This window comes from Camelus ferus, chromosome 20 (genome assembly GCF_009834535.1).
Source record: "Camelus ferus isolate YT-003-E chromosome 20, BCGSAC_Cfer_1.0, whole genome shotgun sequence".
In the NCBI taxonomy this organism is placed as follows: domain Eukaryota; kingdom Metazoa; phylum Chordata; class Mammalia; order Artiodactyla; family Camelidae; genus Camelus; species Camelus ferus.
The window spans coordinates 33,958,351-34,030,439 of record NC_045715.1 but is presented as its reverse complement, the minus strand read 5'-3'; the positions used below and the strand labels follow the sequence as shown (position 1 = coordinate 34,030,439).

The window sequence follows — 72,089 nt, the reverse complement described above, 5'->3', positions numbered from 1 at the left end:
CACAAGCCTGTGACATTCCCTTTTCACAAGATTTTAAGTTAGGAATAAATTATATTAAAAACCATGTTTTAAAAGTTTTGTATAAAAGGGTTTTGAAATTAAAATTAGACACTCCAGATTAATCCCTGACCCAAAATGAAACAAGTGAAATGAGTAAGACATAGTGAAGGAAGATAAATAGCAAATTGTGATAGAGACAACATCTCTTTTGAGGGGAGGGCGGGTAATTTGATTGATTTATTTTTAGAGGAGGCACTGGGGATTGAACCCAGGACCTCGTGCATGCTAAGCATGGGCTCTACCACTTGAGTTACACTCTCCCCCAAGACATTTCTTTTCATTAGCACGTAGCTTGGGTTTCATGAGGCCTGAAACTTCATATGGCTCTGAAAATTAGAATATTGGCATAGTTTGCTCTTGGATAGTGGGAAAAATATAGCTTTCATTTTCTGGGCAGATAATAGCAATATTATACTTTGAGCATTCGTGGGAAAAGAGACAAAATTCATTTCAATACTTAAAAAAATTTTTTTGCCTTTTAATCCAAGTGAGAAAGCCTACACCAACTTCAAGGAATTGGATCGAAAATAACACAACATGCAATCATCTTTTTTTTTTCAAATTCTGGAATATTGGATGGGAAGTAAATTTTCCCTTCAGCTTTCCAGATTTGGGGTCCACATATTTATTTACAAAGAAATAGTGAGAACACAATTGGTTAGATACGAAGGGTGGAGGAAATGATGGAAGCCTTGCAACCCAGATATGATAACAAGTGACAAAAATACATCAGGCAAGGCCTTGGTCTTGGTCTCTGTAGCATTCACCCCTGTCTTGCAAACTCACTAGACGGTGAAGTAAACAAGGCGGAGAAACTCAGTCCTGGAGATCTAATGGCGCATGGTTCGTCAGGCAATTCGGACAGACAGACAGACAAGGGGGTACAATGCAAGTGAAGTCATTTTGCCTGAATGTTTTTGGCGTCGTACCAGAACTAAAAGAATGAAATTAGATTCAAGGGTGTGAATTTAGTGCAGGGAGGGCACAGAAATTATGTGCCCTCCCTGCATCCCATCAGAAGGAAGGATGGTGCTATAAACGTTGTGCCATGTTTGGTGCTACTAACGGCGTCCACCAGGTGTCTCCACTGGAAAGCCACTTTTCTCCTGATGAAGAGGGAACACTGGACACAGGCAATTTGAGAGATACATTACAAAATAATTGCCGATATAATAAAAGACTGAGAAATGGTTCCATATTAAAGGAGATTAAAGGGATATGACAACCGAATACAGTGCATAATCTGATACTTTCTTTTGCTATATAAAAGTCGTTGCTGGTATAAATGGCAAAATCTAAATGTGGCTGTAGATTATAAATTGTATCTTATCAATATCAAGTTCTTGATTTTGAAAGTTGTGCTGAGGCTCTGTGAGAGAATACCACTGCATTTAGGAAACACACCCTGAAGTATTCCACGATGAAGCAGCATTATGTCTGCAGTTTATTCTCAGATGGAAATAGAAAAAGCAAATGGGGTGGAATATTAATATTTGGAGAATCTGAGTTAAGTGTATATTAACACACACATCCTCAACCAGTAAGTCAGAAGAAGAGGGCCAGTCGGGGCACCTGGTCCTTGTTCTGGGTTCTTGTCTAACCCTGGGGAAAAGACTCAGACTTCTTAAACTACCTCAGTCATCACTCACTATTTTTCATTTTCTGTTCCCATGTGTACAGACTTCACATTTGGACTTTCCAGTGCAGTTATTTCCAATGCAATGAGGCAGTGCAGCCTCAGTGAGCTTGGTTTTACTTGGAATAAACCTTGCTGGGAGGCTGTCTTTCTCAGCCTCTGAGCGTCGTAGAGTCATGTGACCAGGGAGCCATAGATGCAGTGAGACTTCAGGAAGGATGCGCGAAGGCAGACTCAGCTGGAAAGGTACATTTCGTCCTTTCTCTCATCCTCATCCCTCCTGCCTGCGACGTGGGTGTGGTGGTTGTCATCTTGGACCACTAGTCAAGGGTGACTGGGGTCACCACACCAGCCCTGCACCGCCTGCCTCTGGATTCCTTTTACATATGAGAGAAATAACTTTTCTCATCTTTTTTTTTAAATATATTTTTATTATCATTTTATTTAATTATTTTGGCAGCAGAGGGGATTAGCTTCATTTTATTTTTAGAGGAGGTCCTGGGGACTGATCCCAGGACCTCTTGCATGCTAAGCATGCTCTCTGCCACTTAAGCTATACCCTCTCCCAAAAGAGAAGTAACCTTTATCTCACTTAAGGCATTGATATTTGAGATTTTCTTTTAAACCCCTTCCTGATTGGCCACATAACTCTGAAATTCTCAATAAGACATCTTCTCCAGGCACTTAGTATATTAAGATATCAAACCGAGGTTCATTATATTTCCCCCAGTCTTTCAAGATTGGCATCCCTTATGGTATGAGAACATGGTTAAAGACTAAACTGTACTTTAGTCTGATACAGGAAGGTTGAGTCAGATTGTTGCCTCACCTGTGGATCTTCCCAAGTTTTGTGAGTGTTCCATCTACAAGGTGGCCATCGAGGTGGATATAGCTCAATTCTTCCGCATGCATGAGGTCCTGGGTTTAATCCCCAGTATCCTCCCAGACAGGTACAGGGGGAGGACCCAGAGCCATAGGGATGACCATTTTCTTCTGGTGCACAAAGGGGACATATATTTCTCCTCTTCTTCCAAGACTTCAGAAGTTCACTAGGTATGGAAGGGGAAAGCTTCTGATCACTGGGAGGTGGTGACAACGTCAGGACATGCCTATTCTAGAGAGAAACTTAAAATAAACGCAGTATCCAGCTCAGACCCTCCAGAGACAGCGCCGTTGGCATGTCTCCTTCATGCTTGAGACTTTCACCCTAAAGCATCAAACCCTCTGTCTGGGTTCTCAGGCCTCCAGCATGTTTCTCCATGCCCTTTGTTTGGCTTATTTCTCCTCTCAGTCCTGCTCAAGCAATTTCCATACTTGTCCATCCGTTGCATCACTCCAGTTTCCACCTCTGGCTTGTGCTGCTCTCTGCCTAATTTTAATATTATTTAGGAACCAGTCCAAGTTTCACCTTCTCCTCAAACCATTTCCCGGTTAGTCTAGTGCCCCTTGATTTCTCCAACTGCAGCTAAAGTCAGCAGCGCACCGTTTAGTATTTAATCCTTCTGTGTTTCACGGCACAGCCACCTCCTCGGGGAAGATGCACACTTCCTTGAGGGGAGACAGCACAGCTTATCCCTTCGTACACCCCATAAGTGCCTCTTCTAGTCTTGTGTGTGCATGGCTTTCTGTATCCTTGCCGTTTTAAATTTCAAAACACCTGAATGAGGCGGATAAAAGGTATTTTAAAAAAAAAACAATTATTTAATAGGAAGTGAATCCTTTGGGTCTCCATTTGCATATCACGTCCTTTGGCAAGCATTCTCTGACGTCCCTTACCACCACCAAAAACTACTACCGAAATCAAGGCGAGATGTGATCAGAGCACAAGCTTCTCCCATCCACTCCATATTGTGTTATTCTGGTTCTGTTTTTCAGAGCACATAACCACTCTCTGAAATTGTCTCATTTATTGATTTTTTTTCATGCCTCCATGGGAGTGGGGTACCTGACACAGAGTGGGACATCAAAACATGTTGGTCAGGTGAATAAAGGCTAAACGAGAGAGCAACATTATTATCCTTTATTAGATTTGTCTATTCACTCATGAGCTCGACTGGGCTGTAAAGTCGTAAGAGAGCAGGGACTTCATCTGCACTGTTCCTACAGTGCCTCGGGCCTCAGGGAAAGGTGTTGTTGAAGCTGTTACATCAAATCACTCAGACACACATGCAGGTAAGAGGAGCTATTCAGAGAGTTTGGAGTTGGGATGAACCAGATGTGTAATGCAGTCCAGTCTCTTAGCCCTAAAAATAAGAATGACACAGTATTTGAGGTGATACAGACTTTAAAATCTTAGCGAGAACAGCTACTAAAAAGTAGGTGACTGAATTTGCTCGGTAAACTCTTGTCATCTCTTCCACGGTGGCCCATCCTTTACAAGCATGGCCTCCATATTTGAATATTGTATAATGTAGGTTTACGAAGCAAACACTTCTCAATTGATTGTGATGTTGGTATTGTGGGCTGTTATGCTTAATGTGGTATTTTTTTACTCCAATTTAATGAATTAAAAGTGAAACAAATTGGAAAATGAAAATGATGAAAAAAGAAAGTGCAATTTCCTTGGATACTTTCATAGAGAAGCTTAGAAGGAACGACTTATGTACAATACTTCTGTTACTCAGCATGGCCCGTGACCTTCTGCTCAAATCCTACAACCATCTGATGAAGGGTTCTCGCATTTATCTTATTAGTCATTATTTCCGTAAGTTTTATTTCTAAGTTTAAGAATTTAATAATCAGTTAGAAAGGTTTCTTTAATCATTTGTTTGTATTCCAGTCTGAATACAGTTCTCATATTTTCCAAGATTTTTTTATTTAACAAACTTTTTGAATCAATTGATCAGTATTTACTGAGTAATGACTTGAGGCCAGGCTAGATCCTAAGGAACAAAGCAAAATGTGCTCAATGCTTTGTTCGTGCTGACAATCCAAGTTTGAGTTGGACACGCATGTCTGTTCCCTGCCCAAGGATGGGAATAACATTGATGAGCCAGTTTTCCAGCCCAGACACGACCCCAGTGAGTCACGATGCTTCATTCAGACGTAAAAGTGAGTGTCACCAGTTCCTGGCCAGGGAGGATACAGCAGGTTCCTCAACCAGGATCGATTAAATTTTTAAGCCATTATATTTCACATCAACCTTCTGGAAACTTTCAGTGAAATCTATGGTGCAAATGAATTGTGAGATTAAATATAACAACCATATTTTAAGAAAATAGACACACAAACGCAACACAGTTTATCTGTCACACTCACTGTGCGCTTGTAATGTTGGGCTGAAAACTTTGAAGGTGGGGTGATCTAAGGCACAAAGCCATGCAACGATTTGTTAAGTGTTGTATGAAGCGCTTTCGTGGACTTCATATACGTGAACAGAGACACGTAACAAAGAATTACGATGTTGTGATTACGTCTTCTTTATCCACCCTTTTATTCTTCGTTTATTTCTTTGACAACAATTTTCCAGTTTCTCACCTAGATTTTTCCCCTCTCCTGAGCAGCTTCAGTTTATCAGTTATCCGTACAATTGGTTAGAATCATCTCCTTCCACACTGCACAGTTGTCAAATGGCTATCGTTCTAAAACTGTTACCCTAGTTTTATTTTGCAGGTTTATATAAGTTTGACTTAGTGCTGAAAATAGATCTAATATAGTTTGAGAACAAAAATACTCAGTCTTGTCTCTGAATAATAGTAGTCTCTCTAACCATCTATCATCTGTATATCCATCCATCCATCCATTCATCTAACGTCTCTCTGCTTCTGTGTCCATCATCTGTGTTAGATGATACATTAGCTGGCAGGTGGTAACTAGCTGTGGAGGGAATCACTGAGCGCCCCCATCTCTGCTCCAAAAGTCCGGTTGATGGTGATAACTCCATCCGCCAGCAGAGGGCAGTAGAATACGCTCTCTTGCTTATCAAGGTCTCGGGAGCGCCCGCTGATACTTTGAAAGGGAGTGTATACTTTTGAAGAGAGAATCATGTGAAAAAAAAGACTTGGAGGGAAAGTGAGGGTTACATTAATTCCTGTTACAAGAATGAAAAACAGTTATTATTTTTTTTGAAATGTTTGCACGACTTCATTAGCCAGGCACACCTCCAATATTGCAAAATTTATTGACTCTAACAAGATTTTTACAAGTTGAGCCTCTCTGTCAAAAGACAAAGTAGCCTCGTTTAGTGGCAGTGTTTGCTAGACCTGCTGCTTTGACCCTCGGTTATTAGAGCAGGCACAGAAGAGAGGTAGCTCAAAGACTGTTATAAGTAGCATTAAACTTCATAAAATTAAGCTCTCTTCCTCCCAGCCAGAAAATAGCTTTCTAGTTCCCAGACACGAGGATTGTGTGAAGCCAACTCTGCCTTTTATTTTTCATTGTAACTTTGTTCTTCTTCGGGGAATGGTAATTGGTGCATGACTCAGAAGCATTCATCACCACACAACCCGGTACTTTCCCTGTGTCTTTTGCTAATGAGCTTCTATGTTTAAATAATATTTCATCCCCTTTTGTAGTTCCTTGTGAAATGGAGTATAGGGGATATAAACATAAAAATAACCCCCGTGGCTACTAGTTTATTTAGTAAGGTAAATCTATGCCTTATAGCCGTTAAAATATTTAGTCATATGATAAACTTGTGCCCTGTAATTATGCACTTACTTACTAGTTATTCAAGAAATATTTAAAAGGTAACTTAAACGTGTTTGGGGGCAGACATCCTTGTCCAGAGCCCCACCACTATATATGATTTTATCCCCAAACTTGTGGGTTCATGACACTCTGGTAAGTGTGTGAGGATTCGCAGGAAGTTCCTTCAGCCCTCATCCTTTGAGATCACTTCCTGTCTGATCACATTTTCATCCCATGTCGCTCTCACGGACGCACCTCTACGAGCCACAAACATCCACACCCACTAATCTCTTCGGCCACTGTGGTCATCACTGTCGGTACCAGTTTTTGATTAGGAAGACAAAACACAGGGAGTAAGAAACTGCAAATGTCCCCCAGATCATTACTCCTCGAGGCTTCCTGGTGCTGGAGACACTCAGCTGCTCCTTAGCCATGATGAAGGGGAAGCTAGAATTTAGGCATTCTTTTTTTTTTTTTAACTTTTTTTTTTTTTTTTTGGTGGGCAGCAGATAGGTTTACTTATTTATTTTTAGAGGAGGTACTGGGGATTGAACCCAGGACCCTGTGCTTGCTAAGCATGCACTCTGCCACCTGAGCTGTACCCTCCCCTTGTACATTCTTTATGATGGTTGCCTCACTCTGCCAGCGCTTCTAAGTGATTTTCAATCATCTAAATAATCTTTTAATTATTACACTTCTTCAATAAATATTTTTGTTGAATGAATAAATACATGAATGAATTTAATTAGTCTCCATTCTGACAATGACCGTGAGAGGATTTATAGAAAAAATTTCTGGATTCAAAAAAGTGTTTGCTATTAAATATGATTTTTTACTGACCATTTGAATTTTAGCTTGACCAATCTGTAAAGAAATATGGAATTTCAAAAATTACCATCATGTGTTCTAGGAATACTACATCCCTATAGTAGTTAAATACATGCTTTCACGGGTAGCCAGGCAGTGGCTTTTTCCTCTGTGTTCCAAGGAAGTCACAGGCCATCTCCTCCAAAACCCTTTCAACAAAACCATTATAACAGTCTTCTGTCTCACAGTCATTATAATAGCTTTATAACCTCTAGGATAAAAGACTATACTTTTCAGGGGAACTCTGTCATTCATTAAGAAAACAAAACTTATCCACTATAAAATGGAAGTTAACTAATTAGAGAAAACATTTAAAGAAGCCAGAAAGGAAAGGCAGCTTTTCCATACCCTCTCCATTACCCCAAGAAAAAAGGAAATGTCTCAACTGCTAGTAAGTAGGCTGTAAGTAGATAATTAGGATAATTAGGAACAATAAGCATTCATACACACTTCAGCGCCGTTTGACGATACAACAATTTGTACCAAGAATGCTTTGCTGTCGATGAGACAATAAGTTGGCAGTTTTATTTCCCGTTACTCTTTTATTTTAAATGTTGGTTTTAGCAGTGTGCTTGCAGGGTCTACACATTGGAGGCTGAATGTGATATTGACTTTCTGTGTTCATGCATGAAATATTTCGCACTTACCACTTTTGGTTCTGGCACTGTGGATCTGAAAACACTTCTGGGCTCCCAGCAATTTATGATTGTCCCTTTCCTTAGAGAGGACCTTACTTTTTTTTTTTTTTTTTTTTTTTTTTTTTGCTGCAGACCTTGGATGAGTCCTTGAATTACACGTTCATTCATTTGTCCACCATTCACATCCTACAGACCATAAACCAGGTAAGCACTGGGCTAGTAGCTCGGAGTACAAAGGTAGACAAGATACACGGATTCCCTCTTCAAAACCTAATGACATTTTATACTAACAATTCCAATATTTGCAATAATATTAACAGCTAACATCATTTGGGCCCTTCCTGTGTCTCAGGCACTGTTACTGTTTTACATGGAAAATTTCATTTAATCCTGATAACAATCTAATGATGTAAATGCTAAAACCTCCTTTTACAATTTTGGAAACTGGGGATTGTCTGTCTGATAGGAAAGATCATTAAGCAAATGTATGTTAAAAAGTCTTTAATCAGTGACGTAACAGGGATAAATGATGACATGGGGGCACACAGGAGACAAAAGCAACCTGGTTCAGGGAATCTGAGAAGCCCTCGTGGTAGGATGAATTTTAAAAAATAAACTCCCAGGATTTCCCACCCTAACCTCTGGAACTCTGATGTCACATGCATCAGTGTATTATCTTGGTGATCAAGGAATTTTACAGAAGTGATTAATGTCACTAAGCAGTTGACTTTGAGTTAATCAAAAGAGAGGTCACCTGGGTGGGTACCATCTAACCACATGAGCCCTTTAAAAGCAGAGATTTTTCTCCAGCTGGTAGCAAAGGAGACAGTTAGAGAGAAACTTGTGATTTGATGCACTGACACTGGCTTTGAACGTGGAGGGGGCTGTGTGGTAAAGACCTGAGAGCAGATTCTGGGAGCTCTTAGTGACCCCTGGCTGACCCTCAAAGAAATGGGGACCTTAGTTTTATAACCACAAGGAAATGAACTTAGCCAGCCACCTGCCTGAGCTTGGAGGTGGATTCCTCCCTAGAGGGTCCAGACAAGGGCCCAGCCTGGCTGATTTCTTAAGTTCAGCCTTACGGGAGTCTCAGCGGAGAATCCAGTTTTGCCGGGCTGGACTTATGATCTATAGAAATGTGCACAAATAAATGGATGTTGACTTAAGCCACTAAGTTTGTGGCAATATGTTACATAGCAATAGCAAACTCATAGAGCTGCACCACAGCAGTGACTCCTGAGCTGATACCTGAAAGAGAAACAGGAGCTGGCTTGGTGAAGGAGGTTAGATAGAACATAATGTCTCAGGCTAAGAGGAGTAATAAGCAAAGTCTTAGATCATGGACAGTTTCAGGAATTCAAAGAAGCTGGACCATGTGTCCAGCTGGAGTTATGTGGCTGGACCATGGAGTGGGAGTGTGGTTGGGGGGAGGAGGGACTATGACAGGGGAAACAGAGATACATGAGAGATAAAGCTGGAGGAGGCTGGAGAAGAGAACAAAGGCCAGGTCAGAAGGACACTGTAAATCCTCTAGAAGAGTCTGACTTTATGGTAAGGACAACAGTCAACCATGAAGTTTTATTTGGGATGTGCAAATCAGATTTACTTTTTTAGAATGATTCTCTGCAGTGTGGAGAATGGAATAAGGAAGAGTGGGACCAGAGGCTGGAAAACCAGTTAAGAGATGGATTTGGACTTAATCAGTATTAGGTTAGGCTAGGCTAACAAACAGACCCTCCTGCCCTCTCCCCAACCCCCAGGTTCAGTGGTTTACCTCGTAGACGCTTGGGCTGGAGTAATGTGAGCTTCTCTTCCATACGGCCATTCAGGGATCCAGGTACTTTCTATGTTGTGTTTCTGGCATCTCGAAGACAGTGGTTCTTAACCAGGAGACATTTGGGAATGTCTGGAGACAATTTTTGTTGTCACAATTAGGAGAGATGCTACTGGCATCCAGTACATAAAAGCCAAGAATCTATCTGCTCAACATCCTACAACACACAGGACAGCCCCTCGGAAAGGCCAAATTGTCAATAGTGCCAAGGTTGAGAATTCTTGCCCTCTGGCCTCATAGTCACCTCATGCAGCTGGTAGGAAAGGACATCACATGAAGGAAACTGCAGGGCTGGTTTGTCTTTGTAAAACTTAGGAGTGGCAAATATCATTTCTGTTCCTCCACTGGAGAGAATTTAATCACATAGCTACAAACAGCAAGAAATGCTGAGAACTTTAATCTAGGTCAGAGGTCAGCAAATGACAAGAACGCGTGCACCCATCCAGCCCAATACCTATTTTTTTTTTTTTTGATAAATAAAGATTTATTGGAGTAGCCGTGGCCATTTGTTTACATATTGTCTATGGTACTTCCCTGCTACAAAGACAGCTGAGTCATTGCAACAGAGATTGCATGGCCTGTATCACCTAAAATATTTGCTATCTGGCCCCTGACAGAGAAAGTTTGCCAACCCCTGGAACAGGTATACACCCAGGACACATGTACAATGGACTTTATTTGATGGCCACTGGTCTTTGCCACAAGAAAACACATTAAATGATAATTAAAATGATAGAAGATGACACTGCCCAGGGAGAGTGTGTCTGGTGAGAAGATAAAAGATCCTAAGATTTCTGCACGCAGTTAGCTTTTATTGACTGCAAGAACGCCATGACTGAACTTGCAAGAAAGACTAAACATAAACTTAAATGCCATCTTAGTGCTGTTTCTCCAAATAGCTTTTAACACGAAGGAAATAATTAAGGAAATACAACGGGAAAGAAAGAATAGCTTTGAAGACTTCCATTAGACTTTAACTGGGAAAAACTCATGGGTCCATTTAAAAAATTTTTTTCTGCCTTCTGTGGTCTTTCGTGGGGAGTGGGTTATTGAGCTCTTCCACGTTTTCTTAAGTGTGTTGGTCTTTTGAATCCTCTGCCATGCAGATGGGAAGCAGCTGAAATACAGTTTTTAAAGGTAGTAGGTATGAACGCCTCCGTGTCAATTTGGATGTACGAGCAATGCCCCTTTGTTTTCTGTAACGTGACGTAATTTTTATATTTGAGCCTTCATTTTAAATGTGGAGAAATTTGATCGTAGTCCATTCAGGGCCCTCTTGGTTTGCATCTGTGTTCCGGAATTGGGCGGGGAAGGCTTTTGTATAACCAAGTTGTTTGGGGGAACACGTGGCCTGGATCACCATCTGTGGATGCTGGTATCTGCAAAGATGCCCACCCTTCTGCATTGTGTGATGCTGGAGCCGGAAGTCTGCAAGCTATTTTCCTCAAAGCCCTCAGCCAGCAAGCTTCTAATTAGGTTCTGACAATGGGAGAGACTGGTGGGAATTCGAACGAAGTGGAAGGGGAGAGATGTTCAATATATTTCCAATTCCTGTCCCCATCTCTTAAGCAGAAGAGGGCGGTTATGGCTTCAGCCTCCAGCTTCTTTGCAATCCCAGCTTTCGCCATGCTGTACCCCCTCAGCGGTACCATCAGCATTAATTTCAGATATTCAAGCAACAACCACGAGGAGGAGGATGCCCTCCTCCCAGCTCCCAGATTCAGGTAACCTCACCCCTTTCCTGTTGTTCTCCCATCTATAAAGGGTGCTCACTAGTTTTTCAGATTAGCAGTATTTGGGTAGTTCAGATTCAGTAATGCCTCATATTTTTTTGCTCTTTCAAACTTTCTAATGCTTGTTCAACCTGTTTCCTTTATTAAATCCTCTCTCTCTTTGAAATCCCTGGAGAAGTTTCTGTTCTTCTGACTGGACTCCAAGTGGTACACCTGACTTCCTATCTGGTCTTTGATTGACACGTGTTGCAACTTTCTCCTGTGTGTACGTGGGTTCACCCTGCGAACACCCTGCATGCTTGCCAGCTAGTGGGCTGCTCCTGGGTGCACCTGAATCCTCCGTTGTGGATGCATCCCTCTGGCTTGCAGGAATAACTGCTTGTTTATTTCTCACTGGCATTCACATCCCCCTGGTCCCTCCAGGCCATGTTAGAGAGACTGCCTGGGAGAAGCCTCGTAAGGCTGAGAACCACCTGCCTCGTCACACCCACAGGGGCGGCGCCTCTGCTTCTGCATATGCTGGACGTTCTTCCTCCCTGGGCCCTTCTCTGGGGTGAGGACCTAGTTGCTTCTGTCCCCACCTGCACCCCCAGGACATGGCCCCCTGCATGCAGAGAGGCAATGATGGCTACGCTTTCTTCTTTTATCCTCTCCTCCTTTCCCCAGCCTGGGGACTGTTGTTTGGGCTCCACTGTGTGTGAGCCTGGCTGTGTCTTGGTGTGTCTCTGTGTGTTTCTGTGTGTGTGTGTCTGCGTGTGTCTTTGTGTATGTATCTGTGTGTGTCTGTGTCTGTGGGGAAGAAGGAAAAAGGTCCTGACTGATACACTTTTAAATCTGAAGTCCTTCTTAGGGTCTAGGATTTTGAAACTGAAAACTTGTGTAAAAGTTCAACTCCTTTGTTGCCTGCGTTCCCTTGGGTCACCTTCCGCCCCGAGGTGGTACAAAATCTTAGGTGCCCAGAAATGGAGGTGGCGGGGTGGTGTAGGAATAACCAGAAATGCAAAGGGCATCGGTGAGTTTTCAAAATCACATCCAGCCCCGATGTCTTTAATTCACCCAGAACCATAAAGTCCCTTTGCTCCTGGGCTCCACCTTTTCCTTCCCTCCATCCTACAACCCCTTTCGGTGACTTCCCCCCACCCCTCCCCTCCTCTGTAATTCCGTGGACCCAGGTCTCCTTCGTGGTGGGGTAACTTGTGCACACTTCCATCGGGGCATTTACCATAGTCTAATAGCTGGGATCCTCACAGGAAACTTCAAGAAATTCACAAGGAAAACACTTCATTCCACTCTGCATCTTCAATCTCCAAGACAGAGCCTGACATATAGAAAGGAGTCAATAAACTAAGGAGAAACTGATATCTAGATTAAAAACATATGGTTTGTCCCAACTCTAAGCATTAGTGACAATGGCTAACAACTCACAGAGCACTAACCATGCCCCTGTTCTGCTCTGGGCAGTTTAGATACATTAATTCTTTGATTCTGACAGTAATTCTGTGAGTAGGTATCTATTACTATCCTTATTTTACAGATGAAGGAAGTGGAGACACAGAGAGGTTCAGCAACTTGTCCAAGGTCACACAGTAGCAAGTGACAGAGCCATGATTTGAACCAAGGTAATTTGCATTCAAAGTCTATGCTTTTGCAGGGAGACAGCATATTCATAGTGTAAAGGATGCTGATACATTAAAAAAGTTGCACTGGTCTAAAATGCCCCCAAAGAAGCCCGAAAGGGAGAAAATATCGGGTAATGGAATTACACTGTTTTACTCATTTTGACAAGGATAATTTATTGACACATTTACTTTAAAAGCTCAAAAGGTCCAATTCTTATCACTGTCACACTAGGGTCAGGATGCTCATAGGTGCTCAAGGGTCACGTTCTGTCTTAGACATTGAAGAGAATATGTCCTCAAAGAAGGGAAAGGGAAAAGGAACTGCAAAGCCAGGAAGAATGTCACCGATTTTTAAAGCACCTGAAAAGAAGGGTGCAGAAGGATAGACTAGACATCTTTTCAGGACTCTGATCTTCCCAGAGAAGAAAATATAGACTAATTCAGAGTTTTCATTTATTTTTTGAGAACCACCAAACTTAAGTCAAAGGGTAATTCTAGTGAAATAGCCATGAAAGTGGCATTTACATGGGTTATGGAAACAGCCTTAAAACAAACATTTCTTTTTATAGGCATTTGACTCAATCTTTCATAAGTTTAAGTACAAAAACTTTACATTAATTGTCATTATTAATTTTGAGTAAGTAGGAGAGGTTTGGACACACTTTCTGGGCCAGTCATAACCTGGAAAGCTCTGTTATTGTTTTATTACTTATTATACCACTGAAAGTCACGTAGATCTTGGGGAGCTACCCTCCTTTACTATAAACTTGATATTGATAATGATTATAACTTTACTCTTGTTGAAATTCTGATACCTACCTAGTTTTCTTTATTGTTTTATATTAAATGCATCTACTTGTAACTAATGCGATGGAGTGGAAATATTGCCTTATTCAAATAAAAAGTGTTTTCTATAAACTACCATAGAAGAAGCCAGCCAGAATGAAGCAGTGAGCATCGAAAAAAAAAAAAAAAAAGAAAATCAAAAGTAAAAGGTCCTTTGGCCCATTTTGGACAAAGAACACACACACATTCATTTATTCATTTATTTAAAAAGTGTTGAGTACCTATTATATACAAGGCAAAATTCGGCAGGTTAACAATGTCTATTAAATATGATAATAAATTATTACTCTAAACATGACCAGTCCATTCATTCGTTTATGTCCCAATGGCTGGTTAAGTTAAGTGATGGGTGTGGTCCATTTAAGGCTCTGAAGACACCCGAAATCCTGGTAAATAATATGCACTGTAGTTGGAGTTATACTTCTGTTTCCAAGGCTAGTAAATAATAACATCCCATTGAGGTGATAAGAACCCCAACTAGTCATAACTAAGGGTGGAGAAGGAAGCTGGAGAATAAGCCAGATGTAATTTTAACCTGTAGGGGTGAACATTTGACATTGTAATATAACTACATTAAGTGCCTAGCAGATATGCATATCCAAATGCCATAGTAAGTACATATGCATTATTAATAATAAAAAGGAATAAAAGTCAGTGTGGAAATTTCATTAAGGAAATATTAGTAGCCAACATTATCTGTTATATAGCTTTCTTACTACTTATTAAACTGAAATATTCATCACTTTTGCTTCACGTGTATATTTTACAATACGGGAATTTTCGTGTAAAATGGAGTACAATTTATTTGGCGATAAAATTTGGAACTGCAGCAGAATCTCGGCTTTATTCTATTTTATTTCCAAAAAAAATTTAAAGCCATGAATAATGGTAAATTTTTAAAAATGGAACTAGATAAACACATGAAATCACAATTATTAATATTATTATCACAATTATTTTAAACTCTTCTACTGTGTAACTAGAAAACCCCTTTCTTATAGAATTCCTTACTAGTGTCTTTTGTTAATTGAATTCAGTCTAGAAAATTTAGATACTCACTAGGTATGCTCAAATCTTTTCTGTACAAGATTGAAGATAAAAGTCAAATGGTTTTAAGAATTATGGTTCGGTAAAAATATTTTTTGTGTGTGATCTCCACATGAAAACTCTTGAGCGATTTCCTCTCAATTAAAAAATAATATCTTCCGTGGGGTTATTATGTAGCAGAGATTTTTTTGAAAGGAGTTGATGTATGTTAATAAGAAGAGAATATTTTCACGCTAATCAGTGTCAGGAGTCCACATATTAAAATGATTTCTTTTTCATGGATGATGATCTTTATTTACCTAGATGTTTGAAAATTGTTAACAGTAGAAAGGTTAGTACTATGTGGTACCAACCAAGGGTCTTGATACATTCAGGTTTTAATGGACAGAACTGTCATTCAGTTAGCCCCTGGCCTCGGCAGCCAGGAACCTCTTGTTTTCAGTGTCTTAACTAAACGACAGTAAAGCTCTAAGAACAAGCTATGAAAAAAGGAAGCATCTTAAAAGCCAAAGTCTTCTCTGATCATTCTGGTTTTGTTTCCTTTATTGAACACAGACCTGAATGCTTCTGTGCCTCTGAAGGTTTAGAACACAGCCATCGGGCAGGTACAAGAGTCACAAAGGTAGATGAAGAACGGCTGTCGCTTTAACCACACAATCGTTGGCCACCAACACCTCGAGAGACCTCCGCGAGTTCCCTGGGCTCCTCCTCTGTCTCTGAGGGGCAGAGCTTCCTGGGACGATGGCTGTTCCTATCCCCACACGTTTCCAGGCAAGACAATATCACTGCTTTCCATCAGGAGCCCAAGAGTGACAAAGGTACCCTGTCCCATATCCTGCCTGCCCTGACCCACTATGTAAGTCTGCTTCCTTGAACTGTTGGGTTGGGGACTGGAGGAGACTGGTGAGAAGAGGTCATCTCTCATCTCTTCAATATTCTGCTGAGTCTCTTCTTAAAAAAAAAAAAATGGACTCAGGGTGGGGTGGGAAGACTTGTACATAAAGGGGACAGAGTCATCTGGAATTTTTAAAGACCGCCAAGGCATTGGTAGTTAAGCGGGCTAGCAGTGACCAAAATTTTAAAACTGCTGTCAACTCACAGGACAAAGATTCATGACTGCCCTTTTCAGTTCCCAGAGCGTTTATTGACGGGTTGATTGCCAGTTTGGTCTATTTAATGGAAAGAGGCACTCTTGTTCTCAGGAATTAAGTCGAGAAGGACCGGAGCTATGAGCACTGGTGGTGGGTCCCTGTTTGGTCATGCTTTCTGATCCCTACCTACAGAGCTGGATAAGAAAGTGCATCAGTTAGATGTGAAAAAAGCATGTGCTGCCTCTTCAGAGTCCGGAAGTGCTTAAAAACGGTGATGTATATAATTTGGAACAATAAATTACGTGCACAAAAGGAGTTTTATCATAACATAAAATTAAAAAGTGACAATTTCATCACACGGTTACACTGCTGTTTTCCTGGGGGGGGGGTTGTCTTTTTTTTTTTTTTTTTTTTTTTTGGTTTTGTCCTTTTTTGTTTTCATTTTTCATTTCCATTTTTGTTTTTTTACGGAGGGTTAGTGGGGGAGGATAGAGATTTGGTCCACTGAAGATTAATCACCCTCAATGACATATATATTAGCAAAAATATCAGCAGCAAGACTCTCTGGAAATAGATTCTGTTTGATGTAGCTAGTCTGTCTTTTCCGTTTTGCCCTCTTTCACGGCAGCCTCTGAAGTTTTCCGCAGGGGGGCTTTCTCCGAGGTGCCATGTCCTTGGCCAGAATCCGCCGCTCCACCGTTTTTGTGAGTCGTGTGTTTTTCCAAGTAGTTCAGCATTTCACTGAGGACTGTTTGGAAAGTGCTTAGAGCTGCACATATTGCCGGGGTCCCAAAGCCATGAGTGATCAAACTGGAAATGAGAAACGGTAGGAAAAAGCGATGAGCAGTTTGCAGTATGATACGGGACAACACCGCCCCCAACCCCCATTTCATCCAGAATCTTCCATGAAACAGGCATTTGCTGTGTCCCTCGACAGTGCCAAGCATTGCAGAAGGCAGCTGCAAGTCAATGGACTGCTCTGAACCGTAAGAAATTCAGGGCCCCTCTGGAAGAAGACTTGGTAGGTAGACTTGGAAGAAGACGTCACTGGTAGACTTGACAGGCACTAATGATTAGTGAGCCTGAGTGTTTTACACATGACTTAACTCTGAGTTGCTGCCCCTCAAGAAAGCCAGAAAATATAACTTTCTATGGGTGAGAATCATCTCATTTTTAAGAACAGCACATACGCTTGTACAGGCATAGATCACACAGGAAGAGATCAAAACTGGCCGAGTGTGCCTCATGGTTACCTGCTCCTCTAACTTCAATCTTCTCTTCTTCAGAGTCTGGAGACTGACCTGGGCACAGGGACATCCCACTGGAGACTACAGTCCCAAGCTTCCCTTGCAGCTAAGTTGGGATGTGGGACTAACCCTTCCACAACAGACCACAAGAGGAATGATGCGTGCCGCTCCCACCTGCTTAAAAGGAAAGGGATCCCTTCTCTTTCCCCTCAAAATAGCTCTGCAGTTGCGCAGATGAGGGCAGGGGCCTTGGTGGTGGGGACAGAACAGGACGGCAGGAACCTACTCACCTCCAGTCTCCCAAGTGAGAGAAAAATCAAATTCTACCCAATGGAAGCCACTCTTTTCTGGGTTTCAGCAGCTAACTAATTCACTAATAATCATAACTCCTGAGCCAGCGTAGGGAGTGCTGTGGCCACCTCAGCATAGGCGAGCCTCCCAAACATAACACATAGCATCTCTAGTTGAACAAATGACTAAGCGTAGATCCAACTCTTCCTGTGAACTGAACCCACCCCGGTTGTTCATTTGTGTCAACTGTTTCGGAAGTGACACTCCCAGGTTGCTCCCCATCACTCCTATTTTGCAAAATATGGAAAAGTATACTTGACATATATCCTGCATACATTACTATATCTATCTATCCATCCATCCATCCTGTATATCTATCTATCTACCTATCTATCCATCCATCCATCCATCCATCTTGTCTATCTATCTGTCCATCTACCTATCTATCCATCCATCCATCCATCCATCCATCCTGTATATCTATCTATCTATCTATCTATCTATAAAGAACATGGCATATAAATTGTATATTCAATAAATGATGCAATCAACTGCTTACAAGCCCTAGGTTGTCACAGTTGTTGTGACACTAGCAGTTTTAAAATCAGACAGTACCATTCACAGTATGTTAACTCGCTAGTTATCCCTCTTAGGGCATGTTATCTTCAGGGGCAAAAATTACAAGTTTTTTAAAAAATTCAAACAAGGGATTTAGGCTCTAAGGCAGCCTACTGATAAGCCTCTGTGGTGATAATGATAAAATCCAGCACATGGAATTGTTGTTTCTCTTAATACATGCGCAGGACTCAGGATGATCAGGCTTTTAGGAAGTGTTCCAGTAAGCGGCAGACATCGTTGGCTGTGGGCTGCTCACGGTGAGGGTAAAATCTTGCACGTGTCCATTATACTCTGTGGGTTGCCACCACCTTTCACCCAAACATTTTACAAACCCTTCCCCATGCTTAAGTCATAATCAACATACATTAAAAAGAGAAAAAAAAAAAAGACTTCAGTCTACAGTCATTTAGAAAACAAGAATGGTCAGTGCCTGGGCAGCTAAGGACACCAAAACTCGTAATATAAGGCATCTTTGTAGTTCAAGCTTATGCACATCTCGCATTGCTGAGCAGGAAAACTGACTTCGATTCCGTTTCTACGATGATGTAACTAGCAGGGAATCAAATGTTTTAGGATCTACCAGGAAGACAGGACACCAATGGAACTGACTGCAGTGGGCGATGAAAGCATCATGGCAGCACCCACGAAAAGAACTAAATGAAGCCATCGATTAATGTCCAAATGCTTGGCTCTGGGCACAAACTGCCTCTTTTCTCATGCTTGCTTCCTGTTCAGGGCTCCTTGCACCATTAGGTGAATTTTATTTTCCTCTATAATGCCACGTCCTCTACTTCTTCCATTTTACAGATGAAGGAACTGATACCCAGAAAAGGTAAGTCATTTGTCTGAGAGATCTGATATTCTGAACCACCTCCGTGGCTCATGTTCCTCTCAGGCTGTGGGCATGTTTTACACGTTCACCTTGAGAAATCACATTCTGTGGGCAGTTATAACTCAGCTTCTCCAACTTAACTTTGTTCTGGGGGCAGACTTGTAGGCCTGGGAGATAATTTCCCTATTTAAGACAAGAGCTCTAAAAGGTTGAGACCAAAGTAGACGGGTCTACGTAAATGCTTTACTTCTCCAGGTTGACAGGAGTAGTTCCCTAATGGAAGAGTCTCAGGCTGGCATACCCTCTCGGCTGGCTGCCTTCCTTGCTTCTAAAATAGGTATCTGGTCTTTAGTAGGAGGATTGTGAACCAGGTGTACAGAGTCTCACACCGGCTTCAACCTTAGGCATTTCTGTGATTTGCAGGAAGTTATTCAGCCTTGTAAACAGTCTGACTAGAACAGCTGCAAGGCTCTTTCCAGCTCTAAGCTTCAATTCACTGGTTTAATGCTTATGGTGCACTTTTTAAAACCAAGGACGTGGACAGAAGGTTATGAAAGTTGAAAAACCACTTAGCTCAACAGAGAAGTTAAAAAATGTGACATACACAACCTAAGAAAACTAATGACTTGGAGTGTTATCTGTCTTTCTTTTTTTTCCCCATTAAGTGCAGGCACTGGGGATTGAACCCAGGACCTCATGCACGCCAGGCACACACTCTACCTCTGAGCTGTACACCCCACCCCCACCTCCACCTTGAAGTGTTATCTTTCAACATAAATAACATCATGCAAATGTTGTTAATTTCCTTGATTTAACATTATCTGCATCTCAAAATATATGCACGGTACACCACAGAAGCTGATGCTAAATGCAAGGTATAGCGTCTGTTCTAGCAGCTTTCAGTGAGGTTTATGAACCCAAGTAATTAAAGTCATCTAATATTGTACGAGCATAACACAGAAGAAAGTGTGAAATCATAGGCAGATTAAAAGAATTTCTGGGAACATGTTTTCCTGTTAGTCCCATCCATTCCAGAAAAATAGGTGTATATCTCATTCACAGCAATATACAAAAGGAGAAAAGGGACAATGTAGAGTTTACAAAGACATCAGAGAAAACCAGAAAAATGAAGCTGGCTTTCAGTCCTAGACAGAAAATAAATTAAAGCAATCTGTCAGGTAACACACTAGAGTCAAATCTCCAAAATCTTTGATAAGGGTGATCTTTTTTTGCCCTCAGAAAATATTTTTTAGCCACAGGTTTCACTTTAAGTTCTCTCTGCATACATTTCCATCAGGTTAATATCAGAGAGCATTTCACAAGCAAATATTACCTGGGCTAAGTAGCAGTCATGATGGTTTGAAGAAGGCTGTCAAAATAGAGAAGTAAGTCCTTCTAAGTTCAATTTATCTAAAAGTTTGTCCTCAAGCAGACAAGTGAGAGGGGGCAACGAGCATCGTGCTAGGTGTATCCTCCTCCTGCCACATGTACAACATTTTGCTGAACAGTAGCAGACAATACGAATGTTGAATCATATTTCTTAATGTATTGGCACGTTCCAGCTCACCTTCCTTCACCTTTTGTAACCAAATGTTCTATCACTTTATTTTTGAAAGATTTACCTTTTCAACCCTCCAACCAATGATGGTCATTCCTATTGTATACTTTTGTGTGTCCTCCCTCTTCTTTTTTTCAGCCAATCTAAAGTCCAATCACCCTTCAGAGCTCCTTGGATGATACTGAGAAAAAGGTGTTAGCTTCCTGGTCCCTTGATTACAATATTGAAAAGTATGTGCTCCTGCCAAAGGGTAGAAACTTGCCCCAGTGACGATGGAGCTTAAATAGAATTCTGAGGAGAAAGGAGCAACATCCCCCCCCCAACAAAAAATGTAAACCTCAAGCCCAGACAAGACAGGGGGCAGGATCTCAGGCATCAAAGTGGGAGCCAAACGAAGCCATGTGACTTAGCGCATAAGTGACCATCAGAGTGCACTAGATTTTACGGTAAGTGGCAAAGAAGATGTTCTAGGTCTCCCCGACAGTTTGTGGCTTGAGCTCTTAGCATAAATTTGTCATCAAAAGTTAGGGTGTAATCTTAAAAAAGAAATACAAAGGGTTGTTAAAACCAAACCAAACCACAAGCCCACAGAATCAGCAACTAAAATAAGCAGGACTGAGATGGGGCACGAATATTGTCAACCTACAGCCTACCTGACCTTGTCTGCTGCCAGCACCTGGGCGCCGGGTGCCTCCGGGAGGCAGCAGCCCTGGTGGAGAAGACTCCCATGTATGCAATAATTGAGCGAACAAAGGCTAAAGGGTCTGAGTTTCACCTGGGAGCCTCCGATGCCAGGCCTGTAGGATGTAAAGTTACGTTCCAAGAATAAAGAAGAGGAACAATACAGAGGTAGGCTTGGGGGAGACAGTGCTACGTTAGCAAAGTGAAAGATTAAATGGTAATTAAGATACTTTGCTTTATTTTCAAAGAGGTTAATCTTTAAAACTGACAATGGTATTAATGGAATTGCAACTTTTTTTTTAAGCTGTTACTTCAACAACTTGTTCAGTTTTTCTATTTGTTCCTACGGTAGTTTCAGTAGTTTTTTGTCTTCTTTTTTTTTTTTTTTTTTTTTGGCGGGAGGAGGTAATTAGGTTTACCTATTTATTTTTAGAGGAAGTGCCGGGGATCGAACCCAGGACCTCAGGTATGCTAGGCAAGCGCTCTACCACTGAGCTATACCCTCCCCCCACAACATTTTTTTAAGTATAGGAAACTCCTATTTCAGGAGAAAGAAAACACAAGAAACTGCTTCTGAGACTCTGGAGTTGTTAGGTAATCGTTGAAAAATCATGGGAAGTGGTAGAGGAAGTAATGAAATGGAACAGAGTAAATAACTTAATCATCAAAGCAGGGGGAAAAGGGACATTAAGGTTGTTGAATTACATTTAACTAATCCCTTAACAAATTTCTTGTAATGGCTTATTTTAAAAAATCAGGTATATCGAGTTTGAATTTCCAGATGGTAATACTAATCCTTCTTAAGCATACAGCTCATTGAATTTTGACAAACCCATGCAGTTGCATAATGACCACCACCACCCAAAACATTTTCCCCAAACCCTTTCCCAGCCCCAGGTATTGGGAATCAGTGCTCTAACTTCTATCTCTATAGTTCTTACTTTTTCCCCAAATGTCCTATAAACTGAATTGTAAACTCTATAAACTTTTATGACTGGCTCTTTTCACCTTGCATAATTTTGAGATGCATCCATGGTGTTTATCGGTAGATTATTTCTCTTTATAGTTAATAAAGGATTCCACTGAATGGATTAACTGCAACTTGTTCATGTCGTGGGTTATTACAAATCTAAACTGCTAATATTCAAAAAAACAGAAGTGATCACGGAAGTGGTGTGTGGATTCAGTAATCAAAACTGAGTGAACAAAGGCTGAAGCTTCCTGAGTTTGCAGGGGAGTGTTGCAGGACCTTCGCATAATCCCATTCTGGCCCCACCTCTTAACTGACAGGGTGATTGACAGTGTCGTGGATTTGTAACTTAGTGGCTGGCATTAAAACTGAGAGGGAAATTCCTGCATCGGAGAGCAGAACCAAAGTTCTGAAATACCTTAACATGGTCAAAAGCTTAGCTGGTGGGCTAGACCAACGATGTGAAATTTAAGGGAGATTAAGGAAAACATATCCACTTGCAGTATCTTGAGAGAGGAAGAGAGAGCTGACTCAAGAGCAGTTCTTAGGGAGAAAGCTCACCGAATCAGTAAATCTAAGCTAAAAAGCGAGGGTCAAGATGTGACGTTTGTATCTGCTGATACACCACAAACTAACACAACATGGTCAATCAACTGCACCTCAATTAAAAAAAAAAATGTAAGGCTTGAATCATAGCTACTCAGGCTTAGAAGCCATATTTACCTTGAACTATTTTCTGTCTAACTAGATTCCAGCTCACTGATTTCATTTTCCTATCACTAATTTCACACTGAGGAGTAGGAAGGTTTTGACGGTCACCTGCTGAGAAAATACAGACTGTTGCAGTTGACGGCACCTGGTGTTCAAGAAAATGTAACTTATATTTAACAGTCATCTTAATTTTATTCATGGTTTTAAAAACTCCTGTTTTGCTAGACCTCCTGATTAACACTTTTTTAGCACATCTTTCTGCAACATAAACTATCTCTTCAAACTGGCTCAGTTCGGGAAGGTAGTTACTGTTTGTTGGATTCAGGGGTGCAGCTCGACTTTTGATTTTCCCCCTTAGTGTTAAAGTGTGTTCACATTTCAGCAATTGGAGGGATACCACAGGGCAGAACCACCCTTTCTAGGGAGATTGTGTGTGTGTGCGTGTCTGTGCACAGCTATGGACTTACGACCATGTTTCTCTTTTTATAACGTAGCATCTCTTCTTGGCCAATGGACTTGGCCTGAATAAATTCTATGGATACAGACTTTAATTTTTTAAAGGAAAATATGTTGTAACAGTGCAAAATGTATTCTCTCTCAGTGGGATTAAAAGTGAAAAACTGAGACAGAAATGAAAGCGGTAACAGAAGATAATAGAGATTGTTGTTTGAAAAAGAAGAAATTATAATTTCTTCTTTTTCCCTGTGATATTTCACTAAAGATGTTATTAACAACCCATCTTTAATTCAAACAGTGTTTATACTTATAAACTACTTGACATGAATGATGAGGACCTATATCAGGAGACTGCCATGTGATAGAAATTTCACCAACTTCTCTTCTTAACCTTGTGATCTCTGGTTAAATAACTTTTTTTCTTTTTTGCTTGTGGCCAAGGCCTTACATGTTTAAAATCTTGAAAGCATCATTGCTTACTTGGAATATAAGTTAATAAAGGATTCTGAATGAACACCTACCAGAGGAACAAGAGCTATTTAACTTTCCTTAATCTGAGTTAATATGGTTTACCTTTCACTGGCTTTGCTGGATGTAGGAGAAATGTCACAAAGCTGTTTCCATATTGCTCTCATTGTCCTTCAATATGAAATGCTTTATCATTACTTTAATTGATTTGCCTAAACTAATTTAAATTAAACCACTAAGGCAATTTTCTAAAACATAGCCTACAGCAAACTCCTATGGAATCTTCCCCTGAATCCTTCCTATCTTGGCAAGAGCTGGGCCTGGCACAAGAAAAGATGCTCAACATTGCTGATTATTAGAGAAATGCACATCAAAACAATGAGACATCACCTCGCATCTGTCAGGATGGCAGCCATCAAAAAGTCTACAAATAACAAATGTTGGTGAGGATGTGGAGACAAGGAAACCCTTGTACACTGCTGGTGTGAGTGTAAGTTGATGGAAAAGAATATGGAGGTTTTTCCAGAAACCAAACACAGAGCTACCAATTGATACAGCAATTCCCCTCCTGGATAGATATCCAGGAAAAAAACAAAAATAATGCAAAGAGATACATGTACTCCAATGTTCATAGCAGCACTAGTTACAATAGCCAACATATGGAAGCAACCCAAGTGTCTATGCACAGACAAATGGATAAAGAAGACACAGTATGTATTATTCAGCCACATACAAAAACCGAAATTCTGCCTTTTGCAGCAATGTGGATGGGCCTAGAGAATACTATGCTTAGTGAAACAAGTCAGACAGGCAAATACCATATGATACCACTTCTATGTGGCGTCTAAACAAATAATACAAATGAATTCATGTGACAAAACAGAAACAGACTGACGCATGGAAAACAAACTAGTAGTTACTAGAGAGCAGAGGGAAGAGGTGGGGGCAGGTTGGGGGTCTGGGGTTAACATATGTATGACACAGAGAAGCAACAAGGATACACTGTCTAGCACAGGGAGTTACAGCCATTATCTTGTAATAAGATTTAATAAAGTATAATCAATAAAAAATACTGAGTCACTGTGCTGTACACCTGAAACCAATATAATATTGTAAGTCAATTATACTTCAATTAAAAAGAAAAAGTTGGGCCTGGGAATCCAACACATCCTTTCCACCTACCAAGCAAAGACTGATTTAACGGTACAGAAAATCGCATTAGTATTTGCCACTGAAGACTGCCTCACTCAGCTGCATCTGACGACCACAGGCGGATTTTTCTAGCTTTCTTGCAAGATGCAAAAAGCTGGAAGTAGTAGGTACTACTCTGGTACGAACTAGAAGACTGAAAATCGAGAGAAAAATACCCTGCTGTTGTCATTTAGATCATCAGAGTAAACGCTAATTTTATTTTGTCAAATTTTAACTTTCTGCCTGGAAAATCTTTGACAAGCGAACTTCTCTTCCCCCACTTCCCTTGGTGTACGTGAAGGCTGAGATAGTTTGGGCTATTTTTCCTGTTATTTTGTTAGGCTGCATCACTCCCATGGATGTTTGCGCTCACGTATCTTTGATTTCCCGAACAGCACATAGATGCCACTGTCACCAACCTCAGTTCTGCTTCTTGGCCCCCAGGAAGCATGCAGGCGGTAAGATTTAAAGGGAAGACAAGCCCCCTTTTCCTTCTCTCCTGGGTTATTCAGTGGCTGCAGGTTTAGGTCCAACTCTAGCCTGAGGCTTCATCTGTACTCCCCGCGACAGTTGTAGGTGGCAGCCAGAAAAATGCTTTCTTGCACTCAGGAGGCTGGGAAACAGACCCTGGAGAACGCCCGCAAAGGATCGTGGGGCTTCTCTGCAGAACCTTAGTTCTTTTCCGAGCTGTGCATCTCTCCGAAACAGCACGACCCCTGAATCTAGACCATGGAGAAGGACCTCATCTGGGGCTTCTGCTCCCAGAACTTGGTGGCATCTGTCCTTTGTAGCCTAATTAGTTGAGGAAGTAGAGACAAGGGACACTGGCTAATTCTCTACCTAGGTTAGATTATCCCATTGCCCCTGGGGCTTTTAAAATGGAGTTTCATCAAGGTGCTTAATTAAGGTATAGAGCTCTCTGGTGGTGGGGACTCCTTGCAATCCACTCATTAGCAAGTCCCTGTCAGTACTCACCAATGTTCTGTGGTTCCTTCAGCAGGTGGTTCTCAACCCTATCTGCAGGCAAGAATCACCCAGGGAGATTATTTAAAATCACAAGCCAACATGTGGGTCCCACCCCAGAGATCCTGATTTAATGGGCTTGGCATAGGTCCAAAACATCAATATTTTTAATACTGTTTAAAGGTAGCTAGGGAGTTGGGCGTGTTCCCTTAGAGCCAAGAAATGACACCTAAAATACCAAGTCGGTGACCCTCCCTGGGGGAGAGAAAATGACGCACTTCTGCATTTCCCCCAAGAACTTCTGCAGGACCTTAGTTCCATGGACTGTCAGTAGGTACCCTGAGACAAAAAACAGTCTCTGGGATCGAGTTTTGGAGACAGGAGGCTAAGCATCCTTCCATTCAGAAACAGTTCTGGGAGTTTGTTGTTTGTTTGGTTGGTTGGGTTTTTTTTTTTTTTTTTTAAGTTCTTGGTTTTTGTTTGTTTGTTTTTGGGAGAGACCAAAATCAATCACATCCAACTTAACTTTTCAAAGGTCGAGACTTTTTTTTGACATCTACACCCTATTTTTTTACACATGAGGATAGAGCTTTTAGAGATATATTAACCATCTCTTTATATTTCTCCCTATCAGACAATTCGTATTTTTCATTTAGAACAGGGGACTGAAAATGCTCAGCTGAGGATGCTTGTGCTTTCTTAGATGAATTTTTTTCAACTGTTAACTTTGGGGGGAATTTTTTTTAATTGATGTAACATTGGTTTATAACCTTATGGAAGTTTCGGGTGTACATTATATTTCTACTTCTGTATACACAGCAGTGTCCTCACCACCACAAGTTGAGTTTCCATCAACTGTTGACTTTTTTAAATGACCTGTTGCTAAACCATAAAGAGAAGGAATGAGATCACATGGAAACACAGCATAAATGATGATTTAGCAATAAATGGAGAATGGAGTAAATTATCATTGCTTTAGAAGGAGCCTCAGAGATCATCCAGATTAACTGTCAATTTATAGATAAGCCTGCAGAGGCCAGACTGGTAAATGTCTACTCTGAATCCCCACTCCCAGCTGGTAACCAAGATATTGCGTGAGACCCCCTGACATCCATCCTGAGGGCTCCCCACGACCCCACAGACTCTCCCTCCATCCACAGGTCAACAAAGATAGAGATCATCTAAATACAAATTTACCAAATTACTCACACCTATAGTTGCTTCGGGACAATGTCTGCAAATTGTTAATTGGAAACAGTTGCCTCTGGTTTCCCTTGTTTGAACTACCAGCCTCCCATGTGCTGAATCTAAAATTCCATTTAAAATGTCATCAAGTGATCTGCAATAGATGCTTTTTAATGTAGGTATCTCCTGTGCAGTATTTGGTTTGGGGCCACACACCTTGTGAAGTACAGTAAACACTGGCCACTGATTTAACTCTTTAATTTCCTGCTTCATGTTAAACAAACACAAGTAACAATGTAGATTCAGACGAGAAGGGCATTGTGGTTCCATCTGTCTGCTAAGGAACTGAAAACTGTTGCCTACTTTATTTTCTTGTCTACGCTTTTGCTATTGAAAATTTTATTTCAAGGGAAACTGATTTTTAACTCTTTTGTAAATACAGATGTCATTCTAAGTGAAGTAAGCCCGAAAGAGAAAGAAAAATACCATAGGATATCACTCATATATGGAATCTCAGAAAAGGAAAAAAAGAAGACACTAATGAACTCATCTACAAAACAGAAACAAATATGGTTACTGGGGGGAAGGGGGTGGGAAGGGATAAATTTGGGAGTTCGAGATTTGCAAATATTAACCACTGTATATAAAAATAGACAAAAAAATTCTTCTGTAGAGCACAGGGAACCACATTCAATATCTTGTAATAACCTTTAATGAAAAAGAAAATGAAAACAAATATATGCATGCATATACATAACTGGGACACTGCTGTACACCAGAAACAGACACATTGTAACCGACCATATGTACTTCCATTGGAAAAGAACCAGACATACACTGTCATTTTTTATTTAACTAGTGAGTAAGACCTGACCACTTACACGTATGTTTTTCTTTGCAGTTGGGAATGCAAGTGCACTTTTGGAGTTTAAGTTAAAGTTTAATTTCAACCTTACATGGGAGCTTAAGTCTGGGAAACATAGGATTTTCTTGTTCCTTCACAATTCAGGCCTATTATTTCCAATATTCTTAAATAAAATGGTCTTAAAAGTCCCCTTGAGCTGGCGGAACAGTCGTGGAACGCTTAATGATTCCATTTCCTAACTGCTAAGCCTCGTAATGTCATTTATTTTATGATGTTTTCCTTTGGGATTAGAGATTTAATTGAAATTCCTTCATATCTCTTCTGTCACATTCTGAAGTGTTCAAAAATGCTTTCACAGAATTAATAAAATCATCCACTCTTGATTACCTGTCCCACCATGCTCCCATGCTAAGAAAAGGGAGAAAAAAAGAAAAAGAAAAAGAAAAAATGATACAGATCTTCGGCGCGCTGGAGAAGAAGCCCAAAGGTGTTCCCATTTAAGTGGAGACACGCATCCTGTGTTCAGCGTGTTGCCGAGCACAGGGCACTCGGAAGACCCTTGATGAGATGACTGGGGTGCCTGCCATACGTGGAACGCAAAGAGAAGGGGGACGGACAGCCCAGGAAGAGAAAACTCAAAGACCCGAGAGCTGCCTTTAGAAACTTGGAAGGAAACAGGATTCAGCTGACTCGGTAAGACCCCCAAGGAGTGGGACGTTAGGGAGACAGATGTTGCCTCAGCGGAAGGAAAGCATTCCTGATAGAGTTGTCAGAGGGACAAGAGATGCCGAGGCCAGAAGAGAGTGGTCTATCATGGAAAGTTTCCAAGCCTGGAGTGGGTGACACCTTGACAGGGATGTTGAAGGGATAATCTCAAGGCTGAAGGAGAGGGGGAAATGCAAGGGGCCTTCCAACACGGAGAACCAGTGATGGGAGTTAATCACCAGCAAACACAGGTATCTGGGACAGCCTGTGTGCTTCTTATTTCCAAAGTGTTACGGGAGTCTTAGGAGGGTCTATTTCTAGGAAGATGTGGTGTCGGTAGACTTTTGGGCTCAAATAGAAGAATGCAAGCACATTGATCCATTCACTTCTGCAGCCTGTGGTCCAATTAAAACACCATGGCCCTGGGAATGAGCCAGAAGAAAATATAGCCAAGGTCTAATAGAGTTAGTATCACAAACCACGTTTAGTAACAGGTACTAAGTACTGTGGGTAGAAAGATGAAAGCATTTCCTAATTTCCCCAGATGATCACCTGTACTCAGCTCAATCCTTTACTATAAAATCTCTCTCTTATATTTTAAATCTGTGTATGTAACTGTCCTCCACACTAGACATTCTTAACGAGAGGGACAATCCTTTAGTCACCCTTGCACTACCTGCCACTGGCACAGTAAAAGAGAAGAGAAAATAAAATTTCACTCTCCCAAGGTGGGTGTTGAGAAGAAAACTTCCTCATTTTTCTCATAGGCTGTTTTCTCTGAACTGAGCAATAAAAACAGTCTAACTTCCTCCCCTCATTTATGTTGTTAGATGTGCTCTGGCTTGATTTCAGAGTCAAGGATGTTATGAGAACCGAAGAGGCGAAGAAGGGAAAAGTTGTTAAGATTTCTCAAGATCTCAACAGAAAGAATCCCTGCCATTGCAGAAATTGAGGGCTCTGGTTTCTGTCTGAGCTGAGTCTGTTCTGCCCACGGAGCCCCGGGCTACCTCGGTTGAAATGCCATCACCATGCCTGGGAACCGTGGCCGTGGAATCTTCTGCAGATTCCAATCAACTGTCTTCCCCTTTCCAGGAGATGATGTGGTGTCTGCTACGTTCTCTAAAGCAATACACACTTTGGATGGTACTCAGTAAGTTGTAAATAATGAAGAAACCTGCCTCCTGTCATTCTGATGGAAATGAGCAGCTTTCCAGGCTGTGAATCAGTCGTGAGAATGGTCACTGTTATGCACACAGGTTCCCAGAGCACGCTGATATGTCAGCTACCACGGAAAACTGCAGGGAGTCATCCGGGCTTTGCGAGGGCCAGATCATTCCCTAGCTCTACCTGGACATATGCAATCTGCTGAAAGTTAGCCACAGTTCTCCAGGTACCAAACCAGCCACCCTTGAAGGTGCCATTCGAGTGATTTGCATTGGGAAGGAGATTTTGACCAAATAAAAGAGCACTGCAAGCTGACGTTACTAATGAGAGTTCTCTCCACGTCTAGCAATCGTCCTCTCTCCCAGCCAGCACTCAGCAAAAACAGGGGGAAATCAGACTCTGCCAGTGGACTGTTTTCAATGTCAGATGTGATTTGCTTCCTTTGTAGCTGATTTTTCTCCTGAGCTTATGCTTCTGTCAAAATTAAAGTTACCACTGTCAGTGGGAAATTATGAAAGATACACCCTCTATGCTAACACATTGTTACCCAGATTATTAGCAGAATAATAGATGTAGAATCTTTTTAATTCGTTAGTGTCCAAGACAGAACATTACATAATTCTCAGTGTCACTTTAAAAACAAATCAGAATTGTTTTTCTTCAAAGGGGAAAAATAGCAAATACTCTAGAAACATGCTAGTTCTTAAAGTGGTCTAACTAGCAGAATCAACTTCAGATTTTGCAAATAATACAGACACCTGAGACCAACCCCAGACCTGACCCATCAACTCAGATCTTTAAAAGTGTACTCTAGTCCTCAAGATTTTTAAAAAGCTTCATGGGAGATTCCACTGTGAAGCCAGGTTTAAAGGTTATACTTGTAAAGATAAAGTGAGTTTTTCAAGGTCAGGTAACATGCTGACTTTTACAGTCCTATTAAGATATTTTATTGAGGCCATTTTTTAATAAATGCACAGTAAAACCCAAAATACACACATTTAAATTCGGTCTACATTAGGAGACTTTAATTTGAGTTTTAATGGGAAATGTCAGGCATGTTTAAACCTTTTGTTTAAAAGAATATAGTTTAAGACATGTAAAAAAAACGAAGTTGGACATTTATGTTATACCATATACAAAAATTAACTCTAGATGGATCTAAGACCTAAACACAAGACCTGAAACTATAAAACTCTTAGAAGAAAACACAGTAGGGGGAAAAGTTCATGACACTGGATATGATAAGGATTTCCTGGATATGACACAAAAAACAGGGAACAAAAGTCAACATAGGCAAACTGAACTATGCCAAAAACTTCTGTGCATTGAAGAACACAATCGACAAAATAAAAAGGCAACCTACAGATGGGAGAAAATATTTACAAACCACATGTCTCATACGGGGAGTATAATATCCAGAATATATAAAGAACTCCTACAACTCAACAGCAAGAAGCAAATAACCAGATGTTTTAAATGGCAAAGGATGTGAATAGACAGCCCTCCAAAGATAAAATAGAAATGGCCATCAAACATATTAAAAGGTGCTTAACATTATGATCATTAAGGAAATGCAAATCAAAACTACAATGAGATATCACCTCACACTCACAGGATAAAAAAAAATCACAACAGTTTATAACAAGCGGTGACAAGGAGGTGGGGGTGTTAGAACCCTTGTGCACTGTTGGTGGGAATGTGAAAGGGTGCAGCCACACGGGAAAACAATATGACAGTTTCTCAAAAATTAAAAACAGAACTACATAAAAAAATATGACATTGTGATTCTACTTCTGAGTAGACATTGAAAAAAATTGAGAGTAGGATCTCCAAAAGATATTTGCACACCCACGTTCAGAGTTGCACTATTCACAATGGCCAGAGGTGGAAGCGATCCAAGCACACACTACTGGATGAATGGGTAAGCAAAATGTGGGATATGCATACAACAGAATATCACTCAGTCCTGAAGGAAAGGAAATATAATATGTACTACCACGTAGATGAACTTTGAGGAAATTATGCTAAGCGAATTAAACCAGTTACAAAAAAAAAAAAACTGTATGAGCCTACTTCTGTGAAGTATCTAAAGTCGTCACATTCATAGGGACAGAAAGTAGAATGGTGGTTGCCAAGGGCTGGGGGGAAGTGGAAATTTATTGTCGAATGACTACAGAGTTTCAGATTTGCAAAGCGAAAAAAATCCTGGAGATTGATTGCCCAACAATGTGAATATACTTGATGCTACTGAACTGTACATTTAGAAATGGTTAAGATGATAAATTTTATGTTATGTGTTTCTTTTTAATCACAATTTTAGAAAGATAAAATTTAGGAAGTTTGCTATAAAGTGAATTTTGGTTAAATGATTTCTATCATCATAACACCTTCCATTATGAAATCCAGATTTCATCTACATAAACAATCTCTACTGTAGCTAGAGCAAAATTAAATGAAAAAAAGTGGCAAATATTAAAAAGCACAATAAACTACTCAACATTTTAACTACTCAACATATAAATAATACTACCAAAATTTTATACATGATACTTTTATAAGTAGATACACCATGTAGTGTTCAATGTCTTAAGGTATAGCTGTATTTTCCAAATTGTTGTGGCTGAGAATCTGAAGCCATATATGATCTTGAGAGTTTTATACTCAAAGTATAATCTCTCTTGATTTACCAACAATGGACAGGGACAATTTACCATATATTTAGCTATTCTCTGGGAAACAGTAAACTAGCTTCTCTGGGTAATTCCAGACTAGCCTGGTACCAAAGTCTACATGAGGAGGTACCTAAGAGCATATGAAGCAAACGTAGGGAACATTCAGCTCAAGTTTAGAAATGGAAGTTTTCCCTAAAGAGTTCTATGGCATTCAGTTGGCCAGTGACTAAAGTATCAGCCAATCAGCAGATGGCTCCTACACCGAGCAAACAATGGTTTGCCTATGTATTTGACACTGTAGTTAATAACCAATTCACATACTGATGCTGTACTCTGCTTTGAGCCTGGCAAAGGAGAGCTCACTGTCCAATAAAGGTTAGTTCATCTGTGATTACAACGTCCCAGTAGACATGACACAGTCCCAGTTCTCTTCATTTGAACAGTAATTTCTTTCTTAGAGTAAATTTGTAACTCAACAAACTTCCTCAAATCCAGAATTGAGCCTGTATAAAAGTTACTAAGTTCTGAATTGAACTTCTGTAAAAATTATAAATCTCTTTAGTGTGTTTAGAAATAAAAATATGGAAAATACTTGTACAGATGTGATCGTGGAACCACCCACACTTTTAAAACTTGGATCGGTGATGCAGTAAACAATGCATCACTTATTGACTGCTTACTCTGTATTCATTGTTCTCATTTTAGCTCACTACCACTGAGTAATAAACGGGTTCCTATTCCATTTAAAGCTGGGAAACAGAAGCTTAACAAGAATGCATACATTACCAGCAAACAACCCAGCTCAGTTGTTTAAAGGGTCTGGATTTGAAGACGGTTCTCCAAAGCCCTTTGCTTTTAACTTCTGGGCACTAAGTTTTCTCCCAGTCTTAATACACTCACCTTCCCTAACCCAGTTGGAGGAAAGTCCTGGAAACACCTCCTACATTTGGTACATTTTGAGAAAACAAATCCTAAGCTTAGTATTCAGAGCTGTGTCTCTCACACCCTGAGGAGAACTGTGACATTATGAAAAATTAAATATTCTGTTTAAAAGTCTCTGATGTTGCAGATAAAGCTCCAATTTCCTTAAATACCCATTATTTTATATAAGGGAATGCCCTCCTCAAAAGCACTATAAACATTGAGAGGTACTGAAAACAACTTAAAATTTAATGTACATTAGTCTTTCCTTAGCATTGTTTTTTAAACTAAATGATAATAGTAAAAAGAGAATAAATATTTTTATTGATGAGAAACATCATGTAGGTGTTAGAATTCTAGAGTTTTAAAACTGGAAGGCACCTGAAAATTATTGTGTTCTTTTCCACATTGTATCCAGGGCATAAATTAACCAGGGAAGCTAGTCTATCCTTTCCTAGAGCATCTCAGAAAAAGAAATTTAAGATATGTTTTCAATAATACTTCCTGAGTTCTTTAAAATATGCTTCTGTGATCCAGCTTAAGAACCATGTGCAGTTTCTAACTGCACAGAAATTAACATACTCCTGGAAAATCAGTCTATGATAGCCCATTAATTTCTATCCTATTATCTATCCATTCAACAATTTACCCAATCAAGATAAAGAACTGCTGAAAGGATTTCAGAATCCCGGTCTAAAAGTGCTATTACTTGAAAGAAGAGCACTCACTTTAAGTCACAAATTCTCGATCATTACACAAAGATATTAAATTTTCTGGTCCAGAGTGCTTCATGCATTAGTTATTTTTTTCACAATCGATCTTAAATGCCTGGCGGTCACCATACAAACATAAATGTGTTATCTCTAAATGGAACTGCGATGAGAATATAAAAATGTCCAAATTGGCAAAGGCAGTTTCCACAATTTAAAAGAGAGTCCGAACAAATTGGAAAAGCGGTCTTACCTGAAATGTGTTAAGTGTCTCTGGATGTCAAGGTCCAGGATCGGAGTGGGTCTGGAGGAGCCCAGCGGCGATCTATCTTGGCTCAAGAGGTCTTGGAATTCCTTACAAATTTGTCTAAAATAAAAGATCCAAGATTAAAGCCGAGCTCTTGAAACAGGGCTTTAGTTTCATCGAAGGATATTTTACCACAGGCTTGTTTCCTCTTTTAAAAGAGGACTAGATAAAATTTCATAAAGCAACCTGCAAAGTTCCGTCTGCAACGTACAGGTGACGTTCACGGTGGCAGCTTTGCTCTCGAGTACCACAGGACGACCGTGAAATGTTTCAAGGGGATAACAGTCCGTCAGCATTGACAAAACCAGTGTGCATTTTTAAGGTGAATATTCACAGATTAACCTGAGTATAAGGGAAAATCTATATGAGAGGATCACAACTAACAATTCCTTTTGAAAAAAATTAAAATGTGACTTTTTTGGGGGGGGATATATCATATTTGTACACAAGCTTTAGTCAAGTTACAGGCTTATTTCAGAACCATGATTCAAGTAGCCTTTGGGAAATCCCTTTTCCCAATATTTCATTATAATTCAGACTAAATTTGACCTTTAGTATTTGAGGTAGATAACCACTTACCCACAATTTAATCACCTCAAAAATGACTCTGCTCCATGTAAAAGAGTTTATTGCAAAAAAAAAAAAAAAAAAAGTACCACTGAGTTAGACTCAGTTGGCTGACTTTCAGGCGTGTTCCTATGTTTAATTAAAGAGCAGCAACTTAAACTAAACGTTGATGCCATTTGGTGACATCAAATGGTATTTGGTGGGGCATCGTAATCCATTGCAGTTAACACTATTCAATAGAGTTAGACATTCTGCTATCTTTGTTTTTAGAAAAATGTCTTACTAGATTGTAAAATGCAGGCTCTTGCTTTCAGTTTTCAGATTAGCAAGGTGAATTACTATGTGGTGGTCGTCAATATGATTACAATTCAGTCATCAGTATGAATACAATATTATTACAAAGAAATACTGGAGGTGTTTAAAGACTAGTCTTTTGATTTTCTATCAGATTAAAATGTATTAGCTAGTATCTGCAAATCTCGAACTCCCAATTTATCCCTTCCTACCCTCTTCCCCACCTGGGTAACCATAAGTTTGTTTTCTATGTCTGTGAGTCTGTTTCTGTTCTGTAAATTAGTTTGTTTGTTTGTTTTTTTAAGATTCCACATATAAGTGATATCATATGGTATTTTTCTTTCTCTTTCTGGCTTACTTCACTTAGAATGACGATCTCCAGGTTCACAGATACTGACTAATATATATAAAATAGATAAACAACAAGTTTTTACTGTATAGCCTAGGGAACTATATTCAATATCTTGTAGTAACCTATGGTGAAGAAAAATATGAGAACAAATGTAGGTATGTTCCTGTGTGACTGAAGTATTGTGCTGTACACCAGAAATTGATACAGCATTGTAAACTGTACTTCAGTAAAAATATATTAAAGTGATAAAGAAAATAAAGTAACAAAAATAAATTAATAGACTACATTAAAATTAAAATGAAAGTTGAAGCATTGCTTTAGTTCTTGCACTGTGATACAGGAATTATTCAGATAATTGAACAAACGAATCTGCACGTTGGCAAATCAACTTGCTTCCTGTACAAACAAAAGAGCAAGTTACAAGAGACTTAAAGTTGAGGAAGAAATGAGGACAAGGCAAAGTGTGGAAAAATTTCATTTAAACGAAGCAATTCAACACACCACACAGGGCTGGGAGAAGTTGCAGAATTTTCAACCTTTGATATTTGATTCTTCTGCGTAACTCACTGACTTAGGACAGGCTCCAGACTTAAAAACAGATGACAATTCTGTCGATTTCCCTTAGGCAGTCATCAGCATCACCTCATTATGACAGATACGGAGTTGTTATCTTCATGCTCACTTTCCTTCTTATTTAAATTTTTATTTTCGAAGCTACCATGAGAAACACTCTTTATTTCTCCACACAAAATGTCACATTATGAATTATGTAACACAAGATGATCTTTGATGAATCATAGACTCTAACTTTATCACTTACGTCATTGTCCTTGGGGACAATTTTTTAGCTGATGTCTGAATCTAAAGTTCTATTTCTCCCTCTGACAATGAATGTTACGGTAATAATTAAAACTCGTTGACTATTCTGTTTTACCCTCGTGTAGATCAAACATTAATTACATTTAGTTCCAACTTCAAGGAAGAAGTTTAAATGTGTTTTTCATAAATCAAATAAATGTTTTGTCTGGTACATTTTTAGATTTCAAAAACTGACTCAGTTTGTATCCCTCTTCAAAGAACTGTCTCATTACACCAAAATATTTGGTTAATCAACAAAGGACTCAAGTTAAAGAGCAATTAGGAGGCTACAAGTCCTTAATCAATGAGCCCTTCATATAGTTGTATACTTGATAATAAAATTCAACTGAATCTATTGTTCATAGAGATAAAAAAGATATATGTTAAGGCAATCTGCCAATGCAGGTCAGCATCTGGGTCTCTCATCCAAAGACTTTTGGATTTCCTATATATTTTTGATACAATTGTCACAGTCTTAAGAACAAAAGTGAGCTGATTAGAATGTTATGAATATCCATATAGGCTACTTGATTTCAACTCTGAGCATTTTAATTGAAAATTGCCAATGCTTTACCATTGGAAAAATTAGAAATTATTCAGAATCTGTGTTGGATTCATTAATATGTTGCAGAAAGTTATGTTATTCCCACACACCCCTTAATTTATCTACCTATATTGATGACCGTGTGTATGGAGTATGTTTGCCATGACTGCATAGCGTCTGATTCCTCAATTCTGGTTGTCTACTGTAAAGATGGGGTGGATACATACAACCACAAAGACAAAACATTTCGTCTTTCCCAATTTCTGTATGTTTATGGCCTATTTACTCATATATAAAATAAGGTAATTGGAATTAGTGAATTCTTGTTTGACATTTAATGATCTGCAAATATCCATCTCGGGACAGCAGGACCAAAGATAATCACATGTTCTGGAAATATTTTATGAAGTGAAAGTTCAGAATATCACCTAAAATAATAAGCATTCCTGAGGTCCCAGGTAAAAGGGAAATACCACTCCCCAGTTGAATCCACTACTACAAAATAGACGTCTCAGGATGACTCTGACCAACGTGGAAGTACTTCTCTTACTTCCCCCGAGTTCTTCTATGAAAACAAAATCTCTCCATCAGCATGAATGCACGGACTCCCAAACAGGGATGGAAGCTCCCCTCACCCCCAAAATGGGAACTTGTATCTGGAACGTGAATGGTGGCACTGCAGTGGGTGATGGCGGTGAAGAGTCGCACAGCCATCCCTGGAGGAGGGAGGACAAGGAGGAGGTCTGTTCTCTGGAGCAGGAGGTGAAAGTCTTAGAACATGCATAATGAGACCTCAGCCAAGTAATCTGGAGGCAGAGGACATGAAGGGGTATTCTCCTGGATCATTTGTATTTGGGGGTAACAGTGTCATTCAGAGGCACCGCATGGGTGTGCCTATTGGGCAATCGTATGATCCTGCAGGCTCGAATGATACTTTGGGATCACCTGGGAGATTCTACCTAACCCCAGCCCTGTGCTTGTCTCTCAGTCTATAACAAGTCCTTCTAGTCTCCTGAGATTATGTTAAGGATACAAACTAACGAACTGCGTGAACTCTAAGTTCCTTCTGGAAAAACTGAAATATGGCGGGCAAAGACTGTTCTGGGTCAAAAGCTACTTGGAAGAGGGAAAAAGTAGAAGCAACGTAGAAGTGCAGATCCCCCCTCCCCCGACCCCAGGGGAGAGAGTGCGCAAAACATTCAGGTTTAAATCTTTCCACTAGCAAATCCCCAGCACCTTTCCCAGCATAAAGTTCATCTCAGAATTTTAAATTCAAGTGTTATCTCTGCCTTATTGTGCTCTTTCTTGGTCTTAATTCTCTCTGCTATTCCTTTCCCTTGATCTCCTTATTTTGTCTTTCTCTTCTCGTTTTGCCACCACCTTTTGCTTTCCTTCTGTTTAGGGGCAAGATGAAAGAATTGTCTATTACTCTCAGAAGGGCAACATACAAATATATCCAAAACCCAAACAGTGACAGCCGCAGGCAGCACAAACCCCAAGTAAGGGACTCACGTGCCTCCTGGGTGGCAGATGTTCCATATAAAACCTTAAACTTGTAAAGGTAAAAAAAACCTCTGTTACATTAGACATGGTAGAAAAGAGGAATATTTACTTTTGGTTTTGCATTTTGAGACGATTTACACTTCAGCCAACACACGGTAAGGTCATTTTTTTTTCACCAGTTTCTAAGAAGCAATATTTCTAACACTCTCTACCTTGTACTTTCTCTTTCAAAAGTTTATCTCAAATAAGAAATTAATGTATAAATGACAATTTAATCACCTAGGACTATGAGCTCCAAAAATCTGAATATAGAGTTAGGAAATTCAACAGGGTTATTAATGGTCTATGTGTAGCAATAACTAATTTTGGTAAAGAGAGCAAGAATTAGCTACCCCTGAAAGGTTTTCGTCTAAAGCTTTGAGCGTGACTTGCAGCAGTACTTCCGGTCCTGCTGGGTTTTCACACAGTATATGGTAGCTCTTCCAGAATTATCAAAGGACTTCCAAGTCGGAGGGGCTCTGAAGGCCTCTGATGCAAGCTTCCCCTTCCCGGCATCATTTCCCTCATTATTTTAATTCACATTTTCATGGAACTTCTTACAATTTTCAAAAGCTTTCTCATACATTCTACCTTTTTCTTTTTGACAATATCACCACAGGGCGTGGGGCAGCCCAGGGCTTCTTTGCTTATTTCTATACAAGAAAAAATGGTAGCACCGATGACAATCCTTGATCCCAGAGGTCTCCCTCTTACCTCTCATGCATCTGGGGCCGTCAGTTTTTGCCACATTCCCCCAAACACTCACAGTATTTTAAGATCTTTACCCTGGCTTAGACCAAATTACACAGAAGCCAACCAGCCTGTTTGCCTAGAATCTACATCTCCCAGGAGTTCCTGCTATTCTGAACAGGTTTTCTAAGAACTTTCCTCAATGTCCATGGTAGCTCCACCACTAACACAGTTTGCAGATCTTGCTGCGGCCCAGTGTTGAGGGTGGTCCTTGTTTAACACAGCTAGCTGCCAGGGTGTGAGACCGCTTGCTTTAAAGAAAGGATGTTTTCAAGACTATTTCCCTCATTCAAAGAAAATGGAAGACCTGAAGGACGAAGGCACAGAGAGGCTTCCCCATTCTGCTTACTTGGTTGCTAGGATCATCTTTTTTCTTGCTGTCTGTTCTTTCTGTTCCATGTGTTGTCTGGCAAGATGTTCTCCTACTGCTTTGGCTGGAAACTCTGTTTCACAAGTGTAGCCAAAATCCCGAGCCAAGTGTAGCGCCTCCCCTGTTGACAGACAATGAAAGTCAGTCTCTCACGAATGTCCAGACTCAACAAGAGGAACATCTTCTACTTCCTCCAGCCTCATTCCTGGTTGTGGTTAGATGGGTCATTTTTCCTATTCATTCTAAACAATTCAAGCAAAGGAAAGGAGCTTTGGGGGTAGGGAAGGGTGGAGTGGGGTGGTATGAAGAAATATGCAGAAACAGAAGCTACTTACCAGGCAGGGAGGGTGTGGAAAACTGAGAGGGAAAAACCAGAACCACAGGCTACAAGTTTTGACTCCCCTCGTGGCTCTGACCGTGAGACCAGACTGACACCTGAGATCCTACACATAGATGCCCTGGGGAGACAGCTCCGTGGGCAGGTCATTGTGTTTGTCAACCTACAACCTATTCTCCGTGTATCTCAAATAGTCAGGTAGCTTTTCCACGAGACCTATCAAAACAGTGGCAAAAGGTATGTATACCAAATACTTTTTCAAAGCCTTTGGAATCCTTTGGAATGGGAGATAATTGACTGGTATCAATTTCACAATGTTATGTTGCCAAAGAGACTACAGTACAGAATCATAGTGCCAGCATTATCTGCCTTTATGGCGGGTGTCCACCTTCAGCACCAAGTACAATGCTTCTCGGGTTCATTATTAAAAAACGCAATGCTTCTTACGTTCTCTGAGATGATAGATAACTTTTGCACTTTTACAAAATCTGAAACCCGAGTAAACTTTTAAGAAAGGGGGTAAAAATGACCTGTTGGCAAAGTAAGATTTGGCCATGGACTTCAGTTTGGAAAACAACAGTGTTTTTAAAGCTCAATCAAGCCAAATCTTACTTGACCATTAAAACTTTGAGAAAGTAAGTTCTCACTAGATGTATTTTGAGCACAGGCTGTGTTCGAGGTGCAGAGCTGGGTAGGAGTAAAGGGGGCTGTGAAAGGACACCAAGAATCGTCCTTGTTTCTAGGAAGATGACAACCATCTCAGTAATGGTAGCAACAAGAGCAACGAACCCAGAAACACCTTAGGAGCACTTTATAGTTTATACTGTATCCATGTAAGTATTATCTACAATCTGTACATGTTCATTGACATTATATTAATATTACATAATACAAGGTCTTGTATAACAAGTATCAAATGAATGTTAGAGATAAAATGTTTCACACAGGTTCCAAGGAGGAAAAGGTGGTACTCGTGGAGAAGGGATCCAACAGTGCCATGGTCAGTCAGATTTTGCCATGAAGAAGTTTAAAAACTAGGAGTGATGACCAAACCATAGGACACTTGTTTGGTGATGGCCAAAGTAATGGATTTAATCTGGCTTTATACTCACAGAAAAACAGAGTAGTCAATGAATTAATACCAGTAAGATATAAAAATGGTTACTGTTACTCTGGAGAAGGAGGAAAAGTTTATAGATAAATATATAAAATAGGCTCATTATTATCAACGAAACGTTCCTTAGTTCCTTAGTTTCCTTTTTTCGCTAGAAACAAAAATTAATCATTCAGATCGGGAAAGTCATATTTATTAAAAAAAAAAAAAAGCCCCCAAATTACCAACCATAGAATACAGGATAACATTTTAAGATGGTACAGAGTTGAAAAAACAAAAATTCTGAGAGTAATTTTGCTTTAAATTTTTCTTGAATACCTTGTCTTTCTTACAACTAAAAATTCTAAGGAAAACATGTAAATAATGGGGGTTCAATATTTGTTTATACTTTCCTTTTCCTAAAAGCTTTTATTTTCAAAGTTCTCCTTAATATGTATTAAGGATCAAAACTAAGACTTTTTAATTATGATTTATTTATGGGATTTATGCTCGCTGAGCTATAGGAACTGGTGGGGTTTTCACCCTTGTTCAGAAAGGCACACTGAGGCTACGGAAATCTCCTCTGTGACTATGCCGATATTAGTTAATAACCTGATGTGATGTTCCAATATGTACGAATACTAACCAAGCATCAAAATTAGACTTGCATCTACACCAGTCAGTGTGTTTCATTTTTATTTATGTTACTAGGAGACACTAACGTTGTAACTCATCTTTTTTTTTTTCCCATCCATTTCCTGAGTCTTTTTTTTTTTAAAGTCTTTAACAACATTTTTCATTCCCAAAATGTGAGAAGCCCTGTTCTAGGCCTTGGAAGGGTCTAGTTTAATATAAAAATATTACAATGACAAAACTGGGTGAAAAGGGTCTCTATTCATCAGTCTGGGTAGTGCTAGCTGTTGGAGGGTCACAGTTCTGGATAAAGCTGCAACGTCCAAGCAATATTTTTTAAGTGCTTATTACCAGCAGTTTACTGCCCTAAACAATTAGGAAAGAAAATGTGTGCTTATCTGGCAGAAGCAATGGCACCAAGATTTTTTTTAAGGCACATTGTAACATACTAGGACGGTCACTTCTGCTACAAAAATGACAGAAGGGAGAGAATTCAAGAAATTTCAAATTCGAGGTAAAAAGTCTTAAAGCTTAACCCATCAAAGAGTGGCTACAGTCCCTGACCAGAGGATAAACACGTGTGACCTTAGGGTTCAGAAATATCTTGCGACTAACACAATAACACTGTTCATAATGTCATCTTTGTACAGCAAGTCGAGTTATGTATACTTGTATATCTTTCTATTGCAATATTATTCATGCAGAAATAGATATTTAAGTAAAATTTTAAGAGACTATTAATATGATACACACACACATATGTATGTACATATATATTGCTTTTCCTCACTGTTTGCACAAGAGTAGAAGGATGGCAGCATGCCTCTTAAATTTTGTGCTAAAACCTGATCCTTGAGGATCTGGCCCATTTTATGCAAAGCTCTCACCGTGGGGTAGTTTTAAAAACAGTTTGAATGGAACAGCTGCTATTTACACTTACACTGACAGCCAGATCCTTCCTTCCCTTCACTCTGTTTACTGCTTTCTCCTGCTTGCGATGTAACATTGTTACTGGATGTATAGCGATGCTACATCAAAAGAAGTGGCAAGTGAAGACACTCTGATATGTAGTTAAAATGTGTATACTGGGCCACAAAAGCATCCTGTGTGAGGACCCAAGAATGAATGAACAAATGGAGTCATGAATTCAAAGAACACACGGTATTCAGGAACAACGACAAATCTACAGTTAAATCTGGGACAGCAGATATCTTAGCATCAACAGGTTTAAGAAAAATAGGAATTTTTGGATCAGAACACGTGTGAATCAGACTCTCTGGGATTTGACTGATTTTTGAAAATAAAGACCTACGCGCTTCTCTGTCTCTGTTGGGGGCGGGGAGCCAAGTGCCCACGTGAACAGCAGCAGGTGCAGTAGCCTGTGATGTAGGATGAGTGACCCAGGAAGGGCTGGACCACGTCTGGCAAACATGGCTGCTGTCCCCTCCCTTCTGCCCACAGTGAGGTAGGATGCCCTGGGCTGGTGGTTGTTTTCCAGGATAGATTTAAGCTCTTCCTTTATTTCAATGCATTGTGCCACCTGACAAACCAGTACCACCCCTCCCTCGCTTTTTTAGACAACACGCTAACTTTGGCAAGTCCGTCCATTGTATTTCATATCATTTCTGGAATTAATATTTTAGAAGTAGATTCATGGATGCTCGGGGGACAGTGTGCATGCTTGGACAGAGAATTCTAAGTGCAAGGCTTCGGGCTCCCTCGGCCAAGTGGTGCCGCCCACACCCCCGCCCCCTTCCAAAGAAGGGCAAACCACTAAGGGATGTTCCGATTTTCCACAGTAACAGCAGCAGTTGCCTCATACTGAGTAACCCTCTCAAAAAGTCGGCACAAGCAAATACCGACACTCTGTTCTTCAAGGCGATCATTTTGTCCCCCACTCCATACCCTGTACTTTGTACAACACCTGATTCGTAACAGGTACTCAGAAAACATTTGTTAAATGGAAATGCTTTAGAATATGTTATTGGCTGATTATAACAATAGTCTTGGGAGGCACCCCTTCCAGAGAGTATAGTGAAAAACTAGAACAAATGAGAATCACTAGAAAGAATGAACTATGTAGAAAACCCATAGAGTATATCATTAGATTAATGGAGCCATTTAATAAAATAGGTTATACTTGAAGGCAGTGTTTCTCAATGCCTTGCTCTTCCCATAATCTGGGAGATACACACACACACACACACACACACACACACGCACACATCAGGGTTTCATCCCGTGTCAATTAATCTCTGGCATTTTTTGAAAGCGCCAGAAGTAACCTCAAGTTGGGGTTGAGAACCACTGTCTTAAGGCGAAGGGAGAGCAGTAAGTGGGGATGAATCACGCATCTTCCCCCCAGACAAGGACTCTGTGGCTCTGCAAAGGCAAGCAGCCACTAAGACTTAAGACGCAACTGCAAAGACCTCTGCCTGTCTGGGTTCTTGCGTAATGAGTTCTGCCTTGTTTGGCTGAAACAGTGTACACTCGAGAAAAAACAATGGCTATGTGGTGGTGGAAGAAGGGACAGCATTGTTAGGGAATAGTCATCAGTCTATTAAAAAAATATATTTGACAACAAGGTCCTACTGTATAGCACAGGGGACTATATTCTATAATTCAATACCTTGCAATGGCCTATAATGAAAAAGAATCTGAAAAGGAATATATATATGTATAATTGAATCACTATGCTGTACACCAGAAACTAACACAACATTGTAAATTGACTACACATCAATTAAAAAATTTTTTAGAAAGTATATTTCTATAAGGAGATTTAGAGTAAGATGCAATTTGCTTTTTATACTAGTAGGGGAAAATGGATTAACAATAAAAGTTGTTGGGACAACTGGCTGGTCATCCAAAAAAATAAATAAATAAACAATAAAATTGGATCTATACCATACATCCAACAACAAAAATTGTCCAGATGGAGCAAAGAGTTAAACATAAAATATAGATCCACAAAGTAATTAGAAGACAACATGGGAGAAATATTTCATAATCTTGGAATAAAAACAGAACTTTTAAAGTATTAGAATAAAAATCTAAAAACCATGAAATAAAATATACCAGAAACATGATTATATCAATGTGGAAAAGTTCTACATGACATAGATCTGAACAAATAAGAAACCAAACAAAAAACTCACAATAGCAAACAGACAAACCAAAGCCAGGGGTGGAGAGGCTTTGCAACTCAGACCAGAGACATACAACCTGTTTTCCTTATATACAATGAGCACTTACCAATCAATGAGAAAAATGTCAAAAATTACCCCATCAGTACAAAGTAGTGAAGAGACAGAAGAGCTCATAGAATTTTCCTAAGAATATACTCAACTCCTTCATAATAGAGATAGTCTTTTTTTTTTCCCAATCAAATTAGCAAAGATCAAAAAGTTGATAGCACCCTGGCTTGGGCTAGAGCATAGGGAAGTACTCTCATATTAAACCCCGCTACTGATAGAATCAAACATTTACAACCATTACGGAGAACAATTTCCAAATGTATTTTGACCCTGTAACGCTTTCTTAGGAGTGTATTGAATGGATGTACCTGCATATCTGCAGAATTATCTGTGTACGTGTGCAGTTGCTCATTGTAGCTCTATTTGTAACTGCCAAAGATTAAAAACTCCTATACAATATTTAGGAGGGCACTGGTTAAATGAATTATGATGCACTCAAATAATGGAATACTGTGAGCATTTGAAAGGGTGAGCAGGGGGAGGGTAGAGCACATGCTTAGCATGCACCAGGTCCTGGGTTCAATCCCCAGTACCTCCCTTAAAATAAATAAGTAAGTAAATAAATAAACCTAATTACCTACTCCCTGCAAATAAATAAATAAATAAATAAATAAATAAATAAATAAATAATAAACAACTTGTAAGAACTGAAAATAAAAAAGAACGCTAAGATAAGGTGTGAAAAAAGCCTGTAGAAGAATGTGTGCAGTACGCTATAACTTTTAAATGAAAACAAAAACTATGCACCCAAATATGTACCCTTGGAAGGAACCAGAGGACCCGGTAACATTTTTTTCTTCCAAGAGGGGAACTGAGTGGGAAGTAAAGTGGAAAGGAGGCATTTCACTGTATACCCTTTTGTAACTTCTGAATTTCTACCGTCTATATAGATTATTTAAAATTATATTAATTAAAAAGCAAAACTACTCTCTGACCCAGTTCTCAGGAAGATTCTATTCTAAACTCAAATATTTGCTGTAAATTAAAATCTGGGGGATTCCCAAACTTCCACGGCTATTCAGTAGGGGTTAGACACCACTAGGATTGACTACAGTCTACAGTTTTATTAGAATACCGATGAATTTTGACAAATGTAAACCATGGTAAAAAGCAGAAATTGAGTGTTTGAAAAGCCCATGAGTTGGCATGAACTTGGAAAGAGAGCATGATAGAAAAAAAGAAAAAACCCAGGAAAGTCATGCAGAGACATGCTTTCAAGGGAGCAACGAGATTTGCGAGAGTGAGTAACGGGCTGGATCAAAGGGGCAAGGGCCAGGCTGAGCCAAACGGGCTTGGGTACACCGGCCTTTTGGGGCCAGAATAGGTGCAGGAATGTAAGGCTGCCACCAGCACACAGTCAGACACTAAGGCATGTGAGCCAGAGCCCGCCTCCTCCACCCCTCTAAGCAAACACCTTTCCACCTGGACATGAAAGAAATCACAAGATGCAGGTCAGAGGAGGACTAGTAGGAGGTAAGCAAATGATTTAATACGATGTCCTCTGAGATGGTGTCTACTTGTCCAGAATATTGTAAGATACAACCTCAGGTTCACTGAGACCAATTATTGAAAATTCTGATAAACATTCATTCTCAGATATTAGACAAGAATATTAAATCATTATCTAATGATCAATGATCAAAGCAGTCTCTCACATAGAAACTATTCCATGTCTTAGAATGAGAAATTTACAGATAAGACAAGACCTATGAGTCCGTAAAAAAAAAAAAAAAAAGCTATTTTCCAAAAGAGACCTTGTAGTGACTGAATGACACGGACTGCACTAGCATTTGCTTATGGAGTCCGATTGCACTGCAGCTCTGAGATGCAAACTGTGCCTGAGAAGACATTGTCAGTGCCGGAGTGTCTGTGTGCAAAAGGGAACCCCAGGGTCCCCGAGTAATCGGCCTCTTCCAGGTGATCGAGTGAGCACCAATTAGAACTATTATGACAAGGGGTCAATTTATGACCCTTTTTATATCATACAGGTTCAGAAGGAAGTTGGAAATCTTTATCCCAAAGGAGGGACTAATGTGGAAATGGGATGTCTGGAATGGCCAGTGGAGGAGTGATGCTGGGATGATGCCATGAGTCCCTGGAGGTTAACCTTAAGCTCCCCTTGCCCACAGAAACCCAGTGTGGTACCTGTGTGAAGACAGTGGGAATATCAGCTTTGTCCTAAATTCCGTGAGAAGAGCAAATAAGGCAGAGCACGTCCTGGGCGTGTAACATCACTGACACTTGGCAAAAGGATTTTGGTGTTTGAATCCTACAATCCTCAAGCGGTGAACAACCCCTCTTCCTAAATGAAAAAGCCATGGACTGATCACATCCTGGAAACTTGCTCCCCATATCTCATGTATAGGAAGGAGTTCGCTGTCAAGCTGCTTGATCTTTTCCCTTGTTCCCTGAAAATGCAATCATGTAGGCTCAGAACTAAAGACAAACGGGAAACAGTATCAGGGGAGAGCATTCCTTTCTCCTACCTTTGGTTGGTTTGGCTGAAGTGGAAAGAAATGGCTGTAGGAGAGTCTTACAACTAACTAACTAACTAACCAACTAACTGACTAACATGGCACCTTTTTGAAAGTACTAGAAACACTACCGATAGTTATTGCACACCAAAAAAAAAAAAAAACAAAAAAAAAAAAAACGAAAGAACCAAGATTTAATGTCATCTTAACTTTGGGGGATTAAGTGACAGCAGAGGTGTATCAGGATGTTAATAACCTTGTACTAAAGGATGCAAAAAAGTTCAACAAACTTTCCCAGGATTCCAAGCAGCAAGAATACGCAATCCATGGTGAAAAGCAGCAGTATTGGTCACTTCCTTCTATTCCTCAGTTATCTTGTTATAACTATAACCCTGAATATACAGTTAAATTCAGAAACAGTTTCAATGCAACTGTTCATGGTCCAAGCCACTAACATAACTCAGAGTGGAAAATACACAGTGGTGCTGCAAACCAGAGGACCTGGCTTCTCCTCCTTGCTGCTCCCAATTTTATGATCCTGTGCAAAATGGTTAATCTCACTGCACCTTAGTTTTCTCATTTGAGATTCATGATAACTAAAATCTATTGACATCAACTTTTGTGTCGGGCATCCCATTAAGTGCTTTACAGACATTCTGATTTAACTCCCACAACAACCTTACTAGGAGGGTACTATTATTAACACTCCTTCATAGAGAAGGACGCTGATGCTCAGAGAGGTTGTGCATCCTTCCCTACAGCACACGGCCAGCAAGTGATGGAAGACGGTTCAAACAAGACAATCTGACTCCAGAATCACCCTCTTCTATGTGCGCTATGACCTAGTGCCTTAGACGACTCAGTCTTCCACTGCCCTCCAGGGAAATGAAGTAATTACTCAGTAATTCTGAGTAAATTCTGCTATTAAGTAACACTTGTTTAGGGAGAAAGAAACTAGAGGACAGATACTAATTTTTATTAAGTGCATCTGTGCCACATGGTGCCAAGGGCTTAATTGAGAGCATGTATTTAGTTCTGTGTCTTTTGTAGAATTTCAGTTTTTCAGAATTTAGGTGAGATATGCAGGAGAGAATCTGGGAGCTAACATTAAAAAAAAAAAACTAGAAAAGGAAGCAATAGTGGCAAAGGATTTAGACTTGAAGAGAGTGAACAGAGATCTACACAATATGGGTGAATGGTCCCCTTTCTTTTGCTAAGGTTTATTTCCACCCTTCAGTGCCCCACACTGTTTTTTAAATATACGTATAAACAGAGTTTGACCTCCGGTCATGACAAACTAAAAGCCGAGGCATTCATGTTTAAGGACTTAAACTGTGCTTTTAGAACGCCTGGTGTTGCCTGAGAATGCTATCAGAGCTTTTGCAAATTCAGCAGAATGGTCTCAGGAAAGCCCCCGACCTAAGTGAACTAAACTTCCCTCTGGCTATACCCTGCAGCTTTGGCCATCTTGGAAAACCTCAAGTGAGGTGGGAGGGATAAGCAAGAATGACTACAGACTTGACTTCTCATATTTGTTTTAACAGTCAACAACTCTGCAAAGATTGTTCTGGAGTAAAATAGAGGGGAGGTAGCTAACTGGTGTCTTGTAAATAATAAATACGTAGCAATAGTATGAGGACCAGAAACATCATATGATTGGATTCTTGGATGTTTTTCCAGAGAGGGAATTTGTCCCACTCTAGAAGCTTCTGGGATTATCCCAAGATTTCAGAAAGGTCAGTGGGATGGGCTAAGCAATTCCAATCTACTGAGATTTCCAGAGAATGACAGCTCTCTGATATTACAGATACCAGAGTGGGCAAAGGAGAAGTCGTAGCAATGTGGTTAACAAGGGGAAATAAAAAGAACTCCAGGCTTATGAAAAAGTGGGTACAAGCAGATGTACTAACCATTAGGCACATATTTAAACCCCATTAAATGAAGACATATGGGTAAAAGGGGGATATGACCTAATACTACATTCAGGGAAATCTGGATTCAAATAACATATTATATATATATATATATATATATATACATAAATAATAAATTCAATATTGCATTCTAGGTCAAATATATCTGTGCTAAGTGGACCAAAAGAATCCCCAATCTAAATGTGTACCTTACTAAAATATTCACTTTTCTAACAACTTTGTCAGATGGAAAGAAGTTATGCAGCCTTGAGTTTTTCATTCCATTGGTTTCTCAGTGCAATGACATTTGTAACAGAAATGCTGTGAATCATTTAAACATATTATAAATTTGCAAGATATAGCCCTCTCTTATAAATTCCTAAAAAAAAATCCCTGAAATAGTAACTCAAATATGTTGACTTGAGAATGACGTTGTGGTAAAGCAATTAGCAGAGTGACTCCACTTAAAAGAAATACAAGGAGAAATGATTATAAAATAATCAAAAACAAAATAATTGAAAACCCAAGCCTAGCAAGGCCCCCACACGCTACTGTTTGAGATTTTGTGTCAAAATAGGGACAATGGCAAGGCTGTATTCAAATCATCCCCAGAAAGCGGCAGAGACAAGTACTGTAAAGTCCTAGAAGGTTGACTTTCATGAAATTTACTTCCAAGTGTGGTCAGTGAGGAATACAGCCAATCAGATATTATTTATCTTGTTCTCGAGCACTGCACCAAAATGGGGAAGGGGGTGTGGCTGAACCCCAGCAGTGTACTGGGCCATCAGGAAAATAAAAACATTTTTAAATAGTGAAAAAAAATAGTATTTTTCCTCACAAAACCATAGGTTTATAAGAAAGTGGATGGACCACTTTTGACGATTAGAAATCTAGTTTTAGTATTTCTGGGGAAAAGTCAATCTAAAATGTCACTGAATCTTACTAAAAAAAAGTTTGCTGGAGAGGCAAAAATATTACCCAAAGTCAGGCTTGATTCGAGATCTATGAACACAAATTGGCAATTATGATAAAGTTTTAGTTTACCATTAAAATTGTACAAGCAAAATAAAATAACTGAATCAAACCCATGTTAGCACAAAAAGGACCAAGGTCACGGAAGTGCCAAAGAGAAGCATCACCTGTTTTAATCTCCCAAGAAGGTGATAAGGCAGAGTTGGGCTATTATTCAGTTGTGTGCAGAATAATATCTGTATGCAGCCAGCATCATCCAAGGAGCCTATAGCAATACATGGCATCTTGCTGGATGGAAAGGAGTCATCCATTGTTGCCACCAACCCACATGAAGTGTGGGAATAAAAATAAATATTCCACTACTGCCCAGATTAAGTGATAGTTTATGAAGCAATACTTAAGCCTTATATTATGTCTAATGTAATCGTCATCGTCATGATCGACTGGGAAGTTCACCTGTAACTAACTGCCTTAGCAGTAGAGACAAAAATGACATGGCGTAATCTAACAAAGCCAAATTTCAAAGACTAGCTAACCTTCCATCATTACTTTGCGGAGCTGAAAAGTCTTACCTTCGACTAGTGACGTGAGGAGGGTCACGTTGGCTGCTTTCCGTCTTCCCGCGGGCAAGTTCAGGCCCAGCCTATCCAGCTTCTCCCTCAGGCAGCGGCCCCCATTCTTCGACTTTGCTCTGTCCAAAAACAAGCAAAAGCTCGGTTCTGAAAGTTCACATTCTAAGGAAGACGATGGGGGCAGAAGACACAGGGCTGAGGGCGGAGGGTCGTGGCAGCAGGGCAGTGAGAGGACCCACTGTGCCGGGAAACACCTTCATCTTACCTTCTCAGTATGCCTCCCAGGAGCGACGCGTTGAGGCATTCCGGTGGCGAGAGGCGCCTCTTCACCTCAGCGATGGTCACCTTGTATTTGGAAGTAGAACTGAGGAGGGACAAACGACCGGGGACAGAGCAAAACAAGTCTGTGGGGTTGACCACACAGGTGCCACCTTTGGAGGGAAAAGTATTTTATTATGTGTCAGTGACCGAAGAGATGCTAACTTCATGAAACGCAGTTACTATTGTGACATGTCTCAGGACTGGGAAACACGTGGTGCGATGGTCCTTACACATACATCACCCGGATCACCTCGGAGAGCTGCTCTGAGGATGTCCTTTCAAATAACACCCAAGGTTTTGTCTTTCAGATATCGTACAGAAAATTCTTAGGAGGGGATGATTTTAATTTTAGTGAAAATTAGCATCTGATGGAGTGTTGGCTGACCCACCAGTGTTCACTTTGACATCATCTACACCAAGAAACACTTCAATTAGGTAAAAACCTCAAATTCTATCAGTTAACCCCACAAAAGGTAGGTATTATTCATCCACAGCTCTCTGTGTGTGTGTGTGCATGCATGCACAGATACGCAATGAGTAGATATTTTTTACCTACAACTTACTATATAGACAGAAGTTTTGAAAGCTCTTTTCTAAAGTGTTTGAGAACTGCCATCTCCTTTCTCTCACCCATCTACCAAGTCTAGGCACCAGAGTCATTCAGTCCCCAGGTACCATTAAAAATCATGTGCTCGTGGCCAGAAACTTCCAACCCGTGTGGATGGTTAAGAGATCAAATCTCTCTCCATGTCAACCCTCCTTGTGTACTGAGAAATCTGTGGGCGGAGAGAGGTTCAGTGGCACTTTCAAATTCAGTGTGCTTTTCTGAGCATACATTTGATCTGTTCAGTTATGGGCAATCTTATGACCCACCTCCAAAAGAGGGTAAAGTTCTATGAGGGAAATGGAAAAAAAAAAAAGAAAAAGAAGGTAGGTGGAGGAATGAAAACAGGCAGGAGAATGTTGTCTTTTTTTCTTTCTTTTTTTTTTTACACTCAAAGGGTGGTTCTCAACTGGCAGCATTGGCATCTCCTGGGAGCCTGTTAGAAATGCAGAATCTCAGGCCCAACTTCAGACCTTCTGAGTCAGAAATCTGCATTTTAACAGGTGGTTCATGTGTTCATTAAATTTTGAGATGCCCTGGTTTGGGACTCACTGCTCGCCTCCCACGTAGCTCCTCCCCTTCTTTTACTAAGTAGCTTAGATGCGATGTTATTACGTCTGGGAAGTCTCTGGCATTCAGATTCATGTGTATTTTCTGGACACAGTGGCTAAGAAATCTGGGAGGAGGTGTAAAAAGGCAAAGGGGCCCTGGATCTGGGTGAAGAGAACAGGCTAACCTTGTCCCCTCTCAAAGCATCTCTACCCCTGTGCCGCCTGGAATTCATCCTGCTGGCCTGCGGTTATCCCAGAGTCTCTGCAAACTGCTGGACCAAGATCTTTCTCCCTCGGCATTCTGAGGCTGAAGATCGCCCTACATGCTCCCGACAAAAAACATCTGAGGAGCCAGGTCCTGTACACTCGGCCGAATTCCCCCAGGCACAGCCAGGAAACTTGCCCTCCCTTCAAACTCTGAGCGGTCATGGTCTCAATTATCAAATTGAAATTTTTTTCTTGGCAGTTAAACTCGTAGCCAACATAGTAAAGAAACATAAATGCCTGTCCCAGGAGGCAGAATCACAAATTCAACTGGGCTTCCCCACTTGACATCCTCAGAGAGAACTTTAAAACAAATAATAATAACAACAACAACAAAATAATAATTTCTCCAGATTTCTGGTTTCAAAACTACCATCATACTTTCACCAATGCTCTCACTTTGTACCTGTAGATGCAAAATGTATTTTAAAAATCACCTCAATGGACATTTCAGAAGTGGAGATGAACAAGGAGAATAAACTAGATACCAATAAATCTGGGTTTCACTGTGTTGTGAGAATCGCGCCCTGGAGAGCTTTAGGATTTAGTCATAGTGAGGTCATCCAAAGCCAAAATATTAAGAAAATAAATTGTAATGTTTTTATTCAAAATTCACACAGCCCTCTCCTGAAAACGGCCCTTCACCCACAGTCACTATGAATCATAAGCAAGTTTATATTCTTCCATAAATCCCCTTCCCTTGCATGACAGCCAGTACACAATGGAAGACGCAACGAATCTCACCCAGCCCCTCTCCAGTTTACCACGAGTGGGAGGGGACTTTGTGCGTGTGTTGTCTTCCAGGAAAGGGAAGACCACAATTTTGGAACTTTCCTATCTTTACTAATCTAATGTAGATTAGAAATCAAATTTAGGGAGATGTAGAAGATTATAATTTTTGTAAAAGAAGCAGTTAAATTGGGTTTTCTCCAGTTAGAAAACTGCCCCCTTTTGGCAAAGTCAACCCCCTGTGCGGAAAGCCAGCTGCTTTCAGGGAAGTCACTGGGTCTGCTACCTGGCCAAGGGCCAACTCCCTGGGCCCTGGGACTTCTCTCCTGCATCCAGGTTGGCCTCTGGCTCATGCTCAAATAAGCATTTATTAGGTAAGTTACTCAGGCTGCATATTAAGAATATGCTTTATGCACACACAAATTGCCTGGAGGATTTATTTTGTATTCAGGATTAGCCATCAACTCTTAGAGTCTTTTATTTTTTATGTCACAGCATCTTAAAAGGGAATTTCTGTTGCTTTGATACTTGGCATTGCTGCAGCCTTGGGGAACTCTCTTGTCCTGGCTAAAGGTTTGGCAACTTGTAGAGTTTACAGTCGCGTGGGGAACCTGCTATCTTTCTTCCCCGTGGTTAATTTTTTAAGGAGGAAGAAAAGAGTAATAGGTCAACAGAACCAGAGTTTTGCATTTGGAATGAAGGTTTTGAGAAGGTGCGACCTCTCCAAGGGGATCCAGACTGCAGATGGCAAGGATGAGATTTCAAAGAAGGAAATCCTTGAAAGGGTCAACTATGCCAAGCCATTTACAGTGTTCCTCCCCAGTGTCACTAGCTGAAGTTCCTCATGGTGTCTGTGCTGCCTGTCAGCTCTTATTGGAATCATGCAATATTCATTCTAGATCCAGCACTCTGGTTGTGGGGTGGGGGTGGTCTCTGGTGCCACATCCAGGGTCCTCAGACTGAACTTCTCCAGAGTACATCTCTTCCATTCATAGTGCACAGAGTTCCATGGAGGTCACTATTTTTAAAATTGAAATTTGGAGAGAGAACTTCCTACTTCTAGTGATACTGCAAACTCAGATGGTAGCTACAGTAACAGCATAAGAAATCATCGACTTAAGGTCACTGGTCTAGGACACGGCTAACGTAAAAGGGATAACTTTGCCATAGCTACCGTGAAAAGTCAACCAAAGGCAGTGTAGAGGACAAAACCAGCCCAAAATACAAAGATGCAGATCCCAGGCTGCTGAAAGAAGCACGAGGATGGAGCTGCGCCCTCTGCGCGTGGCTGCAAACGGTGTGGAAAATGGAAAGAGTACTGCAAGGAAGAGGCCGGCCAACTAGTAGTTCTGGGCCTCAGTCTGTCCATCTGAAAAATGGGGATGCTCACACCTACTTATTTCCGCAGCTTGTGAGGAGGTAAAACTAGAAATGGGCACAGGCGAGCTCAGCAACACGAGTTAAGGCCGCTCAAGGTGAGCACTGTGTTGAGTCGCTAAACCGCGACGTCGCTTGCAGGGTGCGGAGCGCGACGAGACCCCGCCTACTTTTTTGCGCAGCCACGGAATCGGAAAGCCAGGCGCCGAGGCCTGGGCACGCTTTGCCTCTTCTCCTCCCAGGCAATTAGGGCAGAGGAAACAGCACGGACTCTCTCCCAGGAACTGCGGCTCCCCTGGCGCCCCAAAAGCTGCCTCCAAAGCTATTCGCTCCGTCTGGGTGCCCTCCCCTCCCGGAACAGAGCGCGTAATGGCTGGAGGCCCCGCGCGCTCCGCGGGTGCGATCGATACTCCCCGGCGGGCTTCCGGGCGCGGGCCCGTGCGCGCAGCCTCTCCAAAGCCGCAGCGCCGCCCCGCTCGCCGCCGCTCCGGTGTTGACATAATTAGACCAAATCTTGAGAGCAAAATAAATGTTCTGTTCGCCTTACAGCCAAACAGATGTTTACAATTTAAATGAAAGAAATACAGACGGCAGGGATTTTTTTTCCCTCCCCTTCTTCATCTGCAGTGATCGCTTTTTTTTTTTTTTCTGACACATTAAAAATGTGTAAGCGATTACAGGATTTTCCTGTCCCCGTTTGTTCTACGGCTGCATTTCTGCGAGGTGCGCGTGTAAACAGAGTAGGATCATTCTCGGCAGCTTCCTCTCTAACCTCTCGGCCTTCTCAACCCCAGTCCAAGTCATCCCCCACCTCCTTAAAGCAGGTGTGAATCGTAATGAAACAGTAACGGAAGGGATGAGGGCTTAACTGCGATCAAGCAGGCCTCAGATGCTATAGCCGCAGCGAGTTGCTCCGTTTGGGGGATATGTCGTTACAGGTATGACTGGCTTATCAGGTCCGAATGCGCTTCTCTGGGTGCAGATTCCAAGCACTACGAAAGAAAGGGAGGTCTGCACAGGGAGACCTCCTGGTTTAAGCTGGCTGTGGATATGTAATAGTGTATGGGGGTTGAAGTGAATCCCCATTTCCCGGTGCAGAGTGTGCTTTGGCTTTTGGCGATGTTTAAAGCAATTAAGAAGTAGAGAGCAGGCAGTAGGCTATGGAAAAGTAGCTCCCCCTCCCCCGAAAAAAAAAGATTTCTAACCAGCCGTGCCTCTAGATCCTTGGGCACGTGAATTTTAAACTTCATATAAAGGAGACTGAATTCTGTATCTGCAGCATCTGTATTGGGGGACTAACGAGGCAGGCGACGCTCCAGGTGTATTTCTGACAGTATTTTCGCAATGCATGAGCCACCGAGACGCGTCTTGGCGGTTGAAGGAAAGAGGAACAAGGCTTCTCACCGCGCTTCAGTCTTACTCCTTCCAGGAGCTGCTGAAAGAGCCAAATGCTCTCTCTAACTCCGGTTCCAAAGCTCTCGGCTCTCGCGAAACCCAAAAAAAGCACAGGAGAGCTCACCCTCCTGCCCGAGCTGCCTGTGGGCAGCCGTGAGGGCTGCAGAGGAAGAGGTCCGTCCACCCTGTTATTGGCAGACCGGGCGACTGATGCTAAGCTTCATTTCACGGGAGCTTTTTTTTTTTTTTTTTTGAAATTAAATCAGATCTGACAATGTTTGTACCGCAGCATAAATGCCTTCGCTGGCGTGCCAGTCACCTCTAAGCGATCTGACAAACTCCAGCTCGCTTAAAACGTGCAGAGTTCAGATCATATTAATTCCCCAAAAATGTTTTGATTCAAAGTAGTTTGTATTTTGTGTAGCCACGGGCAATCCGGTAAGTACTCCTGCCTGCCCGTGGCCGGGTCCGCTCCCTCTCCGCGTGGCCCAGAGGCTATGGCGGTATTTAAGCTTCTGAAATTAGCCTGGGGCTGCAAGGCAGAGTGATCACAAAGCGAAACTAGGGAGCTTCCCCTCTTCACTTTTTACATTTTTTTCTTTCTTCCTTTTTTTTTTTTTTTTTTTTTTTGAGTTTGCCATCCCGATTTCACAAAGAAAAAAAAAAAAAAAAAGACCAGGGCCAAAATGTCACTTTCCACCCAAATATGGAAGAGCTGGGTCTTCTCATGTCATCTCCACCCTCTTCTGAAGGCCACGGGCCCCTACCCAATTGAACCCCTACCCCTGCGGTTCCAATCTGGATTCACCCATTATTAGCTTCATTATCGTCATCGTCATCAACATTGTTCTCCTACTACTAAATTCTCAGAGCAAGAAATGAAAGGGACCAGCATCTGACAAAGGGGAGGGGGCCATGAGGGAGCCTCAGAAGATTCATGGGGAAAAGAAGAGTGAGTTTTCCTTTCTTTCTTTCTTTTTTTTTTTTTAATGATTAAAAACACAGACGACTCCTGTAAATAGAAGCCTCATTTCTTCAAGAGATGCCTTTTGAAACCCAGTATCTGAATATTCAACGAAGGCAAAGCTCCACTCTGTACGTACAACATTAATATGATCTCTGCAGAATTTGCTACTCAGAAATATTAACATATCAAAGCCGATGCCGGAGGCGAGAGAAGCTATCGATACGCAAGCACAGGGTAAAGTAAAGATTATTGGTTCTGATGGTTGGAGTGGCGGAGCTGCGGGCAAAATCGCGCACACCATTAACCGGGAGTGAGCGCGCGGGGAGCTGCACCTCCGAGGCGGTGGCAAATATTTTATCTAGGTGGTAATTACCTCGCCTCTGCCCCTCTTCCTCTGTCTTTGGCTACCGGGCTTCATTATAGGCAAAAACAATGTAACTGCCACTTACCAAATTGAGTCAGGGAAATGGTATTTTGTTCTTTGCAAACAGAAATGCCCAAATTTAATGAACTGAGGCCTCCCCCCAGCACCCACCCCGCCCCAGCCCCAACCCACAAACACCACTACAAATAGGATAGCCTCTCCCTAGTGAACTCGGGTAGGGCACTTAGGGGTCTGTCTTCCTTCTAGAAAAGCATTCAGCAGTCTTTGGAAGTGAAATCTATTGTTTCCCTCCCACAGTCAATTCTGGAAATCATTAGAAATGTAAGTTTATCTGAGAGCTCAGCAGGAGAGAAAAATGGCGAAAGGTTTTGCCTTTCAAGAAATCACATTTCATATGGAGAGTCACTTGTAAAGCCTGAATGAGAAGAGAAACAGACCTCCCCGTCTGAACACAATTCGGTGGTATGGAAGAGAGCTTGAGTTAAAGTCCTCTCAATTTTTGATGAACAAAGGTGACTTGAGCTATTGATATGACTGAAAGTCCTGTGAGCTACCGCGACAATAGAGAGAGGGGGCTTCCTTAGCGTTTCTTCGAAAACGAGGAGTCCTGAGGCGAGGGAGCAGGGTGGGCTGCTAGGATATAGACCACCTTTTAAGGCAAGACTTCCTTGCTATCCATTTGGAAATTGTCATGAACATTGATCGTTTCAGAGTAAACAGACACACACCCTGGTCTCTGGGGCTCAACCAAGTTAATTGGCCTTTCTCTAAGACACGTGGAAATGAAATAACCTCAGCAGCTAAACTCTGAATTCCTTCGCAGAGGAGAGGGGAAGGATTAGGGTTTAGTCAAACAACACAAACGTAAATCTCAAGTTACCTTCCCTCTCTCCTTGGAGCCTCGCCGTTCTTCTAAAAGATCAATATTTAGTTTAAAATAAATTCGGCTCGATTTTTAGGTGAAAGGAAGTGGCACCGAATTCCCTGAGCAATCAAACACCACCTAAGGAAGACCATTTCCGTGACTCGGAGAGCATAGAAACGCAGTTCCCATCTTGTAGTTACCGGAGAGTTTTGGCCTTTCTCCGGAGGCTGTCCCCTAAATCTCTTTTCGGAAATTCAGCTGATTTGCACAGCAGCCTCCCTTCCAGCTCCCGCGCTCGGCCTCGAATAATTCTCACCTCCGCCCCCGGCAGCTATTGTACGATATGATGCAATTTCCAAGCATTTGAGAAGGTGGTCTTGGGGCAAGTGCGGAACTGAACGCAAAGAGCGCAGTAGCGCAAGCCGGGCTCTGGAAGCAGCCGGCTCCGGGCGCTACTTAGTGGCGCTGTCCTTCAGCACCACCGACATCTCCGTGCGCCCTGAGCGCATGGCCTCACCTTAGGTGTGACCGCCCCAGTAGACTGGGATCAGCAAATCTCACCTGGTCCCTCTTTCACTGTGTATTTTAAACCCTCTCCCCAACAAAATGTATATTTTATTTCAGTTTTCACTAGTGTCGGGCCCATTTCATGTCATTTCATTATGGCTGTGCATTGGCCTGGCTGACAAGCTTAATACGGCTCATTGTAAAAATTTTTTGTCGAGCAACAGTAACAGTTAAAAAAAATTGTTTTTTCAAATCATCATGGGTTGAAACTACAGGGCTGAATAGTCATTCTATATTTAATGGAGTTTCCAAATATTGACTTAGACAATATATGGTTTCCCAAAGAAGAACATTCTGTTTTCCTCCCGTCTCAATTCAAACGGAGTTTAAATTGGACATCAGGTTGTAAAGCCTGCAGTTTAAACATGAAAGAATCCACTGCTTTCTATCGATGCATTTCTTTCTTTGGAAAAGCATTGAAATCTATCAACAAACCTTGAAAGGGATGAGGAGAAACTGAAGGACCTTTATTTGGTGCCATACGAAGTGACTCAGTTTCAGTGGTTCAGTTACTAGAGACAACTGCGGCCCTGGAGCTGGAATTAGTCCTGGTGAATAGGCCACATCTTATTAATTCGTATGAAGTTGGGATAACAGCTGGTCCCCCTTGCCTTGTGTGCTCCTCGGGTTACTCAGCTTGCTAGGAAAATAAGCTTCAGAGGCTCTGGGTACAGTTAAATGGGGAGGCCAGCAAAATCGGCACTGCCTTGAGGCCCTGAAAATGTCATAGTTCAAAACCTTTTGTCAAAAATGGAGCATTTGAGATGCAGCCCCCTTCAGTGTCTGAGCTGAAATCAACAGCTCGCCATTCTGGCCTTCCCCCCACCTTCCAGTTCCATGGGTAGCTCTGGATTCAGATGTTTTCCTCAACAGATGGGAACAAGAAAGCTTTATCCAGTACAGTTAACACCGCCTCCTCCTCCCAACATCCCTTAAAGAAAGAAATGTTCTGGACACTTGGAAATATAAGGGCCGCTGCGGTATTGGTGTTTCATTAGCTTTCCCTGAAGCCCAGTGAATTTAGCCTTTCACAGAATCCTTCAAAGCCTCAAGCTAACACCATCACCTCAAACACCCAGGCTGTGGCTGGCACATTTAGGGCTAAAAGAAACTAGAAATTCTGCTCGAGGATGTGGTGATGGGGGAAGGGGGTGTGAGAAGGGTTTTTTTGTTTTGGTTTGGTTTGGTTTTTTATCTTTTTCCTTTTCTTTTTTGCCTCTAACTTTGATTGTGTCACTGTTCTATTGAGGAACAGCAAATCTTTTCTGTCACAGTCTTTTGGACACAATCTGTGTTCAAGCCTCAGTGGAAGAAGGGAGGTTTTTAATGTGGGTATGCCTGTGTGGGACAAGAGTAATTGATCAAGAAATTGTTTTCTTTATCATCAGATGGGGGAATGTGATGTTTAAAAACATCACCAGACCTTCAAAACAAGGTAACAGGTGAGAGAAGAACGTTTAGCTTTAACATGTTTTACTTACCTCTTCTTATCACTCCACCTTGGCCATTGAGAACAAGCCCACACTGGGCTTCCACTGAGCCCTTAAGAAAAGAGAAAGAAATAAAATCACTCATATAGATACTAACAGGTGTGACAACAGTCTTAACCTGCCCCAACCCTGAACCCTATATCCTCATAACCCCACAGTAGACATTTAAATGCAACCATTGAGCTGGAGCTAGTTTGGTAGCACGCACAATTTTAAGGGAAAAAAAATTGCCAGAAAAACCACAATCTAAAAGTTGTATAAATCTTAAGGTATGCATTTTACAGCACCATACAATATTACACTTCAAAGAGCCTGAGTGCCTTTTATCTTGGCATAAGAGAATGAGAAGCCCTTTGAGTCCCCATCAAGGCACATAGCATATATATAGACAGTTTCCACGGCACTTTCTGCGTGGAGCAAATTACACCAGAAGTGTCAAGTCTGGCACTGTGGGTTTCTTGGGAGCTCAGAGGAGCTATTTCAAGTGCAGAATTCAAGATATCTTATGAGGGTTCTGTTTTACCCCAGATGTAGGTGCATCCTATAATGCTCTCCAAAATGTGTCTTATAGAGGCAGCACCTTCAGCATCACTCACAGTAGATCTTCAGGCTCTTAATGGCTGGAGGGATCATTTGAGCTGGGAAGGAGGAAAAGGTCTACTGATTTTTGATTAAGAAAAAATAAAAATTTCTCTCTCTGTGTCTTTTTTTTTTCCCTGAGTCGAAATGTGTTAAAGGCTCATTTTCCTTTACAAACAAACGAGGTATTGGACATGAAAGAGGCCTTGAAGGGTGTTAACCTATCCAACAGCCCGTGAAGAGTTAAGTAAATGCGGAGAGAGTCGGTGCATAATAAAAACCCACTTTACAAAACAACCTTTACAGCCCAGGCTTCCTTTCGCTTCCCCATTTTCACCATATTGAGGCAGGCCTGTAAGACCCCCCTTTTCAACCTACTCACGGGCTCTTTCTTATTTTAAATGTTCTGCCTTAAAGTGATTATCAAATCAATATGAAAAAAAAAACTTGGAGACTGGGCATAAATTAAAGCAGTGATGGGAAAAGGTGTGACAGTTTCCTTTGTTGGCCATAGCAAATCTTTTTAGGGGACTCAAAGATGGAACTGAAGCCACAAGACTGTTTGCATCTGTTAGGCAGACTTAGACCGCCCTCCAAACCATTGGACTTTCACTTAAAATTCTGTGCAGGGAAAAGTATATTTACATTTGTTGCATTTGAAATGAGGCAGATGCTGATGAATGTTTTAAAAAGGAAGAAATAAAAGGAGAGAGACGGGTTGCTCCCACACATCCCCTCCCCATTTCTCTTTTTAAAAGTCTCTATGACTTTTTTTCTTTTTCTTTTCCCTTCTGACAACTAAGTCCAGGAGGAGTGGAAGAAAATAACTTGCCAGACTTCCAACTTGCTTCATTTATCTATATCTGTGGGTACATGTATATACTCACACACATCTCTAGACATAGATACATGAATATATCATACACCATTCTCCTCTGTTTCTCCTAGTTTCTTGGAGTGTTGCTCCCAGTATGAACATTCTCTCAGTATGAGTAATAAACGGGGAAAGGAGATTAAGACTATCGAAAAGACAGAGGGTGAAAATAAAGGCTTCAAAATATCTGAAATGGAGAAGGTAAAAGGCCCGGAAGCTCTCCAAGGGAGGGAACCACTTTCCCTCCCAGCCTCTGGCGCACCGTTTAAGATGTTTATTTTCTTGGAAGAAACGAATCTTGGTCTCTTCACTTAACAAACTTCTCCCCCTCCTAAGTAAAACATGTTGTTTGGTCGGATGACATTGCATAAATGACCAGTTGAATGGCACTAAGTCGAAAATTGGATAAACTACGGTGTTCTTTTGCACGGGATTCGCTCTTTGTCTGGTGCTTGCAAATGTTCTAATCCCCTCTTTTGAAAAATACCCGGCTTTGTGCCTAGCACAGAAAAAAAATTTGTACAGATACAAAAAAATCAGCAGCAGACGTGGCTATTAAAAGGAGTAAATAGGTTTTAGTTGAGCTAAGCATTGAATGTCAGATTTTTTTTCCTCTTGAGACACAAGGGGATCCTTGTGAAAAATGTAAAACTTGCCTTGAGCGTATAAAATCATTTCGTGCATATGAATGTAGAAAGTCAAGGTTTAGAGAGCCAAATCTTTTTTCTTGTGAGCCGATCGTGTGGCTGTGGCTCTTTGTTGGCACTGTGAGGGCTCTCACTTTAATTTTAAAATAATCCCTTGCTCAGAGGTAAATGAGGGGGAAAGATTTTCTGTGCGCAACAAGGGACCTCGTATGTCTCCAACTTGTGTTCTTCCAGCAACTCCCCTTTGGTTTTGGAGCCGGTGGAGGAGATGGCCAGCTTTGTGGGGACTCGCAGGGAGAGCCGCACTTTCAGCTGAAGGAAGACACAAATTCATGTCTTCTGGGCTCAGTTTGGGACATCTGTGGACTTAATGTGTTTGAAATGTGGCTATGACAGTATGTCTGCATGATTTTAAATTCTATTGTTGGCAAACAATGTACAAAAATACATGAAGAGAGAGAGTGGGAGAGAGATATCTGTCTGATTGAATGATGGCCTTCACAGTATGTGAATTCCTTCCTTCTTCCTTCCATCCTTCCATTTCTCTCCTTCTCCCTTTATTTTTCTCTCTCCCTCTCCCCCCTTTCTCCTTTCTTCCTCCCTATTTCTTTTCTCTCCCCCCTCCCTTTCTTTATTTCTTCATTTCCTTCTTTTTAAAAATTTCCTTCTTTTTAAAGAGTTGCATATGATGTTACTGGCTTGGAGAGAAAAACTAAAGTTGTGAATCGTCCAGCTGGGTGACAGGACTGGGCACTCCTCAGGCAGTGACAGTTAAGCACAAACCCACACCCTGGCCAAGTGCATTGTGTGGATCCTTTTCTTGGGGTAAATTTATGAGACTTTTTTTTGCGATTCTTTACTTTCCACTGCAATCTAGGATATTTGGTGAAACTTTTGCAAGAGCTCAGGGTCCCCTAAGTGTTCCGAGAACAAACAACCCCGCCGCCAAATCACAGTAAGTTCCCCACAAGCTCAGTCCGGGACAAACGCCTGGGACACGCGGGTAGACTCAGCAAAGCGCGTAGACTGAGGGTGCGATTGGTCATCAACTTATCGGGTCTTACTCTGAGTCCAGTTGGCTCAACTCCAGCCCCCTTGATCTCCCTCACTGCATCCCCTCAGGGACAGAAACCTGGGTTCACAAAAGACCTCAGTACAAACCAGCCGAAAGTAGAGGACCCGCAGCTAGCCGGACCCCTGAGCGTCCAGGTGAAAGGCCCTATCCAATGAGAGGGACAGCGTGGCACACGCCTCCTCTAATTGTTTTGATAACTTTCCATAAGTGGGGGGTGTGTGTGTGTGTGCGTGTGTGTGTGTGTGTGAGAGAGAGAGAGAGAGAGAAGGAGAGAGAGGGAGAAAGAGGAGACGGCTAGCAGTCGGAGTAGTAACGGCGCGGGAGGGGGAGGGCGAAGGGGGGAGGGCGCAGACAAATTCGCTGCATGCTTATTTACCTGCAAGTCGTCGGCTCCCGCGGCGGCCAGCCCCAGGCTGGGCCCTGGCAGGAGTCTTTGATCTGGGTGCATTCCATACTGAGAGCCATGGCTCATGAGGGACAGGTCGTGGCGGCGGTAGGCATCGAGGCAGCCCAGCTCCCGCCTCTGCTCGTCCAGGCAGGACGACTTGAGCGCCCGCGCATTGTGCAGGTTAATAAAGTCGGTGGGCTCCCCGTGGTGGATCTGCTGGTAGTACTGTTGCGAGTGGTGGAGCGAGTTCAGAGAGTAGGCGTCGGGAGTGACGGCCGGGTGGCTGTGCTGAAACTCGTAATGGAAGGACTGGTGGTGGAGCGGGGTGTACTGGTGGTTAGTGGAGAAGTAGGGGGATGCAAACTCGGTGCCGGTGGTGGAATAAGTTAAAGGGGAGGAGGAGGAATAGGCGACAGTGGAATTGGCTACGGACTCCAGACAGCCAAGCTGCATCAAACGGTAGCTGTTTGATCCGTCGTGACGTATCTGGAAGGAAGAGGGGGAAAAGGGAGAGCAGAAAAACTTGAGGTTTGTCATTTTGCCACCGAGGCGCGGCTCTCGCGGAGCCAGGAGCGTCCTCCGGCTCTCCAAGGGGCGCGAGCGCGCAGGGCTCGGGCCGAGCCGCAGCCGGGCTCCGCGCCTTCGCCGGGGAGCCTCTGCGAGCAGGCAGGCGGGGGGTGGGCGGCCTCGTCCTCACAGTCGAGAGCGCGGAAAAAAAATCCCCCACCCTATATAGGTGCGGGTGACACACACACACACATACACACATACACGCGCGCGCGCACACACACACACACACGCACACACAGCCCCTGCCCAACTTGCGCAGGGAGCCGGGCGCCGGGAGCCAGGTTTGCCACTGACTCCGGGGCTGCGGGGAGCAGAAGCAGACAGTCCACACGCGCAGCGCGCGGGCCCGCTGCTGGCCACTCCAACCCGCTGCCGACACCGAGATGCCGCGGCCGTCCACGCCGGGATGCTCCGCCAGAGCTGCTCAAAATTATCATCCAAATATTAAAAAAAAAATCCAGTCTGTGCAAATAGTCCAACTCGCTCATTTTCTTAACCATTTGGGGCAAAGAATCCCCCCCCCGCCCTTTTCTCCTTCAATTTCCTAGAATAAGCCCATTTCAAAAGGGGTGCATGTTCCCAACCCCCCCCCTTGTCCACCTACCGCTCCCCCACTATCAATCTCTTTACTTTGCCTTTCCGAGTATCTTTTTTCCATCTCAATCTCTTTCTCCTCACCCCCTCCTCCCTTTCTTTATTATTAGGATTATGTTTTCCCCCTCATTATGGCAAATGTTTCTTAACGTGGCAGAGAGTTGCCCTTCCTGGCGACAGATGTCATAACGAACTTTCTCCCCTTTCCTTCCTTAACTTCCCCCGAAAGCCAGATTATAATTAAACGTAACGGTCCAATATAGATTAGAGACGGAGGAAGCTGCCACGCCGCCGCCACCGCCGCCGCCGCCGCCACACACACACACACGCGCGCTCAAAAAAAAAAAAAAAAAAAAGGAATACCTCGGCATCGTGGACTAGTCCCGGAAAGGTAGTTGACATGTTGGGTTTCTCCGAAAGCTTACGATGCAATTTCCCCCTCCAAAAAAAGAATCGGGAAAAAAATCCAAACTTCTTGTATTTTCCAATTTTTTTTAAGGAAAAAAAATGTTCTATAGATAGAGATCTAAATTGTAATGGCTTTGCCCGGATCAGATAGCTCCTTGCCTCGTACCCACTTAAAAACCTGTAGGAACAAAATTTTCCCTCTGCACAAAAGCAGCTCCCTGGAACAGATTTTGTACTTGCTGAGTATTTCTTTGGCTGATGTCGTAGGTCCCTTGGTAATATAGAAGTTTTGAAAATTAAGCATCAGCACTGAGAACTGGGAGGACAATAGGCAGAAGAGATTTATCCCAGGAGACAAGGAATAAATATTGTATCTTCGCCTAATAAGGAACTGGAGGTTCTTTCAACATTTTTATCCATTTTTTCCAACCTTTATCATGCTTTTCTATACCGACTGAGGTGAGGACTCATCTCTGCAGAGAGCATTTGCACACATTTTTATTGTGAAGATAAAGCTCTAGCCCCGATGAGTGTGTATTAGAGATAGAAATATATATTAATTAAAGCTTCCTTTTACACAAGTGTTCATTCCTATTGGTTCCACTCCTTGGATGCTGAAAGCTGCTTTTTCCAACGAGCACCCAAATCAATTTCACCCAGATTGGGGTGTCTGCCTTTGCCCAAGTGGGAACAATACTCCTCTCTCCATATTTACATGAATTTGGGTTCTTTCCCCCTTTTTGAAAGGCAACACCCGGCAGTCGCTTACACTTTCAGCAGCTTTTAAAACAAATAACCATGATGGACAGCCCCAAGTTTCCATCATAAAGAAATGGAGTAACTGGCAATATATTTAAGAAAAATACAAGAAAATAAAGACATGTGGCAAGATTCTACATTTAGGTAAAATGTTGTCTTCCACTCCTCAAGCCAACCCATTTTTCCCCTCTTTTGTGTTTTCCTTCTTCCTTTTCGGAAACAGTGCTGAATGGGGGGTGGGAGGTGGGGACCATTTAGCAGTGGCACCAGGTATTTGAACACCATTACCTCGGAATAACCCTTAAATGTTTGAAAGTAACATTTCACAAAGAGAGGGCAGGAAGGAGGCAGTGCACACCGTTGTCTGCCTCTTCGGTGGGTTTCTTGACTTGCAGTGTTTGAGCTGTACTTCGCTGGAACCTAGGCTTCCCACACCAAGCGGTCTAGCGCCTGGAGCGGGTAGCTGTGGCTACGGGCTCGCAATACTGAGGCTCAGCCAGGTCCGCTCTCCAGCCCTGCCCATCTCCTAACAACTGACTGGTCCCATAGACTCATCTCAGAGATAGAAAGGGTAATTTAGTCTTAATTGCCATTTCATTTGGTTAGCTTTTAAGGGTTTAAGCTGAGAAGGTGTCTTAATAATAAGCCGCAGGCAAACAGGCATGTGGCTTTTTTTTTTTTTTAGGTCGGGGTTTGGGAGGGTTTACTAGGATCTGCTCATGCAGTCTAACTGGGGCTGTCACTCAGCGCTCTTTGCTTTATATAAATGGACAAAGGCACACGACCAGAATTGAAATGCACTGTCTGAAATGGAGCTCCATGATGCTTCAGTCCTGCACGAGGGTCAGCAGCCAACACTTGCTCCCCTTTTCAAGGTGCGCAAGGGTCCCGTCCCCCCCCCCCCCACCGCTTCTTGAAATTCCCTATGTTGGTCTAATGAAGTCAGTAGTCTGAGAGCCCAAAGGAGATGAAAAGGAAGAACGCCCAAACTGATCTTAAAGTAGGAGGGGTAAGATGAGTGCCTTTGACACTGAGGGGCTGACTCCCCAAATGCTCGCAGTGGGGTCTTTTGTTTGCCAGAACTCAGGGAGGTTTCTATATTCCACCCACAGATGAAACATGCGTCCGTGGGAGCGGGGGCCTGCCCCCACGACCTTACCCCAAGGGCCCCCAACTCCTGCAAAAGTGCAAACCTCCCCCTAGAAGAATGGTTATCTGGGGAATGGCCAGACCCTCTTTTCCTGGTGGCTGATGTGTGTTTCCCAGTAAGTCCCAACTCAAAAGAGGAAGCACGGTCCATCCTCAGACAGGCTGCAAACCCCTCCCCCAACTCCCCTACTGTCAGATACATCTTCATTGAAGGCGAAGGGACCTTCGTCCCCCGGCTTAGGTCCAGGCAGCAGACACAAAACCCTCTCCCTCGGGAACAACCAGGAGGCTCAGGACGTCGTGGCCGCCTGCTCTGCCTGCTGTCCCGGCTCGTTTGGCCCCTGTGTGTGGCCCTTTTGGGGAGAAGGGCCACACGCAGCCCCTGCACTTCTGACGCTCTCGGTAGTGAGCTCTGGCCTCGAGCTGAGTGCATCCACAGAATGACCTCTGGTTGTCTCGGCCTTCTGAATCCTTCAGGACAGCACTGAAGAACTGGCAGATGGACTCCTTCTTTCCGCTCCCTAACCCCACCCGGTTTTCCCGAGTGACTTCGAGGTACCCAGACAAAAGGCGTCCAGAGCTTCATCTACTGAGCTTCTTGGCCGCCGCTGCCCCGCCCCCGTGGTGCTAAAGGAAACTGAAGATCACGCAAGATGAGCAAAAACTTGTGTTCAAAGGAGATGAAGCGGGAAGGGTAAAGTGTATCTCTTTCAGCTTAGGGGTCTCCTTTGGAAAGTGTTCCTCCCACCCCAGTGCCCAGCTTCCCACACCAGCGTCTAAACTGTAGGGAAACCCCCATTTGGCCAACTGCTCCCTCTCGCCTCATCCCAACATAAAAAAAAAAAAAAAAAAAAAAAAGCTGTTTGTCCCTGAAAGAGAAGTTTGGGAAATCATCCGCGCCATATGCACATACTGGTCAGCAGCTCCCTTCCATCTGCTCTGGGGTTGGAAAAGGCGCGCCCCTTTTCTAAAGAAACTCATCGAGGCAGGTGTGTGGTGTGCTTGGTGTCTGTGCGTGTGTGATATGCGCGCGCCCGATTTGTTTCTGTCAGACAGTCCCCCCCACCACCGTCCTCCCTTCCCATCCAATTAATAGTCTTGAGCAATTAATAAGTGCCATCCTGCTTGACCCAAAGGCTGGGCGTTTCAGCAAAGCTAATTTCTCTTTCTCCACTTTGGCCCTTTCCGGGAGAGCGATTGGCCACACATTTTCCAGCGGGCGGTGTAATTGAATTAACTGGCCACAGCGAGTTGGAGACACAGCGACAATCGCCTGAGGCTCCTTCCCTTGGGAAACCGGTAGTGAGCATCCCAGCCTGAGCCCGAGGCCCGCCTGGCTCCCGCCCACTCGAGACAGCTCATAAAAGCACCACGGAGCAACTCTGCCAGCCCGGACCCCTAGAAGCTGGAGAGGGTGTCTCTTAGCACCCAGCTCTTCTGTTCAGCCTTCTGATTCCAGGCTCCACACCCCAGGAGGGATTGTTCCATCGCAGTTGCTTTAAGAATCTTCAGAGAAGTCTTTATTTTATCGTGATTGTTTTGGTTAATATCCAGAGCTAGAGAAGAGAATTTCTGAATTTGTTCTTTCCTATAGTTCAGACTCTGGTGTGGGAAGCTCAGGTCCCTTCCTGGGTTTCTAGGCTGGTACCATTCCAAATCACCCCAGTTTTCTTCCAATCCCAAGCATCTCCACTGAAAGGGTCTTGCCACCCACTGCGTGTGTTTGAGGTTGGTGGACAATTAGCAGCAAGCAACTGCCTATCCCTAGTTTATTAAGCACGTATTTCTCTTCCTCCTTCTTATTCCTACTTGGGATTTCCTTTGCTTCTCCACATGAACTTTATTTGTTTTTTTTTATTCTGTTTTCCTGTTACCTGAACAGACTTTTCCTACAAAATTGCTTGCATAATACTTAGTGAAGTAGAGTAGTTAAGGACTGTAATTATTTGGGCATTTTCAACCAAAACATATTTCCTTGGATGCACATGTGAATCAACCAGAGTATCTTCCTCTCTCTGTTTTTCCACCTTTCTCTTCTTCCTTCCCCCCTCTTTAAGGAAAGGTAGAAATGAGACTGAATCCGTTAAACTTATGCCTTAAAAGAGCACGTGTGGACATTGTCTAAGAATGAAACTTTGTGGGTTCTTGTCCAACGGGGCATGCAGTCCCATAACCCAGAGAGTTTGCAAGATGGGAGAGAATTTTCATGATCACAGAGACCCTGGCTTTGGAAGGGTACTTGTACAGGAAAACGGTGGGACCCGGAAGATCCAATATGTTCTTTCCACAAAGTGAACAAGAGGTGTTGATCTGTTCATCAGGACCGCTTCTAACCCTTCCAGGCCTCAAAGTGCCTTTCCTTTCACTTTTATTTTGGATGTACAGAAACAGCTGAGGTGCCTTTGAGGAATTAAAAAAAAAGAAAAGCTAAGGACTGCTGTGCCCTGTTAGTGGTGTTCTGGTACTATCTGCCCTCACGTCTTTGTGGATCTCCTGCATTCTAAGCATTTCCACCCTGGAAAGTCTTCCAAGACAAGCTCAGCCTGGGCTCTCCAAGAGTCAACCTCTCAGGCCCCGAGTTTCACAGTCACTCAGGATTTTAGGGACCTGGAAACATCTTCTTATCCAAAGACCTGTTCTCCTAACATCTCCCACTAGAAACTGTGGGTGAGCGGATGGTTGGGGGCACACCATCAGTGGGTGGAAAGGCAAACATGTTGGGCCTACCAGGCAGCATCCTAACCCCTGGTTCATTGAGTTTTCCTGATGAGGCAAGGTGAAGAGAGAACAGTGCTCCAAATACCAGGAAAATTCTGGGCGGGAGCCAGGAATCTAAAACTTGACCCAGTTTCAGGACCAGATATTTGGGGAGAAGAGGCATGGTGGCAGCCTGGGTATTGGTGAGACACCCCCCCCAACTCCATGCCCTACCCCCAACCCCCAGCCAAAAATAAATTACTTGCCTGTTAGCCTGAGCTGACGCCGACTCTCGGTCTTTCTAAAGGTCCCTCCCCTCTCCTTCGCAGTTAGGATTTGATAACTCTTCTTCCTCCTCTTGTTAGTCCATACCCTTACCCCATTCCCTTTTCAACAACTGAAGGGCCAGTTTTTGGAAAACGTACCTTAATTGCAAACTGCATTTTAAATAAGAACTGTGGGATATTTGGGGGAAATTAACACTTCTGCCAAGCTCTCCAGTCATTTCAATTTAAGGGTTGTCGTTGACTTTTTTAAACTCCGGGTTTTTTTCTTTTCCTTCTCTTTAGTAAAACTTCCTCCTGCAGGACCCCTACAACCCCGCGCTCTGAGCTGTCTGTCAAAAGCCTAAAGCGGATCTGTCTTCCGCCTTAGCCTTGCAGCCGACAGGCAACACGGTTCCACAATCGTACAGAGGAAAAATGCATTTGCCAGCAATTAAAAACCCTGGCGAACGCATTAGTCGAAAATTAAACTCTGAAGTCTTCTCTTTGACAAAAGTGAAACTTGGGGCTGAGTCCCTCCTCTGAGAGGGCGGACTCCTAGCCCTTCTGCGGCAGCTGCCGAGGGGGACCCGGGCGGGCCACCCACCCTCTCCCCGCAGCGCCTGCGTCGCCAGTCCCGCGGCGTCGGGGGGCGCTCACCCCCAGGCAGCCGGGCGAGCCCGGAAGGGCGCGGCGCCTGCAGGCCCCGGGGGCTGGCTGCGCTCTTTGTGGCAGGAAGCTGAGGCCTTGCTCTCCCAAGGGACACTTGACTCTTGCAGCTGAGAAATGCATGAGCTCGGAGCGGACCGCGCTGCGCCCTCGCTCCCCGGCTGCGCTGTTGAACCTTGCAGAGCAATAGCGGTTTCGGAAAGTCCGCCGGCCAGTATTCCCGTCTACGGAGATTTCCTTTACTAAGCACTTTTACAGGTGTTGAGTCATCGGATCCTGAGAACACGCCCTCTCTCCATTACTGTCTTTTTATGGAGCAAAGAATAACAGAACAGTAACAGCAAACACTTACTGACCACTTAAAGGTGTCAGGCCCGTTCTGAGCCCTTTACAAGCACTGTATCCTCACAACACCCCTGTGAGTTAAGTATTCTGAGGTAGGTAGAGTGTGTATTAGGATCAGTATGAGGTGGGTGTGGGTGCAGACGAGGACCCTGAAGCCCACGGAGGTGGCTCAAGACCCTCCCTTCCCCCAGCACGCAGGCCAGCGGTGGAAGTGAGGCTCAGAGAGGTATCAGTAATCGCCAAGGTCACACGGGGCTTTGAACTAGGATTTTGGCATCAAATATAGATTTTTTTTTTCCTACATCGTCTGGCTTCTACTGCTGCATCTAAACTTTTCGAGGTTTTGAATTTCCAACCTTTACTCCACGTCTCCATTCCTTTCTAAAATGCCTAAAAGAACATACCCACTTTGAGGCCCGGTCCAGGTTTCTTTTGCAGTAAAGCAGGGTCATCTTGACGCCTGTGGCGCAAATCCAGCCTCTCTGTTCTCGCCCCTCCCTTTTCTGCTGACGGA

The 72,089-nt window shown here is 42.1% G+C and overlaps 1 protein-coding gene across 1 annotated transcript; it reads right to left on the bottom strand.

Annotated features, from left to right (window-relative positions):
• Positions 1 to 16,143: 16,143 nt before the first annotated feature.
• TFAP2D (transcription factor AP-2 delta) lies at positions 16,144 to 66,198 on the bottom strand. The gene is made up of 8 exons (XM_032462355.1): positions 65,649 to 66,198; positions 64,110 to 64,607; positions 60,550 to 60,610; positions 51,309 to 51,474; positions 51,044 to 51,162; positions 39,772 to 39,913; positions 34,462 to 34,575; positions 16,144 to 16,810 (listed from the first exon to the last, which is right to left on the bottom strand). The coding sequence occupies exons 1-8, from the start codon at positions 65,685 to 65,687 to the stop codon at positions 16,591 to 16,593; spliced, it is 1,359 nt and encodes a 452-aa protein (XP_032318246.1). The 5' UTR covers positions 65,688 to 66,198; the 3' UTR covers positions 16,144 to 16,590.
• Between the last annotated feature and the right edge of the window lie 5,891 nt (positions 66,199 to 72,089).

What these genes read in the sequence shown, in the direction of transcription:
- TFAP2D (XM_032462355.1), bottom strand. Translation starts at nt 65,687, where the DNA reads ATGTCAACTACCTTTCCGGGACTAGTCCACGATGCCGAG. An exon ending in CCTCACGTCACTAGTCGAAG is followed by an intron (nt 39,914 to 51,043) that starts GTAAGACTTTTC and finishes GTCTGTCAACAG; the next exon opens with GGGAGGCGCTACACTTGGCT. An exon ending in AAGATGATCCTAGCAACCAA is followed by an intron (nt 34,576 to 39,771) that starts GTAAGCAGAATG and finishes CTTTTATTTTAG; the next exon opens with ACAAATTTGTAAGGAATTCC.